This window comes from Gymnogyps californianus, chromosome 8 (assembly GCF_018139145.2).
Source record: "Gymnogyps californianus isolate 813 chromosome 8, ASM1813914v2, whole genome shotgun sequence".
NCBI lineage: Eukaryota > Metazoa > Chordata > Aves > Accipitriformes > Cathartidae > Gymnogyps > Gymnogyps californianus.
Window position 1 is genome coordinate 26,705,817 of NC_059478.1, and position 70,729 is coordinate 26,776,545.

The 70,729-nt window shown below is 44.3% G+C and overlaps 2 protein-coding genes across 3 annotated transcripts; one reads left to right on the plus strand and one right to left on the minus strand.

Moving 5' to 3' along the window:
* Nucleotides 1–2,730: 2,730 nt before the first annotated feature.
* On the minus strand, nt 2,731–23,311 carry STIL (STIL centriolar assembly protein). Its single transcript, XM_050900714.1, has 16 exons — nt 23,218–23,311; nt 21,985–22,092; nt 20,193–20,308; nt 19,894–20,081; nt 18,672–18,919; nt 17,797–17,880; nt 17,586–17,672; nt 15,893–16,040; nt 14,590–14,699; nt 13,640–13,754; nt 11,761–12,819; nt 10,236–10,401; nt 9,235–9,460; nt 7,094–7,286; nt 6,223–6,476; nt 2,731–4,345 (listed from the first exon to the last, which is right to left on the minus strand). The coding sequence occupies exons 1-16, from the start codon at nt 23,247–23,249 to the stop codon at nt 3,517–3,519; spliced, it is 3,963 nt and encodes a 1,320-aa protein (XP_050756671.1). The 5' UTR covers nt 23,250–23,311; the 3' UTR covers nt 2,731–3,516.
* A 995-nt stretch (nt 23,312–24,306) lies between these two features.
* Nucleotides 24,307–38,991, plus strand: CMPK1 (cytidine/uridine monophosphate kinase 1). 2 transcript variants are annotated; one of them, XM_050901333.1, is made up of 6 exons: nt 24,309–24,548; nt 33,156–33,302; nt 34,188–34,340; nt 35,877–35,953; nt 36,034–36,130; nt 36,615–38,991. In XM_050901333.1, the coding sequence occupies exons 1-6, from the start codon at nt 24,474–24,476 to the stop codon at nt 36,654–36,656; spliced, it is 591 nt and encodes a 196-aa protein (XP_050757290.1). In that variant the 5' UTR covers nt 24,309–24,473; the 3' UTR covers nt 36,657–38,991. The 2 variants fall into 2 exon arrangements, with proteins under 2 accessions (XP_050757291.1, XP_050757290.1); XM_050901334.1 differs by lacking the exon at nt 33,156–33,302 and having other exon boundaries at nt 24,307–24,548.
* Nucleotides 38,992–70,729: the final 31,738 nt, after the last annotated feature.

Genomic DNA, 70,729 nt, shown 5'->3' on the forward strand with positions numbered 1-70,729 from the left:
TGGAGGGTCCTGGGTCCGTTCCTCCGGACATCCACAGGTAAAGCGGTCCTGAAGAAAGCGGCGGGAAGCGGTTTTCGATAGCTCGGGGGATCGGCCGGCCCGGGAAGCCGAAAATCAACGAAATCTCTACCGGAGCGGGGCGGAGAGGAGGGGACCGGGGCTGAGCACCTCCCGGGACGCCCCCCGGTCCCTGCTGCGGGGCTGGGACGAGGCTGCGCCCCCCGCCCCGGCCGTGCGCGGAGCCCGGGGCGAAGGGGAGAAGCCGCAGCCCCATCCGCCGCCGGGGCGATGAGGACCGGCCGCACCTGCCGTGCGGGCCGTGTGGCGGTGGGCGGCGGGGCTGGGGGTGCGGGGGTGGCTATTGTCTCCCCACCACCTGCACGCCCTCCCGCAGGGGGAAATGCCGGAGCTGTTATTCTTCCTTTCACTCCTTCCCCTCAACCTCCCGCTCTGGACGCGGCCGTGGGAGAGGTTTCCACAAACCCTCCCCGCTCCCCCCCCCTCCCCATCCCCGGGCGCGGCTGGGGTCGGGTCCCGGCAGGCAGGAGCCCTCACGATGCCGGCAGCGTGCGTGGGGCGGCGGGGCAGGGACGGTCACGACGCGGTGGAGAGAGCCCGTCGTGCCTCCCGCCAGGAAACACGACCATTTTCAAGCCGGCTCCTCTAACCAACAGGAAGCGTTAAAGATAGAACAGCCGGGGCTGGGCGGGGGAGATTAGGAAGCCGAGCATCTTCTGTGCACCGAGAGCCGCTGCGGGGCCATTCCCACCCGCGCCTGCCGCCAGTGGAGTGGGAGCCGTGGCCGTGGTCAACCTACCCCCACCCGCACGGCTGCCCCTCGCTGGGCAACCCCACCCCGAGCCTAAGGGGGAACCCTGGTGTGGCAGGTAACGGGCACCTTGCCCCGCCACTGCCTTGCCACGGGTGGGCTTCCCGGTCACACCGAGGAAGCCAGGGCTCGCCGCCTCTCCACGTTTTCACAAGGCAAAGAGGTAGGAAGCCCTGAGGTAGAGGTAGGGAGCATCAAAATTAGACAGAATAAAGAGGTCAGTGATGCTCCAAGCAGGCCCAAGGCCTTTTGAGCAAGTGCTATAAATATCTTCCTTTCATTATGATAAAAGATAGCTAGAAACAACAGAAGCAAAAAAAAAAAAAAAGAAGAAAAAATAACAACAAAGCTTTAAACCGTGCTGCCCCTCCACACGTGTCATCGCCTGAACAGGCGACAGAGCCAGCGCTTGAGTTTGGTCCCCATTGCTCAGAGTTAACAAAGCCAGACCTGGCTTTCCATGTGTTTTTGACTCCAAGCTGCAGTAGAAGCTTCAGGAAAAAAATCCAGGCATCTTGAAATTACTCAGCACTACACCATGAAAGGAAAACGCCACTTCAGGGAAGGGTGTTTTTTTGTTGTTTTGGTCAAGTAAATTAGTGTTTCACTCGCTCAGAGGTTGCTGTCCAGGATTATATGATTTGTGTAACTTAATATAACACCACACCCTTGTCCTGAGCTGTGTGCAAGTAGTTTGGCTTTTGTTTTCAAATTGTTTCTAGCCCTCCAGCATTTGAAGAAAGTCTTTAAAATATTAACTAATACAACTGTCATCTTCCTGTGTTTCCAGACATTTTACAATAGGAAACAAAGAACAAAACCCTACAACAATAGCTCAGAGGTATGAATTGCCTCATTCATCTCACTGGAATGTTCAAAAACATTAACTGTTTTTTGACTGATTCAGCAGAAAACGTGCTGCCAGATAATAAGCTTGTGCCTGATCCAGGGGAGATTCAGGGACTGAGAAAGGTTTTATTTTTCAGCACACCAAAGCAGCACCTTTCCTGAAAGGAAGCAAATATTCTTGTTGATGGAAGAGGCTGCGTGAGGGGAGAAATTCTGACACGGCTTGAAGGGAGCCGCTACCTTCCTCTCTCTGTACTGGCTTTGAAATAGCAAATGGCTTATCTCACCCCCAATTCGTAATCCACAAAGGCCCACAAGGGGGGTAGATGCTGGAAAAGACACTCCTGTCATCGTAATGAATTAATTAGCAATTAGTTCATGGTATGTTTGAGTGGGCACTAACAGTGCAGTCCTTCGGATTTGAACGGGAAAGGCCCAGGACTTCGATGTGGGGTGTTTTAATCTCTAGTTTAACACTCTTGGAGCAGGAAAGGCAAGGTCAGCACCACAGGCTGAACTTCTGTTGAGACAATGCCATCATTAAAACAAAGTTTGTTCAAACTCCCATTAAAGCATGTTGATGCGCTACGGCCAGAGAGAAAACAGATGGCTTGACCGTCATTCCGCACCGTCCTCCCATCAGGAATGGTGGGAATGGGAATGAATTGCCGCTTCCAGCGCCGGTGTCTCATTTCCAAGACCAAGAGGTCAGGACAGAGGCGCGTTACACCACAGCCACGCTCCCCCGGCCGTGTGTCCTCAGCCGTACTCGCCACAGGCGGGCAGGGCTATCACAGCCAGCTCCGGGCACCTGGGGTTTCCAGCACCAGGGGGTTACTACGTAACTGACAACACAGAGTAACCACAAAAACACCTACTACACCTAAATTATCATCACAGGGCTATGGAAAAGGGCTGTTTCATTAATAGACTGTAGCACTTGATGACAGAGTATGTGTATGTTAATACAGAACAAAGTAAATCTATTATTTTTGCTTACCTCACCACCCAGTATTGGAATTCTTGAAGAGTTCAGTAGCACGTGACATCCTCGCACTTCCAGTTAGCCATTCTAAACAATAACTGGGAAGTGGCACATGTCTTAAATAAAGGCTACATCAGACAACTGAAGTTTTTTTTTTTTTTAATGGAACCTTTGACCTTTATGAGCAATACGTACTTCTTAAATAAATAGAAAACATTCATTCAGGGAAAAAAAAAAGTCACAAGAGTTTTAAAAGTGCCAGTTTTTCCAATTTCCTTCCAGGATTTCATGATACAGAGAATTACATGTGCCATTTGGGCTGAATTCAAAATAATTTTATGCAAAGTAAAGCCACGGTTATACTTCCCTTCCCACCAGCCACAACCCCCCCACAGTAATGCAACCATTTCAGCAAATTTCTAGAAATTAGTGCTTTAGCTCCGTTACCCCTGCTCTGCCACACACAGTATCGATGGCTCACAGTTGGCACAAACACGTAAAAAAGTCAGTGTTTTAAAAAAAGTCAACAGAAGAACATTTAAATAAGCATCGTTGTTAAAAGTATATTAAGAGTACATCCTGGACTCAAGTTGATTCACCTTTTAGATACTTTAAAATCACACCTAACTGTAAACAAAAGTGCACACATACTTCAGTGCTAATCAGCATTGACTCAACCAGGCATTTAGAGGTGGCTGTCCCCGACCTGGGCTGAAAACTCAGTTCTGCAAGTTTTACATAGCTACGACAGTGACCTCTTCAAAGATAGCTTAATCCTTGGTTTCCTGTAGACTTTTACAGAGAGGTCCCTCTCAGATTTAAAACAGTGGTTGCCAGCCATCTCGGGGGATGTTCAGAACAACTTTGGCAACTGCCTGAGTTGTTTCACATCAAGAATGGTGCCAACAGAATTCATGCTGTTCGACTGGTTTAATGTTTCAAGGGCTGGAGTATGCAGATTTCCAGGGAAGACCTGAATATCTCCTTCGTCTTTCCTGCCAGGTTGTTCAGTGAATTCAACCCTCCCAGGTAACAATTTGGGTTTTGATTTTAAATCCTTTAAAATCTGAACTGAGTTTTCATCTGTTTGATCTGTTCTGGGAGGAAAAATTTCATTTGTAATATTTCTTAACACAGGGCTGTTTAATTCTGGTGGAGAAGCATTAGTAGTCAACTCTCTGCTGTGACTTTTTAGATGAATGGGGAGTCTTCCATCAATTCTTTTGGATAATTCAGTCCAGTGGTTGAAGCCATCCAACACAGGGGTACAGTTTTTGTCCAGCATGCTTTTGGTTTTGACAGTGCCAGAATTGCCGTCTTGAACCTGCAGCTCCTCTTCGTCTTCACTACCGTCATTGCCTTGTATCAGCCCATATCGCTTCATGTACTTCTTGGTTGCAAAAGACATATTGTTTGGTGAAATTAAGCTAAGACCCACCATGCTCTTGTCCATATTTGTATGCAAGATGTCTTGGAAAGAGAAATCTGCAGGAGGATTTTGGCCTGAGTGACTGAGAGAAAGTCGAGATAACTGATTTTCACTGAGATACTTGAGTGCTATAGCATTTGCTTCCATGCTCAGATCAACAACATTAGGAGTTAAGCCACACATGCTGACATTGGCAAATGACATATAATTTAGTCCAGGAACCACTGCTTCAGGATTTATGCACGCTAAGATGCTGAAATAAAGCATCAAAAAGTTAGTTTAGCATTACAGGAAAAGTATGCATTTCACAGTATAATCTGATAATTTCATTTTGCTCGCTGTACTGATTTCTCCTTCCTTCTGAACGCCACAGCTCAATCAGGCTGTTCAGTGCCAAGATCATATGTTCTGCACACACTAAAAAGCAGCTCTCCAGCTACTCACACCAAGAGTATCCAAACACTGTGTTAAAGAATTGATAGTATTCCCTTCCGATTCAGTACTAACCACAACCCTTGTATGAAGAGCCACCCGCCTCTAGCAGGTTTCAGAGCTGGTTTTGTTTTTAAAGCAGGTTTGAACTCTTGGTCTATTCTCACCAGTGAATGTGACATTATATGTCTCTGATCCTAAGACTCGAGATGCTGCCATCCAACCCAAAATTTATATCTAGATAGAAGATACAAGCCCAATGACAGAGACCAAGAACATCTCCTCTTTCCCAATGCATGTCAATTCCAGGATTTTTACACAAACTAGCCTGCAAGGTTCTAGTTTTTGAAGGCATCCTTCAGTAAAGGAAATGCTCATCCGTTCTGTTGCTTGGTACACCAATTTCTTATATACATTAGGTGTTTAGTTTAAAGACTGAAAGGGCAAGCTCTGGTACACTGGTAGTGGTTATAAACCAGTGCATTTAGTACATGCATCATATACTAGTTTATAAATCCAAACTCCTCATGTTGAGAGTTAAGAGTCTTCCTATTTCACTGAGCATACATTCTGAAGTTTGCTTAGGGAGAGTAAACTCCTGGCTCAGATGAACAACCACTAATTATGCTATGGAGTTGCACTGTTGTTTCCTTCTCTACTGAGCTGTAGACCTTTTCTCAGAATTGTTTATCAGTCATGAAAGTGGCAGAAGAAAGAATTCCACCCTGCTCGCCAAGTTTGAAGAAAAAAACCCAAGAATTCCAGTTTTGTCTTATGGGTTCACTTATTAGCATATTATTGACATTAAAAGAACACTGACAGACTCTCCAGCCAGGAAGGTAGCCCACAAATTCCAGAAAAATGCCTGATGAAATTCAAGTGAAAAGGAGAGAAAAGAGCTTAAAAACTGTATGACTGGAAACAGCTTTTGATACACAGCTGAAGAGAAGATTAATTAGGAGATGGTCAGATTTTTTTTGTTTACCTAACAGTTATATACTAGTATCAAGTAGACAATAAGGATGAAAGTGAAGCTGTACCAGGCAGTCAGCCTATGCCTAAGCAGCTACATAAGTAAATTCCTGTGCCTCAAACACCTTCTTCAGAAATTACTTCTGCTCCTTCTTCTGTTTCATCACAGCTGTTTCCCTCCCCAGCCACTGCAGCCTCCCTGTTTCAAGTCAAAGCACTCACAATAACAAGCGATTAGGACAGAACCCGTTTTGATTATATATCAAAGCCATGATAACAATTTCACTTATACTGGTGAAGTGCGAGACAAGGGTTAAGCAGCAGTGACAAAATATATAGCTGCTTAACATTCAGCCTCCCAAGTCCAGTGTTTCTCTGGAACATTTTGACATAGCCCAAAGGATTGAAATTACTCAAGCAGCTTCATTATTATCCTAGGGAATTGTGTGCTACTGCATGCACAATGCTTTAAGAATCACCAGATGCTCTAACAGCTCGAGCTACTTGTGTTATATTTAAATAATCTGAGTTTTGCTAGCAGAGCTCTTAAACCTATCTGAAATACCCATAGCATGAGCCAGTGTTTCATCTTTGCAGGAAATGTGGATCAAGTTGCCAAACAAATCCCCAGTGACAGTGAACACAGTCCCTTCTCTTTGCTCGTTGAGCCAATCTTCATTTTTGGTTGGATCTGCAAATTACTACTCAAAACAACCAGTATTTTACCTGGCATTCTCCACTTTGTGTGTATTTGTCTTCATTTTGCCAGGCGAGTCAATTGTCACTCCAAGACTCTTCAGTTGTTTGAGTGTAGCACTAATCACACTCTCTTTATCCACCACTCCCGTGTCAGTCTCTGAAGCCGTTTCTGTTATATCAGCAATATCCTGACACTTAGGACCATCATCATTAACAAATCCTGATTTTACAGGCAAATGATCTTGCTCTTCTGAGGACTTTAAGAGGTGGTTTACTTGGCCCTATAGAAAAAGGGAGCAGGGGAGAGACCACATGGATAAAAACATCATGACATGCAGGAGTTGTCAAAAACCAAAATCCTGGTTTATTCTTATGCAACTTAAAATACAACTAGATGGGTTAACAGCTTATTCTGACAAAGAAGCCAAATTCTGATTCAGTTCAGATGCAATCACGTAAACTCACAGCAGTGTAGTCAAACACTGGAATATCTTACATTTCAAGCTTTCTGTAAGAGTCTGTTCTGAATTTAAACACACCACATACTGATACTCTTCAAGATTAAAGTATTTGCCCTTTAAGGGGCTTGAAGGTAAAATGCTGTGCTATTTTAACGGGCACTAATTTGGGAAGTTATCAACAGACATTATCTTTGAACTAAAGAATTATTATTTATTAGACAGTACTCCATGTATGCATGGAAGAGTGAAGTACAGAATAACCACTTAAACCTTAAAAAAATGAAGAACCACAAACTTGGAACTTTTCTGTAGAGCATAACATGTGAACTTGAAAACCGCATGCCATTTTCATTCTTGCCAATACCACATCGTAACTTCAGCAGTGTGCTGTTTTGACTGTTGCATTCAGTGCAGAATACTAAATTTACATGAATTACCAGTAAGTCCTGGTAAAGCTTCTGATCCTCTGATGGATGCCGAGGCAGCAACGAGGCGGGTGGCTCTGAGTTTTGCTCACTTGTTACCACCGCGTGGTTGCTGGCTCCCTCTGTTGGTTCTTTCTGTAAAGACACGCTAACACTTTCTTGCAAGGATGAACTGTGTACAAGTGCTTGGGAAACGTTTCCATTTCTGAAAGAGAATACCGAGATAGCTAGATATTTCCTTGAAACAGAAAAAGCACAACATGTATCGCTACTTGTACCTTATCTTTTCATGAACACCAGAAGAGGAGAAAAATCGAGTACTGGAAACAGATCCCAATACTTCTTGGCTTGTCTACTGCTTGAGGCTTTGCTCCTTTCTGCAGTCATTTTCTTTCAGAAGACACTTGAGGACTGAGGAAATACACCTTGCAGTGTGAAACTACAACAGCCTGACTAGTTTTTGAAAAAATGATTTGAAAATGGCAATGGCTTCTCTGGACTAGTCAAAACTCAATGACACTCTGACTCAACCTTAAAGCAGATGAAATTAAAGTTATTAACAACTTGGAGTTTGTCTTATGTTTTCAGCATTTTTATGGACACTTAAAAGCCTTTAGGAGTAAGTATCTTCCATATGTTCTGAAACATGACTTTTTCAAAAAGCCATTTTTACCAAGGTGACTGATAATGAGATTCCTGTGGTAGTTTAAAAACGCTTTAAAAACTTCTCAAAGACACTGTTACACACACACAATGCACACTGAGTATCACAAACTGAGAACAAACACTTAGTTGAAATATTTCTCAATAGCAGATGTGAAAGAGGAACCATAATCTATCCTGAAGTTTCCAGATAAAAAAGGTAAATATTCTATAATGAGTTACAATGTGATGCTCTGCATCCCCTTCAGCTAGCTGGTGTGTGCATCGCATAAACCTTTTGAGACCAGACATATCAATAGTACTATCATCCCGAGGAGATCCTTAAGCAACCCTCCTCCCCCTTCCTGTTCCTCCTCGGGAGACAAGTGTAAGATAAGGGAATTTCAGAACTCAACTGATCAATTGCCTGTGTTGAAAGCGATAAGATTTAAATCACGTGAGGTACTAGATAGTCAATGTAGGTTATCAGTTACACCAGCAATTATTCATCATTCCCAAAACTGTTCCCCTCCTCCTCAAAGAAATCTGGGTGGTGCTCTACATTCTTACTATAAGATACTTACACAGCTATTTTACAGGTTTATGAATCTAAGTTGAAGAGAACCTTAAGATGGCGTGTCTCTAAAATCCAATGTTCAAAAGACTGATTTGAATCAGTAACATTTATGGTAGCAGTATATGTTTGCAGATAATACTTTAATCAAGGACTATGAATATTTAAGTTATAGCTTAATTATCATCATCTTTCCCAATATGATTATTTTAGAAACCTAATTTAACTGGAAGGGTATTCCCCCTCCTTCAGCTTTTTATACTTAGAGAATATTAGATCATTAGAAGTGCTAAATTGTTGAGCTATTCCCTGTGTAAAAATAACATCCATATAGATAATTAAAAATATTTTTTTAAAAATCGCTTCCCAAATCAGTCTGAGATTAGTCATTGCACTATAAAGACTCTGAGCTTAAAAATAATCAAATTAACAGCAGTGAAGTTGGTACCTGCATTCACTACACACAAAGTAATTAGGTGTAAAATGTAGAGAAATTCGGGGAACAGTCATATAATCATAAACCCCTCGTCCTGAGCCCCTCAGAACTGAAAGGGTTCTGAATGCTGACAGGGAAAAGCCAGTGCAGGAAAACAACTGACTACAGCAGCATCCCCTTTCCCCCTCAGGATTTAAGGTAAGAAAGGGAATGCTGCCAGCACTGTACATGCTTTTCCAAGTTAAAGGCTTTTGCCATCAGCTGCTGCTGATAGGTAGGCTAGCTAAACGTGCATGACTGATAAATGCAGACTCTAAAGGCAACTGTGTTTTGGTGAGCTGTACAATTCAAAGCATAATTAAAAAACAAAGAAGGGAAAGAACACAACAATTGAAGTCAGGTGACTGTTTATAATTCCTGCAAAAAATAATTATGGAAGTAGTAACTTATGAAAGGCAGTTCAGCTTATTATGTGAACACAAGATATTTCTGGTTACTTACTGGAGAGTGTTCTGATTAGTTCCTTCCTCCACAAGATGAATACTGTCTACAAAGCTGGGCATGTCAACCACCTTTAAGGAAGAAGCAATACTTGTATTACTTGCATCTTGCTCAGCATTAATCGAAATGCTTATGTCTTCCTTAGAAATCTCTTCATCCTCTTTTTTTCCTTGTGGTATGGAGTCATCTTGTTTTTCTGAGGCTGTATTCCAAAATAAGCTAGCACCTAGAAGAGAATTAGAGATTTACCTGTTTAAGGGAAGTCATTACTATCTTCTGAGACCCTTTGGCTTTGTAAAGCCAGGGGAATCATCTCCTCACATTCAGGTTTTTTTCACCATTTTAAAAGTGATTTAGGGTTTAGAACAGCTAAGAGTTGCCGAAACATCATTCAAGTCCTCGTTTCTTCCAAAGCATACTTGATGAAAATAAATGGTTGTATTAAAGCATTTTAATGCATTGACCTTGAGCCAGTTTGAAAATTTCCTCCAGACTAACCACAATATTTCCATGGATTTAACAGGAACCAATACATTAATATGTAACTTTACAGACACAGCTGCCTGACTTGCTAAAATTAAAGTGAATACAGTCTTCTCTCGATGCATGTAAATGCATGATTTACAAAACCATCAATAATATATTTAATAGAACACCAGATGGGATAGAAGCTATTACTTTTCAAAACAGTGTATTAATTAAAAAAAAATCGTGGATTTTTTCTTTCAATAAGGCACAATTTAAAATAGAAGATCTTGCTAAAGCTATCTGAAAAGAAAATTCTTCCAGTGATAGCAATCACTGCCATTGCAGCCCAAAGACAAAAGTAGCTCCAGCCTAAACTTGCAAATAACACCTAGAGAACTTAGCTAGCTTTTGTATCTAGGTGCATGTTTGTGTATGTTCAGCATTTCTGCAAAACATTCCCTCCATGCCCAAACAAATCACAGAAACATCCAGAAAAAGCAATGCCAGCCTATTTTTAAAGAATAAAGCGTTACCTGTGCTCACAGCAATGCTCACACTTTTCCTCATGTGCGAACCTGGTGAGGACTGTGTTTCCATAGAAACAAGGTCCCCTTGCTTCTCAGGCTGCAGAGCATGGCTAGCTGCAGCTGGTTCAGAGGAACAAGCCTGACGAGCCTGTGCTTCCAATAAGCGTTGGATCTGTAACAGTTATCAGAAAGTTATAATTTGTACAATAAATAAAGTATAATAGGCAAAAGTGAATTACTAAATTAGGCTCCTCCAAGATCTGGATTCAAATCCAGGCTGCGTTGCCACAGAAGTCTGATAACCTTCCAGTTCTCAGCAGTGCATGCAGCATAAATCAAAACATCAATTTTGATGTTGGCAAAGCTAGCAAAGAAGTTTTAAGCACACTGGCAGAACTACACCAAGACAACTTGAGTAAAGCCTATTTGCACTACACTTGTTGGAAGTATTCTCTGTCCCTTTCATTCATATACAAAGCCTATTATCGACTTACCAGCCAAGCATTTATATGCCAGCTGTCCCTACACCACGTTAAACCAACTTTGTATTAATTACAAAACTAAGCACTTAAATGATAAAATTAAGGTTGCCCAGGCAATCTTCACTCTAGTATTTGCATCCACCCTGTTCACTGATTAGTTCACAGCTTCATGGAGAAATATTATAACAGTGAAGGCTGCATTTACGCAGTAAGGAGAGGTTTCCCTCTCTCATGTACAAACCACGCTTTGAGAGCTTGATTTTACAGACAGGAACTGTATCTAAAGCATATTTCAGTTGTAATTTTCTAGTTTAAGTGGGAAAAATATATGTTGTGAGCAACTTTCCTATTTCTGTCATTTATCAGCAGCAGCAAAATTTAAACTCTGGCTCTCCAGCCCCAAATCATACCCTGCAAAATACAGGGCCAGCAGTGTAACTCAAGAGGGCGATATTCTGAAAAATACTTAAGCTGGTATCAAAACAGAACTTAGCGAGACCACCAAAGCCCAGTTTTCCAGCACAGCAACAAACACCTGATGAATCCTGCCAGTCTGCTGCAAACAGACAACTGAAGTTTTCAAAGCAACAGCCTCAACAGCTCAGGAAGCTGCAGGCTTGAAGGTGGGCAAAGCAACACATGAGAACATTCTGCGTTTCACCCGTATGCTTACAGTAATTCCAAAGTCTAGAGCCTATGCAGTAAATTTTTTTTACACAGACAAGCATATATAAAGGAAAGCATTTATACAGAAGCCATTTTGGTTTGCATTATAAAACAGTCTGCTAAAAGGGAAACCTTCATGTTATGGAAATACAATCACAATAAATGCAAAATTTAATTAGGCAAGAGTCAAATAGTTTTCATTTAAGGGACATCAATTAGCAGAGCTAATCAGGACCCCCCTGCATCCCCAGACTGCAGCTGGTATGACAGGCTCTCTTGTTCCAACAAGGATAGACAACAGTTAATTTAATTCCTTTGGCAGGTGAACTATCAAAGCATAATCACTATAGAGGGCAGAGGAGAAAGCTGCCATTTCCACAAACCTGAGCTTGAAGTAATTTGAGTTGTCTATCTTGTTCTGTAAGAACGCGGTATGCATCTGGAGATAATCCCATCATTCCATTATCTGATCCTGCTTTAGAAGCAAGCATGTGCAGGCACGGTGAGTGGGCTGCACAAAACTGCGGACTAGAGGGGCTTGCACTTGAAGGCAGTCTCATTCCAGGCGATAAGCTATTGTCTAGAGAACAGTTCCCCATTTTCCCATGATATCCCATGCTTATAGGGCTGCTTGTGGTATATCCTGGATTACAGCAAATATTTGGGCAAATGATATTTTGATGGAGCACTGTACATGGATTCTGTTGAGCCATCTCTGATTGGATTTCCGCTCCATGTTTGGGGCTCATTTTACCAATTCCTTGCCATGAGTTTATTGAATTATATTGGACAGAAGCAGGAAACTGACAGTTGCATGCACTGGCTGGACAGCAAGGTGGCACTTGAACTGGCACCTGCAGTTCTGGTAGTCTTCTGCAGCTCTGTGGTGAAAAAGCAGAGTTGTAGAGGACTGGCTGCGGAACAGCAGGAGGCTGCTTGGAACTGGATATTGATGTTCTTCTAACTGGAGGCTCTCCCTGCTGTGCGACTCCATCGGGATTCAATACAAGTCTTTCTGATGGCTTTCTGGGGTGATGCACAGATGTATCCGGGGAAGGCCCACTACAAGGGGTTGAAGGAGAAGAAGATCCGGAACTTCTTCTTGATTGAAGGCAAGCTTTCTTACAGTGCAACTGTAGCTGTAGTAGAGCTTGCTTTCCTCTGGAAGGCCTTGAAGTTGGAATTTTCTGGTTTAAATGGTTTGGTAGTTGCCTCAAAGAGGGATCTCCCATATTAGCAGAAAAGTTTTGCTTGTCTTCAGAGTGCTGGGTGGGGTAATATGAAGATCCCAAGCACCATTTCTTCTTAATAGGCTGATGTAGTGCTGACGGTAGACTTTTAGCATTTGAAGTCCCCATAGGCTTAGACGATTGTCCCGATTCTATGAAACTCCCATCCAAAACTAGCGACAGTTCAGGAACTGAAGGAAAGATCCTGGTAACCTGATGGGACAATTACACAAGCAAGTTTCAGATAACTTTAAAATATTGTCTTTCAGCTCTTCACAAGCAGAATTTCATCAAAGAAAATGTTTTCATTTAAAATCAATATATGACCATTACCAGCTCCAAACAAACTACACATTGAATACTTTTCTAAAGATTGGAGAATCCAGATACAGAAAAAGCAGCAAGATCTCTAGGATCATTCTTAGAAGACAAAATTGCTTTCATACGGCATAATAACCATGTCTACCAAATGAATGCTCCATGTAATCCTGGAGCGCATTTCAGAGTATGAATCTTTCCCCTTCAAGAAGTGGACTACATTTTCCCTCTTACTATTCTTAGTCCCAGCGATAGGTGCAACAGAACATATTTTATAATTCATAACTGTCACATCCTTCTAGACCTACACTGTATGAGGGCTGCTATTTCATTATATTTGTATACGCTTCTGTAAAAGAGGACAGACCAGCAGATCTTTATTTCATTTACCCAGAAATACACAAGAAAGTTTGCTGCCTCTATCTTTGCCTCATACACCACAGCTCTTCCATTTAACGGTAGCAAGATTCCCTAAGTAGAACGTATTATCTCTGTTCCCAAGTCCTAGCATATACAGGAATTGAAGCGTCTATAATCCTGGAAAAAAGGCAGGTTAACTAGAGCAGGAGTTGGGACTCTTGGTTCATTTCCTCAGTTCTGTTCCCCTGCTAGCACTTTGAGACAGAAGCTTTATACTCTCCAGTCCCCTTACAATGAGTTTTGCTGCTCTAAGTGTCACATTTGAGATGCCTGGAACAATTATTTACTTTGTTACCTGTTGACTCACTGGGTGAGGACTTGGAATTGGTCTGGGGGATAAATCCTCATCTTCTACACCAGAGTCGTGATCGCTTGCTGACAACTTGCTGGGTGAACAGCCTTGGGGAGGACTAAAACCAACATAAACAAACTAAAAATGTTTGCTTGTCAGATCTGGCAGCAGTAACATGAATCTTCACGTTTTTCACTGTGCTATCTACAGTGCAATATCAGCATCATTTTTTCAAGAAGCAGTTGCTATACATCTCCTCCCTGGTTACCTATGGAGTTCACACAGCAAACAGTTCTAAGATCAAACAGTGAAAATAGAAATGCTGCTTTTGGGCCAACAAGATACTAACCCTCCCTCCCCATACCCTCAGACATACACACCTTTTAAGTGACATTCTAACAGCAAAGCACCGATTTATATTAGAAAGATAGGGAGTGCTACAGTAAGGATTGTAACATTGTTTAAAGGAAAGTAAAGGCCATCTTATAGTCATAGACAAAAATTTGATGGGTAAGTCAGGTTCTTAAAAATCTCTAAGTTTCAACCTATCCAGGTCTCTCAGCTCTGAAGTGTCAGAAGGAAAAAGGAATTTTTACCAACTTAAGTAGATTTCAATTAGAGATTTGCTTCAAAAGACAGATCTCACAGAAAGCTTAATACAGTGAACTAAGTTCCATCAGTAAGGAAGCCTTTTTAGAAACATCCACTGTATAAATTACAACCACCAGAATCAAGAGTAGAACTACGAGTAGTTTCTCTTGGAATATGGTCAGCTTGACCATCTTACTTGAAGAATATTAACTCTAGGAATAAACAAAAGCACATACACAGATTTTAATGTGAGAAGATAACTGTATGCACAGCTAAACTGACACCTGGCACAGCAGAGGTCAAAAAAACCTCATCCAATAAATATTTAATTTTTCCATATAAATGACATCTGAAAGACTTACCTTCTGATAGGAAGTTTCTTGCAAACTCTGCTGAAGAACTCAGTTTCTGCATTTTGGTTTTCTGCACTCAACTCAAACTGGATAGAGCTCTTGCCTGAAGGTTCAACATTCTGGAATGAAATGTTCTGTATTTGTGAAACACGAAACTTTCAACTTTTAATCACTGAGGTACTACTCCCAGAGAAATAGTTTTAAGGATGTTTATATCTGATTATTTGCTGCTTGTCCTCTACTTTCAATTCTCAATTCTTTCACCACTACAAGGAGGCAGGCAACTTCCCTTCCTGTTTAACACTGTTCCCCCTGCTACTCTGTAAAGTAGTTGGCCTAATTATAGCCATGAGCAGATGCTTCCTTGCTGTAACTGCTTAGATACTCTTCCACAAGCCTTCACCACTATAGGAAACAGCAACTGTTCCTATACTGTTTCACACACCACAGCTGGGCAAGTCCTGGAGACAACAGAAGTGAGCCTCTGTTAAGAGGCTTGTCATCTTCAGAAAGCTAAGCTGTACCTAGGCTAAAGGTGGAAGGCAGTCCTGAATAGGGAAATTTAATTGGAAAGGGAAAAGAGTAAATAGCGCAGGACACACATTACACTAGCTGCTTCTCTGCCAGAGCATAGGAACATTTATTGAGCAGATTAACAATTCAACTTCAGGTTCTGTACAAGCCTAGGAAAACACGTATGGAACTGATATTTCCTAGAATTTCCTCAAACCTTGTTAGTTATCTCCCAGACATTGTATCATCAAATTCTTTCAGAGTTACTTTGCACAAAGATAAAAATGTTCCTGCTTTGTTACTGTAGCACAGCAAGAGATCTGCAGATTAGTAACCACTGAATTCCCTTTTGCATTCAACTTCAAGCAAAGCACAAGCTTTGCTCTCCAGAAAGCACCGATGTGCATCACCCGTAGCACTTGTTAGATGTGTCCAGCATGCACATAGCATACCTGATTAACAAATGCTATAGGAAATCAGAATCTCTGCTCGTAAAGCCAAAAGGTCACTTGTAAGAAGGAGCACTAACCAAGTCCAACACAGCACAGTACATTTTAAAAGACAGATTCTTAATACTATTAGAAAAGTGAGCAGTTGCTGACTTTGGAGGTCATCTCTCAATTTGAGAGATAAACTGAGTTTACAATAATCACTGTAAAAAGGTAGCTTTATAGAGCTACACCATTTTCAAACACTGCAGTTCCATTTGGGTCACATTATAGTAACCCCTCCTTTAAGTACGTACACTAAAAGTCAAATTTTAAAGTACCACAATGCAGTAGGAAACCAAGCCACTTACTTTGAAGAGGTGTACTGTTTCATTGCAAGTTAAGATCTGAAACCCTAGTTCAGTCTGTCCACTGCATGGAACGCACTCATAAAACTCTGGTTCCTTGTGTGTCAATGAATAAAGCACAATAAGAAAACTCCCAGATTCCGAAAAAACCCTAAAATAGAAAAAACCCACATCTTAAAAAACCCTTAAGAAACAGGAAGAAGGCCCTTAGTTTCTCAATATACTGAGCAAACTATCACACAGTTCAGCAAACTGGTGAATTGCTGCATTTTGAGTGGTACTGAGCTATAGATAGAGCAGATGGACTTATGACTGATGCCACATGGAAGAATCAAAGCAAAGTAGAGAAACGGGAATAATTCTAGTCTGGTAGACTAGAAAGTCTACTTTCTAGTTCAAACCTTTAGGATCACTTAGTACTTTAAATGAATTCCTGGAAGACTTCAGTCATAGCATAGAAGAAAACATCTGTAAAAATGATATTGTGATTTATTTTTTTTTAATTCAATTGAAGATGTATTATAAAGACACTTAGTGTTTCAGTTATCCGTAAACATTCCAAAAACGCTCATTAGCAAACAGATTTTTTTTTTGAAGAAAAATTCAAACCTCAAAACTGTTGAAGTTTTTTTTCAATGCTTGTTTGTGGGGGTTTTTTTGTTTGTTTTTTCTTTAAATAACATATGTGATACAGAAAGCAGTAGGAACAAGAAGCTTGAAAAACACATTCACACACAACTTTAAAATTATACTTACAACTTAAGAGTTAAAAATGTATGATGCACAGATTAAGCGGTTAGTCTGCAGAGGTTAATTCTGTTTGCATGGTTCATCAAATCTGCCTAATTCACTTCCAAGATGGAATCAGTGAAAGTTAATGAGAGCCAAGCATCTAACTTGCCTACTAATAATCTAATTGGGCTCTTATCTGTATTTGGGCATATTTAAATTGTTAAGGGAAAAAAGTCTATTCTGTAATTACAGACACATCTGTTCACCAAATGTGGTTTTATTTCATAATTTGAAAGCAAGTGTGGTCGAGCAGAAGAAATTCTTATGCATACAGCATATTTTAAAGTTTCATTTACCTGAAGACCAGTTTTAAACTATAAACACCTGAACTCCCTCCCAGCTTCCATATAAATAGAACTTGGCAAATATTACAAGTGAAAAGATGTAGAGAATGAGGAATGATTATCTACTAACGCCACAATGGAAAAAAAAAATCAGAATGCAAAAACTATAAAACCAGAGTATTTAGCAGGAAGTCATAAAAAGACAGTATTAGCTGCAAATCAATATGCTTCAATATGTTGGTCAGATACAACCAGGAAGAAAGCTTATGTCAAAGAAAACACCCATAAGAAAAGTTCAAAACCAAAACCCCACCACTGTTTAAACTACTGTTTCCTGCTTGCTGCTTATTTAAACTAAAATGCAGTGACCTTAATGATATTGTTTACCCTCTTCTGTCTTTGAGATATCAGCCCAGCTTTCTAACACTTCAGTCATAAAAAATTTGTGAGGCAGAAGTCAAAACCAGAAAGAACAATTAAAACAGACAGCCTTAGCCCCTATATAAGTCACAGAATTCCCTCAAATATCTTTGAACAGAGCCCATGTTGCCATGCATTTCTGTGGAATACATTTTTAGGCAGCCAATAGCTTCTATGTTTTATAGATAAAAGTGACTTGCCTTTCTTGAATTGAAGAACTGAATAAATATCGCAAGCAACAAGCCCAGACTTGAGGACTACAGATATGAGTAACTCCACTCAGCCAACTAGAAGTAAGAAGAAATATCCAATTAGAGACAGTTCCGTTACTAAGTTTCCACTATGTAATCCCTCAAATACATCTCAAATCAATATGTGTATTAATCTGTTCAAAGAAAAACAAACACTTACACTCCAACTAATGGCAGAGCATAAGCCTTGGGATCAGACTCAAGCAGCAAAAGCAATTTTCTTGTCTGGTCCATAGTAAGGTAGCTGAAAGAAAGCAGAAGTTGGGTTTTTGTAGTATTTTGGAAAGCAGTCTTTCAGAAAAGATCCTGAAGAGACAAATACAAGTTTAGAAAATACTGTAAGGGAGGGGGGGAAAAAAAACAAATCAAAACCATTCTTCCTCCACACTTACAGCAACTCCTCAGCTTTTCATCAATTCCCTGTGTATCAAAGAATTATCAAGGACAAAATTTGCTTAGTATTATGGTATTCACAACGAATCCAGAAGTGCAAGTCATGTTAAAATTGACGAGTGACTTTCAGAGGCATTCACAAGGTCTCTCTCCAAATAAAATGACATTCAGTTGCTTCAAATTATTTCCCTGATCTATCCTTAGTTCACTCTACTAAATTAGTTATCAGTCAGAATGACAATTCCCCAATACCATCTTATAAGCATGATTAACAGAAAAAGCTTTGTTTCACATTCATCTGATTTTCATTCTAGGGCAAGCACTGATACTGTTTAAAAAGCTGTATGCTGTTTATATTTATTATGTTACTAGAGGTGTGTCCTCCTGCCCCAGTAGGAAGATCCTTCTACTGAAGTCAAAAGTAAGAAGAACTCCTACTGAACCAGTTAAGATTTTTGCCCCACCCCATTTCCTGTTTATAACGTTTAAAATTTTTCCAATTCCAAGAAGTTATGTTATTTTTATGCCAGTTATTTTACTAAAAAGCAAAGCACTGCTTGAGATCTTGCCTATCTACTTGCTTTAGGAAATGCAACAAACTGCCAGGCAACTTTGATAGCTTTAGCATCACCCTTTACTCACCCACATTTATAAGTTCCTTGGACTTGTGCAATATTCATAGGACTGTTCAAATTTCTTGCTAGAGCTGTGGGAATAATTGGGACAGACTTCATGGGGGTGTATTCCAAGATATTTGCTGCAGTAATAGAAGCCCAGTGAAAATTAAAATGTAGATTATCCAGATTTTCTGTGAAAACAATGTGAGCTCTAACAGTGAGCAGTTTAGAAAGATCCAGTGATTCTTTACTGCACAGACTGTGCTGCAGACCCTAGAAGTAGGGAAAAGAGAAAAAAGTTAAATACACTGAATTGTCTTCATATGACTACCACGATTCAAGTTCTATTACACTAGGAACTCAAATCATTCATCGTAGCTACTATTGCAGTAGGCACTGTATAAAAGGCCATTAACCCAGGTCTCCAAAGCTCATGACTATACTGAATAATGTAAAATACACTTGAAATTAAGCTATGCACATCTTAGCATTGTTTTATGACATATTAAAAAACCTGGGGTTACTTAAATTGTATAAAAATTAATAAAATAACAGGCAACTAGAAGGCTTAAGGTGATCTGTCAAACTTTTCTTACTTGCATTCAAGAAATTTGTATTTTAACATCTGGACATATCGTCATGAGAAAGTTTAGATGTGAAGTAAGCATTATTTGTATTATAAAATACACACAACAACAACTACAGGCAAATGTTTACAGGAATGGAAGGTGGGTTTACTGGATTATATGTCTACAGCAGAGCACAGAAGCGACAGGCACACATTTCAGCTCTAACTACTAACCTACATAGACTTTACATGCTGTCTTGCAAGTCACTTGCCTAGGAATACTTTATCAACAATTGCACAAATACGGCAACTCATTCATGATAGATTTGAAAGAAAAAGCTGTCTTTTCTTGTTTAAGTAAGTTTGCTGCAACCACTGTTGTCTTGCTGGTTTTGGTGGTCAGACCAGATGAAAAACTTTGGTCAGACAGCAAGATTTTAATCCAAGATTAAAGACTCTGTGATCCTTAAACATCTGTGAAGACTAACTGAAGTTTCTGATACACTTTTCAATGACACTCAAGCAGCTCATTTCACATAACCAACTAAATAGTCTTGCTTCAGCCATAACTTTGCTGTGTTTGAAATTGATGGCAGTTGGAAATCAAGCCCTGTGCATAGTCCAGTCTCCTGCCTAGAAGACAGTTTAAGAGACCCAAAAGTTGCCAAGAGCTGCCTACCTTGAAAGCCAAGCTGATATCTTCAGCGCTGTGCACTATAACATTATCTGAAGAAGGTCCCCAGGCATTAACTGTACACGGAATCAAGAAGTCTCCAGGAAGAGACGCAGTTGGAGTTTTGCCCAATCCACCAGCAACTTCTCGACCAGGATCAAAGCGGTCTATTGTTAGCATTATGCCTTCCCCATCTTTAAAATAAATAAATAAAGTTAGAGTCCAAGAGCAACAACTCAGGCTCCCTGATAACAGCTTACTCAACCAACCAATATTGTCTGTCTACCTGATGTTTAAAAAGTTACCTTCATCTACTGCAAGAGTCCCAAGCAAAAAACAGGAAAACAATTTCTTTTCATTCTGCTTAGCATGGCGATAGGCAAGTCGCAACGTTTTCTCCATCATAGATAACTTTGGGTTTCTAATAAGAGACAATAAGCAAGTTTAAGACCCAAATTACTTTTAATGCTTTTTTAAAAAGTATTTATTATATTGCAATAGCTTCCACATTTTTTTTGTCCTTTAAAAAGAAAAGATACAGAAACAGCCCAAAGCCCTAAACAACAAAAAGATAAGAATTAACAACATTGTACAAAATCTCAATGGAATTTTAGCTCCTGTTCTGTGCATCACCACAACTATTAATATTCAAGAAAGTCATATTTTAGCTGGGGTAGCTCCACAGAATGCTCTGTACGATCATCTCAACAAGAATATTTTGGCTTGACTAGCTCAGCAAACCAACATCAGAGGGGAAACAATTTTTCCTATGGAGAATAAGTAACAAGGAGAGAGAAGTGCTTTTTTCTATGGAGAATAAGTAACAAGGAGAGGGAAAAGCTTTTTCATCTGAAGGGCAACATTGTCACAAGAACTAGAGATGAACACAAGTTAATTATTTTAACAGAAGGTGGAAAAAGTCAGAAACACTAAAACCAAAACACAGAACCTCTGAAAAGTCTCTTAAGTTTAAAGAGTAGAACAGGCCAAAAAGCTTAACTAATTTTGATGTGGTGTTCTCTCATTTTAGCAGAATATTTAGTGTGGATGCTTAAAGCAGCAGCAGACTGGGCTCAATGACACAAGAAGGCAAGTATGGAGAAAAATTAGGTAATTATAAAATCACTAATTAGTAAAAAAAAAAAGTAGTAAGTTTGGAATCTAGGGCAGTAAATACATCAACATTATTTTAGCTTGAGACAGCTTATCTGATTTTGATTTGGAAAGAGGTCAAAGTTGAAAGTGAAGCTACTGGTTTATGTGAATACTGTGATGACGGCTCATATCCTACCGGCTCGTGATTAACTAAGTGAAGTGCTTCCATAAAAGTAATTTATTTTAAACTTTGTTAAAACTTAGAGGTTTTAATATTAACTCAAAGAACATTATGTGGCAAGTACAAGTAGAGGCCCCTCTGACCTGTATGTAAGGGCTGTCCACCCTTATATGCACACATATGCATAGACTTGCTCATATACTTGCTCTAATAACTACAGTAAGATTTTTGTAACATCTATATAAAAATTACCCATTTAAGTAATAAGGATAGATTTTTACCCTCCATTTGTTTTACCAGTCGGGTTTGGAATATCCTGCCCTAGAAATTCACAAGTGCTTCAGATTTGCCTCTAGACTCATTCTAAACAAAAACCATCAGAACTTTTCGCATTTTAATCCAGATTCCCGAAGCAAGCAAAATGCTTAGTTTTAAGTTTTACTTGAAGCACGCTATCTGTATCCAGTTTGTCAAAAATATTTTTTTCTCTGTAGATATTTAGAGACAAGGAAAAACATGTTAAAGAAAACTACAAATATGCAGTTACTTTTACGCCTTTCCATATGGGAAGGAAACTGAAAGACATTGTAAGTTACTTTAGACTGAGGCACCTCCAACCCACTGGACTGTGTAACACCACAGAAAGGGAAACTCTCAAATCTTTCCAATGAAAATCCCTATATACTTATAATGAACATACCGATTGTTTCTTTTTCCTTTTGCCTTGTCAAACACTAGACTCAAAAGATAAAATGAGGCTTTGAATCATATAATGCTTAATTTATTTTAACCTTTAGCCACTTAAAAAAGGTTATTCATACCTGTAATAGGTGATATGTGAGCCAATGACATCACCCATAGGAACTGGGTCCCAAAGTGCACACTTTGACAGAGGGAAACTGAAAGGGACCATCCTTTCGGGAACAAATCTGGGAAGATGATCACAGAGATCAGAAAGGAAAATGGATTAAGCTTAGTATTTTCAAACATCATTTATAAGAAGGACCAAAGGAGTAACACTGTAAGAAAAACAACAAATAGGATACATAAGCCGTTGGTACTTTTTTTGTTTCAGGTCCAGGCCAATGAAGCAGAAACTTTGTCCTATGAAGTTGTCAAGGATGTGAACTACAAACTCAACACAAAACTTTCATTTTCCACCTGACAGTTCCTTCATGTAATCTTGGAAGATGTGTAAGCCAAAATACAAGTTTGCAGATAAAGGTCAAGAAAAAGCTGCTCTGGATATATTGTAGGAAAGGAAAAGGTTATCAGTCTTTAGAAACTCCCACGGCACACTGAAAATCTTGATTTGGCAAACTTAACATTAGATCAGCTTCCAAAAGCCCCGTTTTAGTCACTTTTTAAAGTCAGCATTCAATTCACTTAAGCTTTGAAGACTTCTGAAATAAAGCCTTGGCTTAACTCAAATAATATAGTGCAAAATTTGTAATCAGACTTCATAGAGGCCTGAAGAAATTAGTATGTAATCACATAAACTTATTTACACAAGCAGGATTACATTTTTTAAGAGTTGCCTAAACCAAGTATATTAAGTAAAATACAAAACATTTGACGGCCCACATAATTTGGCAAATATCTCAACACTTTTTAACAAATAAACAAGAACTTCCTTTGTAGTTATTTGAAGCGTCAAACTTTGCCAAGGTGCTTTCTTTGCATTTCCTTAAGTCCCCAGGAAAGAACTTTCTCTATTTTTAAGGCGGTCCTCTAAGCAACTCGCCTCTCTCTCATGTTTGCAGCGACAGTTAATTGATTCCCATTAAAAGCCAAATGCCCATCAAAATAAGTCCCAAATTTAGGCTTGTAAAAGGGGAAACTTTTCTAAAGCCCCACTGTTTTCACTAATTTTTGGCAAGCACGGCTGAGAAACACACCCCCATAGCTCTTTATAACCAGAGCCTCACTCGCAGAGCGGCATCGGGCCCCGCGTATGCCCCGACGGGCTGGGGGCGATGCACCACCTTCCCCGCCTCGCGAGGAAGGGTACGGCGGACCCTCTCAGAACCGTTTCCCCGACGCGGAGCGAGTACCTCAGATCCGGGCCGGGCAGAACGGGGTCCATGCAGGGCGGCCGCAGGTCTGCCCCCTTCTCTTCTCCCTGCCGCGGGGCGCCGGCGTGGGGCAGCGCCCAGGCGCGGGGCCTGCCCCCAACAGCCCCTCCCTCAGCCGGGCTCCAGAGGGGGCCCTCCAGCGTCCCCTGAGGGAGAAAGGGAGCGGCCAGTGACACCCGCTCCCCAAGGCCTAACTACCGCCGCGCTCCCTGCGGGGAGGCAGCAGGAACCGCCCGGCCTCCCGCCGCGGCAGGACCCCTCCCGCCCCGCTCCGCTCCGGCGCCTTCCTCAGCCCACGACCGACCCCTCGTTCCCCGCCGCCAACGGCCGCCGGCCAATCAGAAGGCACCACCGGCCGCGCTCCCGCCCCCACTACTTGCTCCGATCCAATCGGCGCGCGGTGGGGAAAACGGCTCGCTCGACCAATCAAAGCGCACCCCGGGGAACCAACCGCCAGCACGCGCAGGGGATTTAAAAACGCCAGCGGTCTCATAAACGGTCCGCGGGAGGGCGGGGAGCGCGCAGGCGCAGTGCGGCGCGGCGGGGTTGCCATGGCAGCGCGGGGCGCCGCCACCATCGCTGGGCCGGGTCGTGGGGGAAAGTACCGTGGCGACTGACGTGGGTTTCAAAATAAACCGACACAACCGTCCCGCCTGCCCGGTGCTGCTGGAGCGCCGCTCCGGCCTTGGCCTTTCCCAGCCGGTGTCCCGGTGCGTGAGCCACCCACAGCGCCCGCGGCTCAGTTAGGGCCTGCACCCGGGCACGCGCTTGTGACAACCGTCGGGGCTCGGTGGCTGGCTGGGGGGCGGCAAGGCCCTCACGGGGCAGCCCCCGCGGCAGCGGTACGGCCCGGCTGCTTCGCCCCGATCCCGGCGGTCACGCGCTGCTCAGGGCGCGCGTTCACCGGAGGGAGGACGGTGCACTGCACGCTGCGCACCGGGCTGGGAGGAGAGCGCATTGCAGGCTGCGCGGCGGGTGGGAGAGCCGCAGCTGCCGGCCCTGCGCGCACGTGCCCGCCCCGCCCCTCCCGGTCGGCGCGCGCCGCCGGGGACCCGGAAGCACTTTCCCTCGACGGGGACAGCTCAGCAGCGGGTGCGCGGCGGCGGCTCTGTCTCAGCCCCATCCGCAGACCTGGCCTCGGTGCCCGCCGCTCCCCGCCCGCTCTACGGCCGCCCCCTGGCCGCCGTCCCCCCGCCGCTGTCCTGCTGCTGCTCCGCCGCCGCCTCCTTCTCTTCATGAAGCCCGTCGTCGTCTTCGTCCTCGGCGGGCCCGGGGCGGGGAAGGGGACGCAGTGCGCTCGCATCGTGGAGGTGAGGGCAGCGGACCCGCCGCCGGCGATGGGGGGGGGGGCACGGGACTACGCGTCCCGGCGTGCCGCGGGGCTCCTGCTGCGGGGGGCTCTGCGGGCGCGGCCGCGGGGCACGCTGGGAGTTGTAGGCCCCGCCGGCGGTGGGGTCTGTGCCTCTTCTTTGGGGTGGTCGCTTGGGGGAGCGTGTCCCCGGCGGCGGGCCCCGCATCTCCCTTGCGGTCTGGGCTTTTGTCTAGCCTCGATCCGCCCCTTGGAGGCAATGAAATAAAAATAACTGACCCACATCTCCCCGTTAGCCGGTGAAGCGGCGGAGGCAGCCCCCACTCCAGCCCCTCCATTCCCCTTCCAGCCCCTGTCAGGCGGCCTAGCCAGGGGCCGGCCTTTTTCCTTCTCCTGCCTTTTCTTCCCTCAGCCCCCCGGGATCCCAATCCACCGGTGGATCTGTCTGCGCCAGCATCCACCCTGGGCAGTGGGACACCTGCTTGCGGTTTGGAGGCTGCCCCAGCGTGGCGTTAACGGCAGTGGTTTGGGCGGGAGCACTGGTTGCCCGCTGTGCCTTGGCAGAGGGGCAGGACCGCGGCCCTCGAGAAGTTTCTGACTGCCTGGGCGCTGGTGCGTTGTCAGGCCGGTCTTGCAGCCCGGCCCGTGTGGGTGGCTCTGTACACGTCTGCGTGGCCACGTAGGTGACTGTGGGGCTGCCACCCACACGCCTCAGGCTGCCGGTTTTGTGGCCTGGGAATGGAGGCAAGGTGGTTTACAGTGTTTGGGAGTACATTGACTTCAAATGTGTGGGATCAAGGTCCATGTCTTCTGAAGCCTGTCCCATAAACGTAAGAGCTGGGACAGTAGACCTTGCAGGATGTTGGCTTTCTGACCCGGTGCCATCTCTGTAAGTTGTCAAAGTAAAATGTTAAAAATTGAGCTAAAATTTTGTTCTGTGACAGAGTATGATAGAGGTCAAAGGATGTCCTGACCCCATAGATGGTTAATCTTGTTCTGTCTTTTCAAAGAGCCTAACACTGACAGTATAGATTGAGAAGACTTTCTGCTATATTTTTCACATTTTCAGTTTTCCAAATACATTTTTACAGCCCTTTGAGATAGAACAGTGGATGCTATGTGGTGTAGTACTGTCCTTTTAAAAACCGAAAAACGCAGGGATAATTGCACTGTATTCAGGTGGATAATTACAGAAGTAGTTAAGGCTGACTGCTTCCAAACATGTGTGTATGCTGGATTTGAAACAGCTTTTTTTTTTTTTTTTTTTTTGTCCCTGAGCAGTTGTATATATTTTCTTATTGAAAGCCATGTAGGATCAAAGTTTATCCATACCCGCACTGAAAGAAATGACTAAGAACTGTAGCAATGCTGCTGTTTCTGAAACTATTGGTGGAAAAAAACCCCGCGACTCCTGGCACAGGCATGTTTTGTGTGTTGTCTGTTGTGGTGATGCCCTGGCAGTGCTGTTACAGTTTATCCACGCTGCTATATCCCGGTTCTCAGTGTTGTATAACTAAGTTATGTGAATTTGGTCCAGACTGAAAAATGCCATTATGACTTTAGTTCTGAAGGATTTTAACCTCAAATTACAGACTCTCATTCAAACCAGCTTATTCATTAAATTAAATTGTGGAATGAAAGGTTCGTAGTGCTCGTAAAGCCTTTTTGGTAAGGTCAAATTCTGCCCCTGGCACATAGCAAACAAATGAGCTTAAACTGTAGGGGAATCTTGTAGGCTGTCATTAATGGCTTTCACCAAACCATTTATGTAGCCTCAGGGCTGAAGTACCTTGTGTGGCCACTGGTCTATGTTTAGAAGTATAAATGCTTTTGGCTTGATAGGCTAATATAATTGGATAAAGACCACTTTATTAGGAGGACTTCAAATAAGTCATTGCTACTCAAATTGTATTTGCAGCTAAAAATGAAAGAAGAAAGTTAACTTTGCTTGTACTGTGTTTATTTTCTTTTCTTAGCCTGGAAAGGAAAGCCCAAATACTAATAAATGTAAATTTGCTTTAATTCTCTTAATCCTGTTCACTGCATGGAAAAAAGTTTATTGAAATCAGTGGGCTGACAGTAGAAGGCACTCAGACCCGCTGACTGCAATGGATGCCTGTCCTGCTCGCTTGGACACCTCTATAGGAGCTGCTGGCTAAAATTTGAGGGATAGAGGGTTTGAGGTAGTTGAAGGGAGAGCTGGACTAATACAAGCCTGCTGGAAAACTTTAGAAAAAGGGGACGTGAACAGGGAAGTGTGGATGAAACGCAGCAGAGGTACTGGAGAGCAGCACCTTTTTTAAGCTTAAAAGCATCCTTGGCCTGGCCCCTGGCAGCCCCCTAGAGAGCCCTGGTGCAGGCAGTTGAATAGCCTGTATGCAGTCAATGCTGCCTTTAGGTTGAAGGTGTATTTTTGTTCGGATTTTAAACCCTGTTGGCAGCTTGCCACAGGGAAAAGGGGCTGTAGCTGAGAATAATAAACCTCATTCATCCTCGTTGTAAATGGACTGAATAATATTAGTTTACATTTGGAATGAATCTGATCCAGTATCTTGCTGTAAATCTGAAGTTTGTGCTGAACAAAAAGTCAGTATGAGCTATAAATATTTCTCGGTTGCTATTCATACTAGAGATTTGGGACAGAGCACATCACATGTGGAAGAAGTCTCACTTTGCTGAGGTGAGATCTTGTATGATTTTAGCATTAAATGATTTTATTAACAAACCAAGGGTAGCTGTGCTTTGTGGAGTAAAGGAGGTATTATGTACTACCTGGGAACAATTTCTCAAAGAAGTGTTGTAATTGTTTTGCTGACTATAGTTACATTCCCAGACAAGGGAGATGGCTATCACATGTTGTAGGCGAAATACATATTTGTTAAGTACTAGCCTAAATCGTAACTGCTCAATATGTGTGTGCTGGAATCCCTCATTCTGGAGAAGGCATGTATTCATGCCAAATTTGGACCAAAACAGAGAAACGATTTGAGGGAAGAAGGCACAATACCAAGTGGAAGTGGGTATTGACACAGTGTACAAAAGGGAACAGCAGGTAAGTGATTAGGTTTCCTCATCTTCGCAGATAAGGCTGGATGAGACAGCTGAACGAGGATACAGAGGGCAGCCTCATGTGTATGTTCCAAAAACTCACAGAATTGTCACTGAAATGCAAATGCAGCAGAACTCTGGACCAGTTCCTCCTATTTAGGAAGGGATGAAGCAGAATTCCCTCTTAAGTTCTTATCCTCTCCTTTCCAGCTCTGCAGATTAACTCCTGAAACCTTCCACAGCTCTGTTAGGTGGAGCTTGCCATCATCTGGGACTGTTGCATAGCTGTCGTGTGAGGCAAAATATTTGAGCAGGTAGTTGAATGATGTCATTTGAATGCAAGTTCTTGCAATAACCTTCATGCTTTCCACAGTGTTTGTATCTTCTGTGACTGTGAGATTATTATGTGTGTGTAGGACAAAATGAATGTATTTTATTGCTGACTTCTGAAATTTGCTTATAAAATGGTTATGGTAAAGTCAAGGAAAAAAAATGCATTCTTCAAATCTGCCCAAAATATGCTTTCATGTACTTGAATTTTAAATCCTTACAACCTTTCCCTGAAATGCAAAGTTCTTTGGTTGGTGGGAAGAATAATAACTAAATGATTTGTCTTTATTCCAAGCAAGACTTGAGTTGTATTTTTTTTGTTTGTTTTGGCAAGGTGATTCTGTAGCGGTTTGGGGTATGCAAGACATCCCTCTGTGTACTAAAATATAGTTCACCTCCACCACAGCCCTATCTTACATGTTTGTGGTTAAATCTAAAATTAATTCCACAAGGTGGGATGCTGAGCGTTCTCCTTTTATAAGAGCATAAGTTAATATTAAAACGAAAAAACCTCTTAAGTTGCATGGGGTTATATGATAAGGAGATTTCCTAGGGTGAAGAAAACAATGCAAAGAACTCATTGTATCAGAAACACTCCTCTTAAAGTAACAGTGGATTTAGGTTTTGCTGTTGTGTGTGGTTTTCTGGAAGTCCACTGAGAGACAGCGTTAACTTCCTTGAAATAAAAACATTTTTTAAATTGTTTGCTTTAAAGTCAACTTCTGAAATCTCTTTCAAGAGTGCCAAGTATTAGTATTCTACTTAGCCTTAAGTTCTCATAGTTGTTTTTTGGAATATAAGTTTATATTTCTGAACTTTGGGGCTTTTTTAAAAACATGGTGAGTGATCATTTGAATCTACGCCCTGAAGATTTATCCCTATACACTTCCATTTTGCAGAACACTGGGCATTGAATTTTGGACTTTCCCAGACATACTGGGTGCCTTTTATTGAGTTCAGTGTTCCTGAAGCACTGGGGTGCTCTGTTTGCACACACCCCACCCCACCCCACCCGCCCCTTCCCTGGGGGCACTGTCAGTGGGATCTCCTTTGTGTATTTTGTTTTGTTAATGTGTTTTTTTGTTTGTTTTTCCTCCCCCAGAGGCAAGAACATATTTCAAACTAAGAAAATGTCTTCAATTTTTTAAAATTGGAATAAGCAGACAGAAGGTCTATTATTGCATTATAGTTTATACCCCAAAGTTTTAATTCCATGTGCTAATTGCTAATAGGACAGACAAAAACTTTTTAGGTTTAAAAAAAAAAATACGAAGGCTGCAGGCTTTACACGGTTCTATTTTTGTTTTAACTAGTTCTTCAATGGTGTATGTGGCAAATTTCAGTTGTTTATTAAGGTTGTCCAAGATACGACAGGTCAGAACTAGGGCAATAAAAGTTTGTATTTTATTTGTTTAGATCTTAAGCCCTGTGACTTTCATTTTCAGAGTAACAATGATAAGCCAAGATAGGAGTCAAGGTCAAAGTAGTAATTTGTATTTCTCTTGCTTTTTCTTGGCTTCTGCTCACTTAAGGAAGTCTCAAGCTGTGTGTTTAGTGGAGGGATATGTTGCTGGACCACACAGGGCTGAATCAGAAATAAACCTTGTGCCCCTCGAAAGCTGGCTGTGTAAGGAGTCCCAGCAGCAGCAGCTGCACGCCGCTGATCCTTTCTTACTGCCTCGAGAAGATTGCTAGGGCAGACTCCACCTTATTCAAGGGTGACACAGATATGACTCATGTGTTTTCAGTTGTATTCATCTATTTTTTGTATTTACTGAAAACAAAGCATGTTCTGTCTGTGGAGTGGAAGTTGCAAATCCTGGCTGACAGAAGAAAGCTAGAAATGGCTATAGGACAGGGGAGAGAAGGCCATCCCAGGGAGGCTGCAGTCTCGGGTTGTAATTTGGACATGTGGAGCATACAGCTGGCATGTCCCAGTTTGTCCTGCTGAATGGGGACTGATTTACCAGGCTACTGTGAGACAAACAAGCGAGCAATGTTTTCCTCTGCTCTATACAGTACTGTTAAGTGCTGTTCTGAGTAACACCTCTATGGTGGGATTGATGGAAACTTGAGCTTGCCTTTCCATGTCACTGTGATTATTTTTTTTTTTTTTTGAAAGCAAAGGAGGAAGATGTCTACAGTGGTGCTGGAGACAGCTAATTTTTATCTTTTTCACTCACAGTTAATTTTTCTAAGAGATTTGGATTGTGGTTCTCCAAATATAAAAACAGTTTTAAAAACAATGAGAACTTGTATAATAGCAACTTACTGATTTAATCTTTTTTCTCTTGTAGAACAGCATGCCAGTCTGCTAGCATAGCAGAAAACATTATCTCTGAAATAAGTTTTAGAATAGTTAATTCTATATTTTCTTTTTTCTTCTCTGTAATCTAAAAATCTGTCCAGATTTTAGGTGCTTGGCGTCGAAGAATTTGGAAAATTTTTTTAACCTAGTTTTTATTTCAAGTGTTCCTTTCAGTCTGACATTATGAATCTAGCATATATGCATCCTTCAAGAGCTGGAGAAACTGCTTTTTCATTGTTTGGCAGCCACAGTCCTGCTCCCTTTCTCATTTTGGAGGAGAAGAATTAGGCAGTAGTTGCAACAAGTCACGTTCTGGGGATTGCATCAAGATGTACTTGGCACTGCTGGGAAGTCATGCTGGCACAAGGCAGACCTTGGCAAGACGCGAGAATGTTTTGCCCTGGTTTTTGTGCAGTTACATCACAGTCTCTTTTGCGAGCTCTTGGGGATGTGATGATTTGCTCCAATTCAGGACGCTTGCTGAGGGTTTATCTCGCCTAAGATGAAAGAAAACTTCATGCCCTGTACGCATTGATTAAAACTGGCAAGACTAGCGTGAGCACTGCATCTCTGAGGCCTTCTGTGTATGGAGCAGCAGCCAAGCCTTTCTCCGTGCTTGTTTGCATTGTTTAAACTGACATGTTTTCTTTGGCTCTTGACTCAGTACAGTTAACAAATAGATGTTTTGCCCCTGAAGGAGAGGTTTGTTTTTCTTATTGCCTGGTTAATCCATTCTGAAGGTTACTCTAGAATACAATTTACTATTATCTAAAACAAGTCTATTTATACAACAGCACTTTAAAACACTTCTGTCTTTTACTTTCCTGTTCAGTCATTAAAAACTATTTTAGTTTGCTGTTGCAAAAGACAGAGAATTCAAAAAATTGTCTGACTCGATTTCGTTTTCATGCATGAAAAGGGAAATGCCAAGGAAAATTAAATGGTTTGGTAATCCTCTAAAACCGAAGGGATTATATTTTCCTCCTGTTTTCTCCTTTGTAGAAACTTGATGTTTAAAACAGCATCATTCTTTAACTTTAGCAAGAAGAACTACATGTTAATTTAGGGTTCAGCAGACTAAGGTTTCTTGCTTATAAGGAAAGATTTATTCTGGTTTATGGCTTCTGTAGTTCATAGTTAATATTTAGATTTGCAATTAAATAGGCATATCCAAATGCAACGCACATTAAAGCAGGAGTACAGTGAGCTTATAGAGGATGTCTGTGGAGCTTTTTCTTCACAGTTATTTAGAGCAAAATCTTGCTTCCTTTTTTTTTGCCAGCTGTGTAGAGTTTTGGAGATTTAGGTAATTATATCCCTTCTTAAATTATGACTATGGCAGAACTAACTTTCCACGCTTTTGTGGGTGAAATTGGAAAGCAACTGAAATGTTTTTAAAGTCACTTAGTGAGTTGTATAATATTTCTGTTGTACTTAGTCCAGTAGCCAAGTTTTTAAATCCCAAGTTCACAGCCTTAAAAAGTGTGTAGTCACATTATTATGCTGCTCAGACACCTGTTTTGAAATTTGCTTTGGATGTTGCTGCAGCCAAGCTGATAACCCTGAAGTTTTTTGCTGCTGCTTTTGTTTTGTGTAAAAACTTTAGGATGAGTACGTGTAGGTGTACTCTGTTTTGGATGTATAGCTAGCTTAGGTAATCACCAAGGAGATGTCTTTATTGCCTGTTTTTATGGACTATATTTGGTCAAGGAGCGTAGTACACTTTGTTAGTTTTCTTGTGGTGTTAAATGAGCTGAGAAAATGATTGTTTTGTGCTCTGAAATTTCCTTTATAAGAATGCATTTCTCTTTGGTAAGAGTGTATTTGTACATTTGCACTAGGTGTCTATTTATGATGGTAAATGCCTGAGAAATTCAAGTGTAATAAACACTTTTCACTGATATTTTGCATTAGCAACTTTTTTTTAGATGTAGTTTGAGGTGAAAGAAAAGGGTAATGGTGTTTGCTGTTTTCCTGCATACTGGTATCGAATTGATAGATTTGGACCTGATCTCTCTGCTCTCTTTCTGTTTACTGTACATGGCGTGGCACGGGGTGGCACCGGTGTAGCTGTTTACCTTTGTCTGCCACATCATCGTTACGAGAAGGCACTAGTCTCCCCCAAGGGCTGCCCTCCGAGTTTGTCGTGTTCATCCCAGGGAAGGAGGTGGCGGGGTAGGCGTGCAGGGCTGGGTTTGGAGGAGTGTATGTGTAGGACTGTTTGTGTAGCTGCACTGTTAGATGCAGAGTTATAAGTGATTTGACCAAGGTAGAGGAGGAAGTTGGTGCCAGAACCATGATGGGGATGTAAGGATTTCTGACTCGTGCTGTGCTTGAAACATTCTTCCAGCTCCAAAGGACCTGGAATCACCTCTCATACTTTTCTTTAAGTAGGTAATTAGATAAAATTACAAACCTGTTGCGTAAACATAGCAAGGAAAGGCACTATCTCAACTTTTTCACCTTGTAAATCAAGACTTGACCCAGTAACTGATAACCACTTACAATTTTTAAGTAGTTGAACTGTTAGGATGGGGTATAGCTTGTATCTAATTTGGTGATTGTTAAACATCTCATTGTACAGTGTAACATTTCAGGAAGCACCCTGGGGACTATGAGACAGTCTCGTTTCCAAACATGACAAAATTACCTTTAAAAACAGTGCATGAATGCCTGACCAAAGCCCTGTTGAGCATTTTACCCAAGAATCTCTCTACTGCTGTGCTTTCTGTGCATACAGTGTGCGCTGTATTGTCAGATTACGCACAGAAGATGGAAGAGATCTGTCACTAGCAAGATGTTATTCCCTGTATTTTTCTGTTGTAATGCAAAGATAAATGTGGTTGACACTGTTGACTGATGTTAACTTTGCACGTATACTAATTCAAGGGAGTCTACGCCTGTTTGTTTTGCACGTTTCAGAAATATGGCTACACGCACCTTTCTGCTGGTGACCTCCTTCGAGATGAACGAAAAAGGCCAGGCTCACAGTATGGAGAACTCATTGAGAACTACATTAAGGAGGGGGAAATTGTACCGGTTGAAATAACAATCAGCTTGCTGAAGAGGGTAAGGAAAGGGCTATTTCCTTGCCGGTTCACTCTTGCAGACTAAGCAACAAAGCAGTGGCCGTATTCTGGAAGAATTGCCTTTCCTCTGGTGTCAGTAGTATGAAATGGCAGACACGTAGGTGCACATCACGTACTGGGCTTCTCTTAGCAATTACTCATGTTTCTTTCTGGCTGGTTGAAGGGCAGTAGGTGATGGCCTCTGATACCTGGGGATCTGTGAGAAAGGGGTTATTTTTAATTTTTTTTATCAGTAGCTCTAGGGAAATCAGTGAAACGCTGTATTTCTTATTTCCCTTAACTAGCTTTTGGACCCCTTGGTCAGCTCAGTCATATTTGACTGCAGGGTAGAGGCCTTAAAGGTACTAAGTTTCTGTAAGTTTTATCAAAATAGCCAGGTGAAGGAGAAGAGCACCTGCTAATGTTCCTGTGGAAGGAAAGGCTCCAGCCTTTATCCGTATTAGATGTCCAGGAAAACAACCAGAGTATCTCCTTTAAGACAGAAGAGGCTTCTGTTGCTCATGGCACTAAATTTATCTGGAGTTTTTCCATTAGAATTAACTCTAGATCAGGGATGTTTTGGCATCTTATTGTGTAACAGCACTTTCCAGTATCTTGTAGAAAATCAACTTTAAAGCTGGGATTGTGCGTTATGAGATTTTGAGCTTTATGAAATAGTGAATTCGGTTTGAAAGAAGGCTATTTTGGTGCATCAGTGAATTAATTAGCATGCATTGAATGTGAAACAAAAATACATTTTGTAAATCTGCAATAATCCTAAGATAAATGCTTCTCAACTTACCATGTCAACATTTTGGGGGTAATTTAATAAGTAGATAAATGGTTGTATGTGCAGGAGATCATGAATTGAATTCTCTTTTATCAGGCTATGGATCAAACAATGGCTGCCAATTCCCAGAAGAACAAGTTCTTGATTGATGGATTTCCCAGGAATGAAGATAATCTTCAAGGGTGGAATAAGACTATGGATGGAAAGGCGGATGTTTCTTTTGTTCTCTTTTTTGATTGTGACAATGAGGTAATGAAGCATGTTATTCTGTAACTTCCTTTCTTGCTATATGGTAAGAATCATTCAAGAATAACAATAAAACTCTGTCAGGTAGTGGATGGACTGGTGTAAGAGTAGAAGGAAAACTTGGTCTGTGAGTTTCAAGGATTTTTTGGCAACTTGTTTTTGCAGATGAAACACTGCACGTTTTTGAAATAGCAGGCAGCTAGTTGCACTTGGTGTAATGTGCGAATAAATTATATTGAAGAAGTACTCCAGGCAATTGCATTCTTAAGGAAAATTTATAAAAACTTTAGATACATTATATAAAATTATTTGGTTAATTTTCAGAAAACACGACTCTGTTTACTCTTAGTAACTGTTGTTTATTCCAAAATGAACTTGATAGCAATGTCTGCTTTAATTCTAAAGTGCTGGCAGCAGCAGTCTTTATTTTCATAGTTACGAGCTGTGCTATAGGATAGCCAGTAATCAACATTTTATTCAGCGAGTCATTAGATTACAAGGGCATTTTGACAGTGATACATTGTATTCATTTAACAAGTGCCGTGATATGCTGTCTTTTTAATATGTCAGTGCCCTTGAGGCATAAAAACTGATAGGAGAATCCCAGCACCTTAAGCTGACTTTCTTCCTTTTACCCTTTCCCCAATTTCCTGAGAAATTTTGTTACTTTTTTTTTTTACTTAATTGCAATTATTTTTTAATCTCAAAAAATAAGTGAGGGGTTATTTTTTTCTATTTAAAAACTTAAATAAGATTAAATGGATTTTTTTACTTGGTGGGGTGTTAATTTTGGAGTTCTAATTTTTTTACTAGATCTAAAAATAGACCACAATGCCTACATGATCTTCTGGATTTTTTTTTTTTACAATGGGTGTACTTTGTAGGAAAAAATAATTTTTAACCATTGTCCTCTTGCATGAGTAGGATAAATGTATTCATGAAGTGTACATGTGTCAGCGTTGCTTACTTAACTTTATGTTTCAAAACTTAGTTCACTGGGCAGCTTCTAACTATGGTTAGTTCTTCAGTTTTTACTTAGATTTTGATTTTTAAGTCTTTGTTATAGCAATGTCAAGTAAGAACATTTTAACTTACAATAACTTAGTATGTAGCCTTACAAAATTCTTGGGAGAACATACAGTGACTTTCTTTCAGTGCAGGCATATATTAGTAGTCTAATTTGACATGCTGCTTTTCAAAAAGTGTGAACACATCCTTGAAAATCAGGTAATTTTCTTCTTTAAATGTCTCAAGCTGGAGACCCAGTCGAACCACAGAGCTTGATGTTGCTTTTACTTCCACTGACTGCAACCCCGTTTTAAGAGCTCCCATTTTAATAAACAGATGAAGTGTAAAGCTATCATACTTTTTCTCTGGAAGGATCTAACTTTCCATGTGAATTCTGGTTACATCCACCAGATCTGGACAGTATGTTGTGCGTCAGGCCTATTTAGATTTTCAGGATTTTTGTTTTGTTCCTGCTTTCAAGATAGCACCTTGCGTTCTTGGTTGTGATCATCCTTTTGATGTTTTTTGTAGATATGTATTGGCCGCTGTCTTGAAAGAGGCAAGAGCAGTGGTAGGAGTGATGATAATCGGGAGAGTCTGGAAAAGAGGTACTATCTTCAAAACTTTTCAGTTCCCTTCTGTTTGTATTTTACTGTGTAATGCTTTTTTCCCCTGTGCTTTCTCCTAGAATTCATACGTATCTGCAGTCTACTAAGCCTATAATAGATTTGTATGAGAGAATGGGAAAAGTCAGAAAAGTGGATGCCTCTAAATCTGTTGATGAAGTAAGTATATAAGCCAGAAAACCATGGGGATGACAGTGGCAGGGTACATATTTTTGGCATTCTTCTGAGATGTGTGTATGTGTGGTTAGTGTGCTAATTAAGCACTGATGTGTGTTACTGAGGGAGGCTGTGGAACTCTCACTTTGACTCTTGAAGAACTGATTAAGGTGTGAATAACTTTAAGAAATCAATTAGTTCTGCTTAAACATGAGATGGACTAAACACATTTTCAGTGTTTCTGTGTTTAACAGTGTCTTGTCTTTTTCACTTTCATGAGCTTTTGTTTTTTTGAAGTAGTATTGCTCTTCAGTCTCAGTTTCCCAGAATTGATGCCAATTTCACTGTTAAAGAATTACTGTGAATGTTCTAAGAAAAACCCATATATATTTTTAAAATACTGTCAATTATTGCGTGTGCTGGCTTAACTTGAAGTAACTGTTTGACTAACACTTCATAAAATTAATATTCTTCTCTCTCTTTTTAGGTTTTTGAAAAAGTTGTACAAATTTTTGACAAAGAAGGCTAATTCCCAGCTTGAAAGTTCATTTAAACTTGTGCTTGAATCTTGCTTGAATAGCTGCTACTGCAGTCCACTCTTTGTAATTGTTTTAAAAGATTTTTTTTGATTGTTTTTCACATATCTAATGATGATTGGAAAAGCAGTTAATTACAAATGGATCTGTTTTTTAAATAGGAAATCATTTCTTGTGGCTATAGTATACAAATTTCAGGGTTCTCCATTAGTACAAGTTCAGTTACATGGCAAAACCACAGTTAAAACATCTCTTTGAAGAGACTATTTATTCTGTCACAGTTCTGTGCCTATCATGGGCAGCCCTTCTTATTCCTTATTGCCATACACCTTTTTTTTTTTTTTGTTAAGTATCAACTAAACAGCAGCATTAAGTAATGAGGGACCCATGTGCCCTTGTTTGTTTTTCGGATGCTTGGACCAAATTTAGCAGATATTTTTTCAGAGTATAATTTTGTCACGAAGTTCCCTGTTATCGCCAAACCTGAATTCTGTACGTCAAGCTACAGTTAGTATGAGAAGCTGTTTTAGCAGTTCTCACAAAACTATTTAATATGCTGTTCAGCAATAGACATACAAAGTACTTTATGGAAAGTGGTGCTTTCTTACGACTCTGGATGTAAACTGTCTTGTAAGTTCTTGAGTACCTGGATGACATGGCCCTGGGCTTTACCTTGTCTTCATTTGCAAAAGGTTAAGAATATAATTTCAAAGTCAAGTCAGTATTTCCATACTCATTTATTTTAAATGATAGTTATATTCTTAATTACAACATGGTCTTCACAAGATGGCAAAACTCTTAAATAGTGTACAATAAGCAAAATCTTCTACCAGTTCTGTCTTTTGTAACAAGTGGAAGGGATTTTCTGTATTATTATTATTGAAATACTGTGTTACTGAATGCTTTAAGGTTTGTTACCTGGGGAAATATTTTTATGGTTAAACTAGTGAATTTGTTTCCCTAAAATAGTATAATTTTAATAGCTGTTTGTTTGAAAAGATTGTAAATTATTGCACTTTTGTTATGATGTGGTCAGCTGAGGGGAAGATACCTGCAGAAAAAAGTACCATTCCCTTAAACAAATTGGGTCCTGCTTCATCACGTTCTCTTGAATTAGCCAAGTACAGTCAGCAGCAATAGTTGGGATAAGTAGATAACTAGTTGAAGCAAACTGTTTTAAATGTTTGCACAGATGTGGTGTAATTCTGCCTTTTGTTTAAAGTAACCTTTTCTCTCCCCTATATAGTATGCATAGGTCTGTGGGGGCCCAACCATGCATTCCTTGCATGCCCTAAGCTTTCACTGAAGAAGGCTCCGGAAGGCTTGAAGATGAATGTTTTAACGAATTTTAGTGATAGAGTGGTTCTTCCTACATTAACTGACACTGTAATTGGTTTGTGATATGCTAATAGATGTTGCAAATCACAGGGAATTGCAATTTGGAAATCTTGGGGTTCAGCTTTTCTTTCTTGATGACTTTCTCTATTTAAGAAAAGCTTTAAATTAAGCCTAGCTTCTAATTAGAATCAGACGTGTTGGTCCTCATCCTGCAATCTGATCTGTGCAGGCAGATTTCTGTTTGCATGGATTCTCATCTCGCTGGGATTCTTGAGGCTGCTGGACTGGGGAAGAGATGAGTACAGAAACAAAGGGTAAACTACAGTATCTTTTCCAGTATGGTAGGTCTTCAAACAATGGACTGAGCACAAATAGCTGTTTACTACTGCAGAATATATGGACCATGACTACTTTTGTGAGTGTGGGAGGCTAATGCTTTCACTTCATGAATTTCCCCTTAAAAAAAAAAAAAAATCATGGAATTTAATTCTTATTGTATAAGTATACTGACATAGGATAGGATCCAGCGAAACTGCATGTTTTGATATGAAGGTTAGAATCAGGGTTTTTCCAAAAAGACTTTGAACAGGATTCTTTAATCTAATTAGAGAGATTTAATTATCTTTTGTTTCTAAGTTACTGGTTTTTACAAGTTCTGTTCAGAATAGAGTATCTGTTTTCTCTCATCATATACTTTTCTGTGTATTTAAGTGCTGAAACAAAAAAACCCCTTTGGAGCAAGTTTTTAGAAAAAACCCAATGCTTTGGCAATATTGAATTTGGAGTGGATTGTAATGTGTCTGTGCAAAGACTAGATTTTTTGTCATTTTATTTATTGAAGATGCCATTAAATGTGTTACCAATTCTTTCAAGTTGGACTTATGATTGAAATAAAGATTAAAGGCAATATGCCAATGTGTTGTGTCCATTTAGCAGCAAAACTGTACAAAGAATTTGAGGAGATCCAATAAATTTTGTTCTGTGACTTAGTATGAGTGCTTGGCTTACAGTTACCTGTCACAAGGGGTATTTTTCATATATATCTATCTATATAAAGTGTGTTTTTATTAGTGTTAGATACCTGTGTGTATGCGGCCACGCGAGCTATGTGTATAAACGTTCAGTTTTCACCATCAAAACTGAAGTCCTGAAGACACTGTTAGGCACAGCATAAGATCAGGCAAATGCCTGTGGAATTGGTACCTTTTCTTGATTATATAGGTTTATCAGACTATTCATGTAGTTGTGCAGTGATAATTCATTTGGTACGTCTGTGAAAGAAAGGGGACTTGAAGTGGACTAGGAAACACAAACCTATTATGCAGCTGCTGTTGGAGACGCTTTTTGTCTTGATTTCTGGTGCTTCCTTCCTCAATCATCGGCTGATTGCCTGAATGCCATTCTGGTGCTTTGCAGCACATGCCTACATGCTGTACTCGAGACTGTGTTCTTAAAGGAGATTGGCACAGCACAGTATTCTTTATAAAAGAAACTGAGAGGTTGCCAGGCTTATTTCAAAATACGTCTTCACATTTTGCATAAAGGTTTGTCACAAAATGGGTTGTTTATTCATGTGTAGGTTTCCAGTAAACAACATGTTGAACTTAATCTGGAAAGATTTTCAGAGCTGGCCTGAAAAGGGTGGGAAGAGCAGGGCATTTTCCAGCAGTGGTAGGTATCTTTCTGCTGATAAAACTACATAGACCAAACTGGTTTGCTGAAACCTTACCATGAGGTTGTAGCGTTCTCCTTGGGGACTGACTGAGAGGGGCAAGGCTCTCGTAGCTTGCCCCAAAGCAAGCTTCCCGCTCCCACAAGTGGGAGACTTGAACAGAAAATCCCTGCCCAAAAGGTGCCAGTTTGATGGAGTGGGGGCAGGCGGAGAAGACCATAAGCATGCAGTCAAGGATTGCCTCAGTGTAAGATATTCCCCACTAGCAACGTTTGTCCTTAATAGGAAGAGACGGTTCATAAGGGAGTTCCAAGGTCTTGTGCAAAATGCTCTGTCTTACAACGGTGGGGACATTTGTGTGCCGCTGCCCGGGCTGAACTGGGGAGAAGGGGAGAGTTAAATGGAAAAAAACCTCAGTTCAGACTGGAGCTGCCAACTGTTGTTACCGGTTGGCAGTTTCTAGCTGCCAGCATTTAGGAGAGTTGCAGCTTAGGGGATTACTTTTCTGCTTAGTTTCAAGTTCAATATCAGTTTGGTCCCTGTTGTGATACAGATGTCTCTGAAAGCTATGATCTGCGACTACTCAGCTGGCCGCCTGCTTTGGGGGCCAGCGCTTGGCACGATCGGGTTATTTCTTCGAGACACAGTGCAGCAGGACTTGGAGACTGGGCACCTGGGGCTGTGCACTTGCCACAGTCCAAAGATTCCGGGGTTAACAGCTAATAGTGAAACCAGCAAGACGATGCAAAGAGGATTCAGCTAATCAGGTAACAAAGGAGACAGTAACAAAAATATTAAGACTTCTGGTTTCATATAGCAGCAGTTCTCACACTCTTTTGATCTGCAGACCTTTATAAATCTTCCAGTGGAGACAGCGGGGCGTAGATGAATTTAATCTTGCAGCTCTCTGCTATTTTTCATAGATTGCTTAGTTTAAGATGGTGGTTTTCAGCCTGTGGTCTGTAGAGTATTTCTGTTGGTAACAATAGGCGTCTTTACTGAGTCTTCTAATCTGCTCAGCTGATGCGTTCTCTATCCTCTTTGCTTTCTGCCTTTTAATGTCTTTTCCTTACCTTTCTGAATTGCAGATGCTCTTTGGGATGGGGAAGGAGGTGGTCCTACAAATCTCTATGTGCCTTGCAAAAGAAACAAAATCTTTTAAATACCTTCAGCTGGAGCAATCAGAACCTGTTTCTGCCAACGAGCTTGGTACATAATCTGTTACAAGACTGACGTAAAGCACATTCTGCCTTTTTTTTTTCCCCAACTACAGAAAATCTCAGTGTAGTACTTCTGCTCTTTTCTCCTATATGAGTGAGATCAGATGTGTCTGTCTTGCTTCAGCACAGTGCTTAGCAGCAGTTGCATGAAAAAACCTCCTCAATCACTAGATGTTAAACTAGCAATGACCTGTTATGCTTCAATGGAAGCAAGTGAGATGATTGAGGAGGGGGGAAAGACACTTAAAGAAGCTCAGTCAATTCTGCTTCACTAGTCAGACTTCAGCTTTAGGTATGTATCTGTTCTGCACAGCAGTGATGGTTGTATTTAGTCTAGCTATTTCATTATTATGCTGTATAGAAATTCACGCAAAAGCACTCCCTGCCTAGAAGTTGCCCGTCTCCCCTCATCGACTCTGCCACCTAGAATTCCAGGGGTTGTGGAGACAGGAATTTGTCTGTAGAAGCTAAACTGGGCAGGATGAAGACAAATTGAGCTGTGCTTGTGAAGAAAGAGATGCACAGCTTATTTCACTGTGGGCAGCAATGCCAGGCTATTTTGTCATCCCGGTTTATAACTGCATTCAGACAGCAAAGCAGAAATTTTCTCTTCCCCCTCAAATGTTTGGCAGAAAGCTTGCTTTTGTCTAAAATGCTTCTTAAGCACTGTGTGAACCATTCAGTCCTAAACCAAATACCAGTTTGAGTTGTGCTTTTTTCTTTCTAATTTACAAATAGGAGGGTTTGGTTTAGTTTCTTGTAATAGCTGCTGCAGCGAGACAACTCTTGGAAAATACAAGGCGCCATCCCAAAAGATATTATCTGCTTTATTCTGGAGGGCTTTTTAGCACAATGCAGTTTCTTCGTGGTAAGAAATGGCAAAGATTGCTGTGCGACTACCAAAGTGTAACGATATGTGGATGGTAGGTGGAAATGGTATCATCTTGTACAACTTTTGTGCTCAGCATGCACTTTGTGTTAGTGCCATGAGATGTGAAAAGAGATTTTAGGATAAATTCTCAATTGGATCAAGCCTTAGGAGTGAAGCTTAATCTATCGTAGAGGTCTTCAGGGACTATCAGGATCTATCAAGGTATTTGGAGGATGTATTATGTGGTGGTCCTCTTTCCTGACTGAGCACAGAGCTATCTCTCTAGGTTGCTGTTCGGGGTGTTCCTACTGTTACCTTCTTAAACTAGAACCAGCTGAAGTCCCCAACTGTGGTCACCAAGTATCCTGAGGTCCATGTTATGTTCTAACCCAAATACCTCTGTCCTTGCCTGAATACCTCCTCTGGTTTCAGTTGGATATGATGGAAATCATCAGTGCCTGTATTTCAGGGGGAGGACTGGCACAGTCCAAAGTTAAGCTGCTGCCCCACCTCATACTCCGCACACACAAACTTCTGTGAGAGGGAGATGCTGTCTGGGAGCTGTAGTGGCTTCCTTACTTCCATTTTCCTTTCCAGGCCATGCATCCTGGATGGACAAGATTTCCCAAGGTATAGTAATATCTCCCTGCCCCAAGAGGGGAGATGGTAGCCGGACCATGGGAGAAGCCCTTGGGCATAGAAGACAACAATGGCATGAAACATCCTGGATGCATTTTTGAAATGAAAGTATAATCAGCAGCCACATTTTTGCTGGGTAATCAAAATGTCCGTGGAAAATAGAAACAGGGATAATTTTACCATGTTCTTTCTAATTTAAAATTTTCTACGGAAAGAAAGCGCATTTGACCGCTTCCTTGCGACAGAGAGCTCAGGATTTTAAGTGCCGTTCCTGAAACAAGCATTGCATTTGGCTTACCATGTGTGACTTCTTGTGAAGCTTCCCTGGGCTCTTGGATGCTGTTCTTGCCAGCGAGAGCAGATTGCTTCCAGCCATAAACATCCCACAAAATTATGTATGTTCTTTAAGAAAAGTACCAAGATTTTCTGCTAATTGCAAAAATACATAATGGATGCCTTCAGCATCTGTTATGTATTCTCTAACCAGCTTTCATCCAAAAGTAACCTTTAAACAAACATTAAGATTGGGTAGTGTAACTGTTCCAATGTGTCACACACATCTACACCCTCCAGTTTAATTATGTTTGAAACGCATGCTTATAGTTGACTTCTAGTGAGAGGGAGAAGTTGTTTACATCTCTAGCTCGGAGATGTTCACAACCTGGAGAAGACGATGCTCAGTGCCAGAGCTGAAAGCATGTCTCAGGCGTTTAGCTGTGCTCTTTTTGGAAGCCAAAGCCCAGCAGAGAGAGGATTTTGCTCACACGACAATTGCTTCAATCTACCACAGGGAGGGGTGCAAGGCTCGCAGAGAGGAGGATGCAGCTTGAAAGTGTCATTCATAGGCTGTACAGTATTTCCTATATATTGAAAGACCTGTTTTTTTTAATAAAAAAACTGTGGTTTTTTAGTGGTGTAACTTTAAAAAAAAAACCCATAAAGAAACAGATATTTTTGGATGGATTTTTTGTTGCGGTCAGATCTGCTATATTGGTAACTTGGCAACAGTGAACATCGTGCTTTTTTGTCAGTTTATTTAATCACATCTAATAAGAACAACTAGATGAGGCCAACTTAATTATTGTGGTGGTTCTGTGCCACTACGTTCGTGATAGGTTTGTCATTCCCATCCTGAATGAACTAGGCAACTGTGTGAGATTGGCTTGGGTGAGAGCTTTCCGTTAGTGAGGGAGTCGCATACCTGGTACCACAGCAGAGCAGTATTCCTGGTGTCTCTCCATCCCGGAGTGCCTCAGAAATGAGATCTGTCCTGGGCTGGCAGAGGGAGCACTAAAAGTGAAGCTGCTGGGAGAAGCTGAGTGGTAAGCACCCGATTCCCTTTCACGGGGGAATTTTAGAGGGAAACGACAATAGCTACACTGTCAAAAACCTAAATTGTTTTGTCTGTTGATTGATGTTTTTTGGTAAAATCTTCTAGTTGCCTAGTTGCATACTATTATTCCTTCCAAAGGACTCTGATGGAAAAGCATGGACTAGTTTACTCCTTCAGCCACGGCTGTGCAGGTACTACCTGGGCATCCTTCAGCAATAACAGCCCCATGCTTCCCAAAAGGACGTCAGGGTAGGGGAATGGGAGCAGGCAGGATGGGGTTGGCATCTTGGCTGGTGGAGGGCAGAGAAAAGGAGTCTGAAGATGCCGGCAGGGCTACATTGACAAAGCCGTGTGCTGGGGCATGGCCAGTAATTCTGAGTGTGGAGCACGAGCAGGACCGGTACTGGCAGCAGTCCCCTACATAGGCTCAGCATCTCCTACTATTCCAGTGACATCTGGGTCTTGTGTCACTTCACAGGCAGACAACAGAGCAGCACTGTTGGGGACCGAGCATTAATGACTTTGCAGACCCTTTGCAGTAGATCTCTTATTCCTCTATGCTTAGGTGCGTTCCCATTTTCTAAGCAACCTGTATTACAGATGGGGAGATTAATGCACAAAGGGACTCTGCAACTCAGCAGAAGCACAGCCCAAATGAGTGGCAAAAGGAGAAATAGCCTTTGCTTGCAAAGAGCAGCTGCTCACGTTTGACCAAACTAGCTCCTAACTCAGTGCAGTTAACAGGACAAGGTCCCTTAGGAAGGACAGGCTTACTGTGGAGAATTCACTGCATCAGTTCAATGAGTCGAGAGTCATTTACCCCCAAAGTTATTCCAGGTGTTTAGGTCAGGATGTTAAATAAGTTCTGCTGTTTGTCCAAAGTATTGGGAAGAGGTATTTTTTTCAGGGAAATTCATCAGTGCAATTTTTTAGGGCACCTGCTCATGCTGGTAGAGAAGTGCCTCAAGAACAAGTTAACATAGTTGTGGGTAGAGTCTGAGAATCAACTTGGGAGTCCAGTCCTCCTTGAAGGATGTGACATCTCTCAGCAGTCGCGTCCAGCTTGCTAATATCCATCTCCATTGCAGAATAAAAGACTAGATAATTATGCTTCAGATAACATGTGTTTTTAAAAGTTAAGAACATCAGTTAATTAAAATAAGGCACAAGTGACCTTAATAATAACAAAAAGTGATATCCTTCATTTTGAAAATTAGTGAAAAAATGACTCATCCGTTAACTGACACTGTGATAGGGATTACTTTGGAGAAGGGAGATTTTGACTCCCTTTGGGAGAGCAGGTGGGTTTCTGCTGTCTGAGTAGGCACAGGGTCACCACAGCAGCTAACGACAGTAGACAGGAGGCATATGAAGAGCCTTAATTATCTTGGTTGTTATTCTTCCATCATGAGCAATTCATTAACTCCTGCCTTATCTACCCTGCTGTCCCCTCTCTGAACTGCACAGTCCCATAAAAATATGAGCTCTGGGGGAAAAGGATAAAAGTGGGGAGACGAGAGCCCCCACAAACAGCCAAGGAGATGCTGAAGGGTGCAGAAATGGGTAAGGGCTTTGGCAAATACCCACATGTGACAGTCCTTGGTGCAAATGCAGAGTAACCCTGATGTGCTACTAATTGGTCTAATTGGTTCCAGCAGGGAACTGAGCCCAGACGGGTGAGGATAGGCAGTTGCTAACTGGGATCCTGCTGGTCCCCAGAATCAGTGCAGAATTGCTGACTGGAGCCCAGGACCTCATGCCCAGGGAAGGAAGCACTGGTCCTGCAGTCCCTGCTTTGGGATCCAGGGAAGGAGCAGAGGTGAGAGCTCTGGGTTTAGTTATTACTGTATTGGTTTGCTCAGGGGTAAAGTTGCCGGCTCCTTTGGACTGAGAGGGGCTGGGCTGGGCTGGGCTGTGTGAGGGGAAGGTGCTGGGGGTGGGTTTTTTGAGCAGTGCCAAGGACATATGGCTGAATAGCTTCCTTGTATTTCATCGCGTGTTGCTGGAGGCAGAGCAGGGACCTGAGCAAAAAACCTTGGGAACCCTTGGGCAGAGGTCTCCATTGGGCAGAGGTCTTTCTTGTGCTGCTAGTCCCTTTCCCCACCAGTAAATACTCCAAAACTCCCAAGTTACTGAGGAGTTTGATGTTGCTCAAGGGGACTTTGGTGCCCCAAAGCCTGCGTGACTGGAAAGCCTGCCAGGCACTCAGAGAGCGTGAAATTCAGTTAGAAATCATCTGAAGCTTGTATTTTTTTTCTTTGCTTTCTGATTTCCCTTTTTTTGGTTTGTTTGTTTCTGTCCAATAACCACAAGGAGCAGGAAAGTTGGTTTTTCTTTTTAAAGCAGACTCAGATTTCTGTATCATCTCTTGGAGCTTTATTTAAAGGGAAAAAAAAAATCCTACCCAACTCCCTTTAACTCTAGTATTGCAAGCCTTAAGGAAGCATTGCTAGCCCCGCTCACTGTGTAGTACCTGGGAAAACGTCCTATGCTGTCTCTGTACTGCAGAGTTTAAACTTAAACTGAGAAAATGAGCAAAGGATGAGAGGTGAAAGAGAAATGCCAAAGATTAAATAAGTTGCCAGACACCTGCAGCAAGTCAGTGAACCTCACTGGCTGGAGGAGCTGCCCTGGTGTATCAGACTGGTGGCAAGCTCTGCCTACCAGGGCTCAGCCCTGCCTGCAGGTCAGCATGTGCGATACTGAGGAGTTGGGTTACTTGGTCTTTTTTTGGCTCAGTTTTAAGTCAGAGGAAGCTCTAAGTAATGGGCAAGTGAGCTGCATGAGTAAACCCCAACCCCTCTTCTGCAGGCGATGGAGGTGAGACAGAAAGACTGTGACCCCATATAGTCCCCTGCCCATAGCAGCACCAGCCCTGCTCTCTGTCTCATGTGCAGGTGATGCCATTATGGCTTTTCTGCCTTAAAAAGGTGTTTTTAACACCTGAGAGGTGTGACAGAAATAAAAACTGTTTGCCACAGTGCTGAGCTGCTGCTGTGGACCTGCTGGCTCCCTGCCCTGCTGCTGCTGTGCCCACCTGTGGGGACAGACCCTCTCTTCCTCAGCAAACTCGCAATCCCAGGCTTGATCCTTTGTGCTTTTAAGGCTGTGATGGCGTGAGCAGAGGAAATGGGCTGTTTGTGTGCTTAAAATTAGGTGTCCACCAAAACGTGCTTGTGACTGGTGCGTATGTGGAGGTGGATGTGGAAAGGAGGTGTTGGGCTGCTGCTGGCAGCCACGGGCAGAGAGGCTGCATCAGCCTGACCCCCCTGTAGGACACGTACATGGGGAGGACAGGACACCAGTGGTGTGGCAGTACTGGGCTGTGTGTTGTAGGTGTGAGAGCCTGTCTGGGGGATGGGTTCATCAGGTGGGCGTCCATGGGGATGTGGGACCCCTGGCTGGGCTCTGCACCCCATCCCTGTACATACAGACACTGGCGGTCCCCAAAACCCGCTTCTTTAGGGGTGACACTACCAGCATCCCATGAGGTCCCTGGGGGTGAAGCCACCACCAGCAGTGTGAAAAAGCCTTTCTGAAGGCAAATAAAGCCCCAAGCTGTCCTACTATTTTAAAGAAGCTGCCTCCCATGTGTGACCTTGGGGTGCGTGTTGATGGGTACCTGCCGCAAGGGTTTAGTCTGAATCCAAATCCTCTCTTCCTCTGCTTTTCTCTCCTGAAATGGGAGCTGTCATCGTGCTGTTCAATCTTTTAAGTCAGCCTGAATGCTGGTTGTCTCTCTTTGATAAAAAGAAAAAGTCTCTGGGACACTGCATGAGGCCGTTGCTGTGTTTTAAGATGTGCTCTCGCTCGCTCTTTAGTATTTGCCTGATCTCCTCTGCCTTGTGACTCGAGTGAAGGCACATTCCTGATGAAAGGTTTGTTTTAGTGAAAGTGGGGGAGATGGAAGGGTCTGCAGGTCTGTGAACAGACCTGTTGTTGAGGCCACTGTGGTCTCTTAATTAGGGACCTGTTGGTAGAGAGGGGAGGAACGATAGGCACCCAAGATGGCTGCAGGTCCCCCTTGCTCTGCAGGTGAAAGGAGCCCCTGAGGTCGCCCCTCACCTCCTGGGTGAGAGCATGGCTGTGGGCTGGATGAGGATGAGGCAGGCAGAAATCAGGCTCTTGTTGCTCTCTGACAGAAAACACAACTGTGAAACTGCTTGAAATACCCATCATAAGTGACACAAACCCATCAGCAGCTGCCAGGAAGCTGTTGGGGATGGACCAGCAGTGGGATGTTTGCTGTTGAGCCCTGGCTGGAGAGCATCGGGTTGATCTGATGGGGAGACATATATATCAGGTGAGACATAATCCCTCTGCCAGGGATGAAATAAGCTCTCACAGCAGGTATCTTTCCCTGCTGACCTGTGGTCTTTTCCCTTTTTGGCCCCAGACCACAGCCTACTTGACGGGGATGTCTTTAAGCAAGTCAATCAAAGGGCGGTGGAGAAGGGAAGGCAAACAGTGGAAGGGCAAGTTTCAGAGTGACCTGATGCTGGAGCGGGGACATGAATCGCTGGAGCGTGCGTGAAATGAATGGCTCCAGCAATGACATAGTCAGTCTTTCGGTGAACACGAGGAGGGGAAAACTGTCTGGCTCCAGGACAATATCTGGTGACTTGTGTAGAGGAAGAGCCCTGGCACCAACCGATGCGTAAGGCTGATGAGAGGTGATCTGGGCAGGTCATTCAGAAAATCTGGTTTGCTAGCCCGGGGAGGACATAATCGCCTCGGCCTGATGTTATCTGGGAGGCTGTGTGTTGAGGAGGAGGCAGTGAAACAGGCAGGCAAGCAGGAGCTTCTGGCTCAGAGTCAAGCCCTGGGGTCCCAAGGAGGGGTGGTGCCTGGTGGGAGAAGGGAAGTGCTTCGCTGATACTGGAGTGGAATGTGAGGGGTCGGAGGATAGCTGGTGTGAAGCTGAGCGCTGACTTGGCTGAGTCTGGTTTAAGTCGACTCAACTTTATCTATGGCCTCTCTGATGCTGGGTGCCATAGTTTTCAGGCCTGTTTCTAAGCATGTTGTGTTAATGTGGTTGATACTTGAGTCTCCCTCCCCAAGTATGAAATTTCAGCAAAATCTGTAATTTTTAAGAAAAGTTTCAGTTTTTATCCATATGTGCACCTTTGAAACTAGAGATTAACACGGCATGGATCCTGGCTGGGCGAGGGTAAGGGCTCCGGACATCACTGTGCGGTGAGGTGGTCCCAAATCCCACAGGATCCCAAAATGTGCATCTCTGTGGGAGTTGGGCATCCAGCTCCTGATGAGTTGAGCTGAAGTGACTTTCCCAAGGGTTCAGGGGCACGAAAGATAGAGGAGCCCAAATCTCCCAGCCAAAGCATCTTGTCTCCCTCTTTAGTCTACCTTAACAGGCAACAAACTCATGGTACCTGTTAGCGTAAAACCTTGTTCATATTGGTTGGTTTAACACTGAAATTGGTGTATTTCTAGGGTAATCACAAAAATGCATTGATTTATTATTATTTTCAATGACATTCTTATTTTCAGACGGCAATGTCATGAATAGAAGGGACCTGCTGAATAAACAGCCGTTGCTTTTCTTTGTGAAGAGATTATGTTTTGTTGTGCTTGCAGAAATGGCTTCTGCTGCCATGTGTTGCCCTTTAAAAGCAAAAGAATAATAAATAAGCAACAAAAAGTATCTCACTTAATACGGTGCCTATTTGGAAGGAAAAATCAGGTTTGGTATCGTGTGCGTCGTTCAATTTATTTCAAATTAATTTGATCTTTTTTTTTCCCCAGTGCAGCCTGATTAATTCCACATGTTTTCCCCCAAGGTTTGGACAGTAAAACTGCTTGTCTGAGTCATCAACTAGATAAATAATTGGCAACTTCAAGGGCCCATCTCCTAAATCATTCCACAGTTGCTTGTGGCCCTAACAAGAGCTTCGTTGCTTGTGCGTTCGAGTCAGCTGTAAAGCCTAATCTGGGCTTTCACTGGCCCCGGGAGACCAACAAACTGCCGATTACGGAGCCTCACGTCGGCTTGTCTTGGCACATCTGCTGGAAGAACGCAGCGAGCCGCTGGGGAACGTGTGGTTTGGTATTTATAGCTGGGGCGGAGGAGCCTTCCCAAAATGGGCACCCTGGGGTGCACACCTGGCAGCTGTGCCATCCCTCCTGCAAGGAGCTGGCGTGATCCCCAGCGTGGAGGTGGTGGGGCTTGTCCTTCCTGAGCCCGCGGCTCCGGAGGTGCTGACCTGCCACGCAGGGATACCTGGGGATGCCACGCTGGCCTCTGCGATTTAACAGGCTGATCCTGAAACGGGCCATCCCAGTGTCTTTATCTTCTCCAAATGCAAGTATCGGTTCCAGGTCTAGCTGGCCTAAATATAACCCCAAATCCTGGGTCCTGCAGAGTAGCCCACGTGGTGGGAAACGAGAGGCACAGCCACACGGGCTGCATGAATATGGCCCTGTACAGCCCCCTCCTTGCCGGGGTCTAGCCCCGTGTGAGTATTGGGAGATTTAAAATGGACATGTACCTTCTTCTTCACACGTGGTGGTTGTCTGGTTTGTGACAGAGATATGAGTCCCTCTACTTGAATAAGAGAAGTTGGATTTCAGCTTTTCTGTCCCGGTGGATTATTTCTGGCTTGGCTTATTTTTTTAGGGGTGCCACTTGGGTCTTGTGGAAATCGGATCCGAAGTGTAACCCCACCGTGGTTGGAGAAGTCGTACTGCTGTCCTGGGAATGTAAGAGGAGCTGAACTGGATGCCTCCTTGTCTGGATATGGGTTTTTTTTGGGGGGGGTATGATTGCAGTTTAAAATGTAAGAAGGTGCCAAAAGCAGGATGAGAGACAGCTCAGTGGCGATCTCTGAGCTTAAGGAAAAATAGTGTAAATCTGGAACAGACCCATTGTCTTCAGAGCCGACTCCAGGCTTCTCAGCAGGAGAGGCACAGCTTCTGCTGGATTGGAAAAATAAAGCAGCTCAAATGCCTCTTGTGAGAGGTCCTGGCACCTTGGCTTGTATTAGGCGTGCTTGGAGCAAGCCTGGTGCCTTGGGAGGTATGCTGCTGAGCCCCAAGGAGGTCGCTGGGGGTGGTGGGCATGGGGGGAGCAGAGCCCTCCCCGCCTTTGAATGGCGTCAAGGAGTTAAAGGTAGGTGAAGTTGAAGGAGAGTGAATTGATTATGCTTTGCTGGGAAAAAAGGTCACGTTAACACACTGCAATGTGTGACAGTGACACCCATGAATGTTAAATCAGCTCATTGAGTTAAAGCTGAGCAAATCGGTGTGCTTTTGTGTGCGTGTCCCCACCACAATTTGAGCTACCTTGGCTTTTGTGGTGGCGATTTTGGACATGGGCATCTGAAGCCCACTCAAGTCTCTGTTTGACTGGTGTCTGGTTTGGACGCTGGGAGCAGACGCTGCCGACAGCATGGACACCAGCTCGGCTGGGGAGGCGACTGAGATCTTGTGGTGGTGCTAAACAGGAACCATAGGGTAATCCTCCTGTTCAATGCCTGCGTTATCCCAATAAGTACAATGATGAGAAACTCAATGGGCACCTTCCTGCAGGGACTAACCCCTGGTCTGCCTTTGGTCCTCTCCATGTGTCCTCTGCTTTCCCAGGGAGAGAATTATTTGTGCAGCTGAGTGCTTTATTTTGGTAGGCCTTGCTCTCATTTTTCTTAACAAGATTTTGCTGCTCGAGGAATGGTTTCCAAAGAGAGCACACTGTGTGTCCATGTACAGCGTGTACCGTGGGGTGTCAGCATGAGGCTGGGGGGGGAGCTTCACCCCAGTCCTGGGGGTGTCTGGGGGCTCCCCAGGGCTCATCAGCCATTCTGTGCAAGGGGAAAGGAGCTGAGCCAGCCCCTTTGCTGATGGATATTTCCCATGCAAATGGTGAGCTCCCCTGTCCAGCCAACTCAGAGACAGCCACCAGGTCTCATTCTCTTCCCTAACTGTCCTCTTGTACTTAATAGAGGCTTTCTTCTCTCGCCCTGCCCTCTTAATATTTGGATTTGGGTCTAGATCTAGCTTTTGCAGAGAACAGCACTCTCCTCCATGGCTGCTCAGCTCCTTCTCCTCCTCCTCTTCCAGTCCAGGAAGGACTGGGTTGGTTTCTGATCTCTTGTGGGGCTAGAGGGTCCCTCCATGTACAGTGAACATTTGGGGGTGGAGAAGGGTAAAAAGAAGCAGAGGACTGCATTTCAGCAGTCAATGCAACTGGCTGAGTTGAATTACCTGTTAGAGTTTGCCAGTTGTTGGTGTGTTGAGTATTTTGTACCATTTTAAGATTTTAGGAGTCCCAATGTAGATTTTCTATATTTTGTTTGTTGAGATTTATGTGATTTTTTTCTTGTAGAAAGAAAACTCACCCGGCAATTTGCTGCATGCATTTATGCCTTTTTTTAATGTAAAGTGGAAACAAGCATCTGAAATCATTCTCCTCCTTCTGACAGCAACATCTGTAAAACCTTAACTCTGGAAGGAGGCAGGAACCAAGAGATTTATAACCCCCTGCCGAAATATTGGAACAACCTTATTTCCCGGCAATTAGCTTTGCTCAAAACATTTTTGTTTCCTATTAGAAGCAATCTACTAACAGTTACATTGATGTGTTTAATAGTTGTTGGCCATCTCTGAATTCAAGCAGGCAAGGCAGGAGGAGAGGGGAGGAACACGCTTTGTAAACTGTGAGAGCATTTGTGTTGCGTTGTGTGTCGTGTTTGTTGATAGTGGTGAAAACACTCATCATACTATGCTCCAGAACGTGGAATGACATCTTTTGGGAAAGGGAAGAGAACTGGTGTTTGGTGAAAGCTTCTCTACCGCTGCAGTGTATCAGGACTAGCTCCAGTGCCTTTGCTGGAGAGTGGATCTTGATTCAGCTGAAACTAATGAAGAGTGGAGAGGTGAGGAGAGAAGAAGATGGAGTGGCACCTACATGTAAGCTTCTGTAGGAATGAGTAAGGGCTCTGATGGCCAAGTGGTGATGAGTTAGGCTAAGGAGTGGGTGGCTGGGTGGATCATTCCCCTTCTTCAGTGGATGCAGTGATCTCAGGCAGAGCAAGGAGCTGGTGATAGCAGCTCCTGAGACCTCTCTGGGGCAGTCTGGGAGAAAGTGTTTCTCACAGCCCTCAGCAAGAAGTGGATTTTTGGTTAGGTGGCTGGGTTGGGGTTTTTTTGGTTTGGTTTTTTTGTTTGTTGTTTTTTTTTTTAGATGTTGAGAGCGTGATGTAATGGGATGAAACTGAGAATCAAATATTTTAGGCTGAGTTGCGAAGTGAGGAAAGCCTAATGTCTGAACGCTTTGATAGCCTGGGCTGGAAGTGGCAGCAAATGTTGTGACAGTATTGTTTTGTAGGAGCAGAAGAAAGAAATGCCTATTTTCTCCTTGGCTTTGAGATTAGGAAGATAAATGTTGTATCTAGATAAGGTCCTGAGTGGACATGAAAAAGATTAATGGTTTAATTGCTGAAAAAACACAGTTCTAGGGATGTTGAAACAAAATTGAACTTGAAATATTGGGGATGTTTAAGGACGGTGTCTTGTTGCTTTGTTTTGAAGTTATTAATGTGCCTTGAAAATTGAAAGAACAAAAAACAATGATTTTGCATATTTTTAACTGGCTGTGGGATGTCCCTGTGATGGACAGCATGGAGGAGAATCTTTCTGGGGAAATGCCGTAGCCCTGCAAGTGACGGATGCCAAACCCTTGGGTTTTGTTGTCTGTCTGCTTTTTGGAGGTTTCTTCCACCATGAGATATAATTTTGGAAGTTTGCTCCAGGATGGGCAGCAGATGGTGTCAACTCAATTTCATTTAAGTCATAGATGATTCATTCACTTTGGCTGAAAACAAGGTTTTCCTGGCCCGCCTGCTTTTCCAGCTATGCCACAGTTCCCCATCCCCTATGCTGTGCAGTTGTAACTGTTTTATAAGGCTGAGCAGTTAGCTGGATAACCAAATGGTCCGGGCTGAAAACTAATCCCTTTCGGAGGTGCAGCAGTGAACTGTAGCATGGAGCTGCAGGCATCAAGGATGGCAATTTCTTAATCCGGTTTTGCCTTGGGAGCCAAGGCTTTACATAGTTATATATGAATATTCTGCCATTCAGATGATCTCTCCCCATAAATCATCCTGGTGGCTAAGATGCTTTCCTCAGTCATGTACGCACTTAAATAGCCGCTTACAAGAAAAACCTAGAGGTGCACTGCAGGTGAAGAGGGTCTTTTGACAACCTTGGAGAGCAAAGATGTGTGTCCCAAAGAGGCAATGGTCACCTGTCCTCTCTACTGCCCTGGGGACACTGGCTGGGTTCTCGGTGGGGTTTGGGGCACCTCTGCTGAATCTGCTTAGTGGGGGGAGCGGAGGCTGATATATCTCTTTGAGGTATCACAGCAAAGTCCACCTGGTCCGTTAGTCTCCATAGATGGCTGGAGCATAACAGCACAAGCTGAGGACTGGGACACTAAGCCTCCACTGGTGTGTGGAGACACCAGGGGCTGAGATGAATGTGCCTCTCCTGCTCCTTGCCATGAGCTCGCCGCAACGCCTGCCGCAGAGGGAGGGTGCTGCTGTCAGTCGTCAGCCTGTCTCACTCCAGGCATTCCTGGCACAAGTCTCTTCAGGTTCGCCTCTTTGTGCACAGTCTGGGAATTCCTCCTCCAAGGAGCTTATTTGTCTTTTCTTTTTCTTTCTGAGGGGCCGGGGCAGCTCCCTGCTCCCCATCCTTCCCTCCTGAAACACAGGCTGAAAAATTCCCCTCCGCTTCAGCTGCAGGCAGGGTCCCTGGCCCATGCCTTGGGCTGCCCTGGACCATCCCTGCCCAGCCAGCCCCCCGCACCAGCAGAAACACCACATCCAAGCATCAGCAGGAGCAACGCTATGGCTGAACACCAAGGGAGAGGAGGAGGAGGAGGAGGAAGGCTGTTTAGGAACAATGTTGGTTCCCCCAAAAAGGGATAGACTGGCCATGGATCAACTTATGCTGCTTTTAGCAGCAGAAAGTGAAGTGCTGAAGCTGGTTAACGTAGGAGCTGGTGGGAGGCAAAAGCCTAAGTGAATTTTATGGTGGAGGCTGGTGCATTTCTGAAAGGGATGAGCTGCCCTAAGAGGCCCTTTAATATATCTCTCCGTGTGGACTTATTTCCACATTATCCACCCCAGCCAGACTACTTCCCCCCTTAAACAGTGTTGTGGTTAGAGAAGCGCCATGGAGGCCTTTTCCCTGAGGACCATGTCTGTATGTTCCCTTTCATCGCTCAGACTGTGAATGTTGTCCCTGTGATGTGCTGCTGGTATCACAAGGGCGGTGGGAGGACCAAGCTAAGGTTGGACTGGACTCTGGTGGGTTGTTTGGTTTGGTCCTTTTTCCCAGAGCATCATCTGGTCACAAGTGATGTGTAGCTGGGAGAAAGGATACAGAGAGGCAAACTGGTCCCTGCGCTTAAATAGCTGGTGGGATTTGGGGAAGACACGTTCATTTCACATGTGGCACCAAGGATTCATCCCATGCGAAGCGGTTTTGCTCACAGCTGGCCTGGGACAGCTTCCACATGTTGCCTTTGGGATGGAGGGTGCCCTGCCTCACTCCCCATCCCCTGGACAAAGAGGCTTTTCAGCAGTGGATTATTCTGGTGGAGATATCCTAATTCAAGTGTGTATTTTAACTGAAGGGTGTTGCTCTGTGCTTTTGGGGGTTCTTTTGTGCCAGAAACTGTCATACAAAGTGTGGGAACATCCCTTTTCTCTTTTCTAGAAGGGTAGGTTTCTTTTCACCTCCCAGCTGCAGGCAGGCTCAGCACACAGATTTATTCGGGGCCAGGGATGTGTGCGTGCACATGTTTTTTGGTTTTTGGGGTTTTTTTGTTTGTTTTTTTTTAAAAGAACAATGTTGTGGCAGCCGACAGCTAATCCTAAATTTGGGATACCTGACATTGTAATGAGAAAACAAACCTTCCTGCACTTAAAATGAGTGACAGGCCAGGTTTGGCCCCAGCAACCTTCAGAACTGGTTTGACCTTGCAACCAGACCTCCTGGGCTGACTGACAGCTTTTTACAGCCGCATTAGAGCTGAGCTGACCTTGTTTATCTGGGGATTCACCTGGGAGACAGCAGACATGTCCAGGGATATTAAGTCTCAAGCTGAAAATGTTTGCTCAGGTATTAGGGGGAGAGTTAATTTAGACTGAATACCTCCTATGTGGCACCAGCCACTGCTCCGAGGGACAATGCACCCCTCGGCCGATGACAGTTGTTTTAGACTTTCTTTAGAAATTGGAGTCTCCTTCAAGTGGAGCCATGCAGAGTCCTTCAACTCGCTCTGAATTTCCTTTCACATTTAATATTTTTGGGGCTTTGGTAAAAAAGAGCCCAGGTGAAGGTGCAGGTTAGCCTCCCTGCAGGGGGGTCTTGCTGCTGGCACCAGAAGTGTGTTGGACTGGGTGGATTCACTTTTAATTTATAAAATGTGACACACGTGAGCTGACATCTGTTCCAAGTAGTGGTGTGGCTGGTATCCCCTTTCCCTGATAACCATCAAGCCCTTCCTTCCCATGCAGAAGGACATGCTTGCCCTGCCACAGCGACTCAGGAGAGGGCTGGGGACCAGCAGTTCTTCCCCTTCTATTGTGTGGACCCAGAACGAGAGGACCGAGCCCTGGAGCTGCCCTCCTCCCACACCCCAAGGAAGGGCAAATAGAGGCACCCAGCAGCTGGTGCTTACCCTGGCTGCCCCTATCTACACAGCCCGGAGCATCCAAGGGATGCTGCCTGAAGCCTGATTGCCTCTGATGTCACCCAGGGAACTAAGTCATCTCAGCAGAGTAATTTCATCTGCTGCGCTGGTGGTTGCAACCTCTGATTTACACCAGTATGCACATGCTCTGAGCAGGTGGTACAGCCCTCCTGCAGCATCTCTGGGCTCTGGGGGAGACAATTCTGGATGCAGAGAGACCTTGGGGTTTTATTTTTTTTAATTCTTTCTCTGGGCTTGCAGATAACTAACAGCCCTCAATGTGTGTATGACCACATGGGTGGTCCTGGCTGCATCCCACCCCGGGGGAGGACCAGGTATTGCTGTTCCCTGGGGCCAGGCAGGCACCTTCGCTGCTGGTCTTCCCCAGGTTTTCCTCAGCTGCTTTTTGTGTTGAATCACTACCAATCCCTCCCTTTTCAGATTCCTCTGAAAAGCTGCTTTTCCTCCACTGGGACCATAATCGCTTTTCAGGAGTAGAAGGTTTCACATGCTGGGATCCCACATGTGGGTGTCTGGTCTCTGTTGAATGGGGCTGGGCTCATGGGAGAGAGGCAGGGGGTGGCTTGGGGGAAATCTGGAGCTGATTCTTGGTGACAACACAGATGTCCATGGTGTGACATCCCTCACAGATGGAAGCCCTTCCCTGGTGTTGAAAGAAAGATTTTATTTAGTTAATTCCTTCCCATTTTCCCTGCTGGTATTCCCTGGTATCACCCCCTTCATCTCCTTCTCTGCTCAGGTTTCACCGCTGCCCTCCCTCTCCCCTCATGCATGCCTGTTTAGAAACGTTGGGGTAATTGTTCGCTCTCTGTATTGCTCGCTTTCACCTTGGCACTGGATTTTTGGGCCCCAGCCAAGGTAAAAAGTTAAAATGCCTGACTGGTGTGGGAGAGACAACCTTAGGATCCTCGCAGAAGCAGGAGAAGCTGAAATCTCCAGGGAGGGAAGCCTGAAAGTAGCTTTCTCTGCAGTTTGTGGAGGCATGGCAAGGGATGCTTTTCTTTGACTGCCTCATACTTTCACAGAAATTTTGAGACCAGATGGGATAATTTGAAATTCCTCATTATAGACTTGACTTCATTCAAATATCACACGTGCTTAAAGATGAAGTTAGCTCCTGCTCTGCAAAGGGCAGAGCACTAGCACCACTAGCAGCCAGCCACCGAGCGTCCTGCCTGGGGTGCAGCACAAGAGCTGTGTCCCTTTCCCCTGCATCGCTTCTGTCTAGCTCAGGGTCTTGGGTCCCCAAGGAGCCTCCCCTGGGATACCTGAAGACCCTCTCCTGAGGTGCCCAATGCCCCCATGGTCACAGACACTGTGCAGATGGAGGAGGGAGAAAGGCACAGATGAAAAGCTCCCAGGGAGGAGGAGGTCATGGTACATCCCACAACTGGAGAAACAGCAAGAGGCCCGTTGGGTTATGCAAGTGCCCCAAATCCTGAATATTTGTTTCTTTTCCTGACCCACCCTGCTTTGCCTTCCTCTGTGTTGAGATTTGGCAGGTCTTTAAAGGCATTAAGTTCCCAAGGGCAGGAAAAGCCCTTCGTACCGACCTGGGGAGGATGCCCATGCTAACTCATGTTCCTACACCTCCCTCCTGGGAGCTGGTGGGAAACATAAGCTGAAATTACCCTCTGGATGTGTGAATCCTCAGCACAGCGTGGGCACCGCTGTCTGTCCCTCCTGAGCTGGTCCCTCAGTAATGAGCCCAGCAAAGAGGGGAAGCATTGAAGCAGTTTGGCCTGGAGGGCTGGAAATGCGGCTGCTGGAGCACGAAGCCTCCCTGTGCTGGGGGAGGCTGGGATCCTGCTGCTGAGCTATTTATTTAAGAAAAAAAATATTATCATTTCAGGCGTTGGCAGCGTGGGGTGTATCAGCCATTGTATCAAAGATGTGGTTTTAATGCACTTTCCTCTGCTTAAATGCTATTTGCCTTCTCCTTCAGGCAATTGAATTTAAGAAAACTCTGGTTGCCCAGGTTTTGTTGAACAAATTGGCCCCTCCGCACACAATTCCCAGGAGGAGCCAGCTCTGCAGAAACTCTGGGAGCTGTCACTTCAGTGCATGGCTGGGATGGGCTGAACGGATTACCCAGCTCTGCATCGTCTGCTCTTTTATCTGTCTCAAAGCAATGGGAAGCCAGGAATAACCCCCCGGGGTTCCTCTGAGCCTGGCGGTTTCTGGAGCCCAGGGTCAGATGACTGTTATTGTAGCTAAAGGTGTTTAACCCCAATTGATTTTGACAAGCCGTATTAGCAGATCCCCCAATTACTTATCGGGGTTTGAGAGGAACGTTGTCAATTTAAGGCTGGATGCTCTAACCTGAGCGCTGCTGACAGGACGCAACAGGTAGCAAAGCCGCTTCTGTAGGAGTCGATGGAAAAAATCCCCATCGATCTTCAGGGCCAAATTCTGACCCTTCCCCAGGGCCCAGCAGCTCTCGAGGGTGTCAGAGTCAGCCCCGGAGAGCAGCAGGCTGGAAGGAGATGTATGAAGCCTCCTACCCTGCAAAGTACCGAGCATCCTTGGAGCAGCCCTGGGTTGGGCTTAAAGCCCAGGTGACTTGTTTGCAGGGCAGCTGCCTGCATCCTGACGCTGGGGAACAGTGCAGGAGTCATGGGACCTTGTGCAAAGCATGGGAAAGTCCCTGGAAAACTGTCCAGAACAGGCTGAGGGTTGTTCCTGCTCCCCTCCAAAACTGATCTGTCCCCTAGCTGGGTCCCAGCTGGTGGAGAAGGGAGCCAAGGGTGTCTGGTACCAGTGGCTGCTGGTGGTGGCTGCAGGAGAGAAGGGAGATTGCTCTGCATCTTTGCATGCTCAAAACCAATGTTTATTCCATGGGGTTGAATTCAGAGCCCCAAAGCCCTGCAGGCTGGAGCTGCTGCTGGGCAGGCAGAGAAACTGCATGGAGACTTGTGTCCGCAAGAAATATCGAGCGATGAGCTCTCTGAGGCTCGTATCCCAAAGATGGTTGAGATCATTTGGACATGAATGGGAGTTATGTGCCTAAGTAATCTTAGAAGATCTGGGCTTAACAGCATTGCTGAATTTTTAAATTTTCTTTATAATGCAGCAACTGGGAAATAAAAGCATCATCTAAGGAAGGAAAACACTGCATTAGTCTAATATTTTAATGAAGTGCTGTGCTGTATTGCTGTGCGGGTTGAGATGTAGGTGTTTGTAGGTGGCAGGCAGCAGCCTGCTTGTCACCCATCCTGGGGTAGGGAAATGTGGCTGTTACACGTGTAAATACAGTTTAGCCTGAAAATTGCTTTCGGGCAGCAAAACAAACAGCCTCTTGGAAGCCCTGCAAGTTTCACACTTGCTTTTGCGTCTTGGTTGCTTAGGGAGAGGAGTCACCCGCTTGGGGAAAACAAACAGCCAGCATCGCCTGCTTGGCTGGGGGCTCACGCGGGTTTTACTCGAGCCTAGCGAGCGACTGAGGCTGCGCCGAGTCCTCCGGGAGGTTTTGTAACAAACACCTTGTAAAATGCAAATATTTGAATAGCGACGTTCGCAAGTAATGTGCCAGGCCAAGGAACAACTGCTCATGTTTTTTGCTGGTTGTTTGAAACCTGAGGATGAACTTAAGGACTTTCCAGAGACAAAAGCATTGAATACACTGTTTATAACTAATACGCTCATCCCTCAGTTAGTGGACAGGTTTATGAGCCATTTATTTAAAAGAGAAGAGATCCTACTTAATCAGTAGTCTATTTATTGTTTCTTAATCATTTGACAGAAATTCATAACCATGTCTTGTTTTCTATTATGGGCACAATTGCATTAAGTGTGCTCGTTCCCCGTGTACTATCTCTGAAATTAATTTTCACTTTGAAAACTGCTTGTATTCTTCCAAAGAAAGGATCATATTTAAATGGAAAAATATTTCTTTCAGATGACTGTTTTCAAAAGAACCAGTTCCTTGCCCTGTTTTGGGTTATTAAAGAGTTTTTTGGTTTATTGTAGGTGTTTTTAGCTCAGCCTCCGGAAAGCTGGGCAACGAAGGAGGCTGCTGCAGGTGTTGGAAAGCGCTTGGGGATGACTTTGATGATCGATGTCCTGTGTAACCTTGGTCAAGTCACTGAACACTTAAAGGTAAGGAGGCCCTTTACGCTGATTTTTGGGGGTTTATTGGTTATCTGACAACATGTCTCTGGTCTCTCTGCCTGTCTGTGGAGTGTGAATCAAGGCTGAAGGAGCTGTGTTGCTCCCAGCTGCACCAGCCTGCTCTGTGCTCTGGTGGGCTCCAAGCCTGACCGAAGGGACTGGATGGTTTCATCTCTATACTGGAGCTCACTGACCTCCAGCACAGGAGATCTCATGCCCCGACCTGCTCGGCTCACGTTGTGCTTTTCACCTGGACATCCCAAACCACCGAGGTGCTTGCATCCCTCTACGGGTGCAGAAGTCACTCCTCCTCCTCCTGGCACTTGGCTGACCTCAGGACTCTTGATTTACAGCCTTGCAAGTGCGAGGAGAATGGGGCTTTGCCTACGCCCGCTGCCAAGCAGGCAACAGAGAGCCGAGGCAGTGGCGCGGCTGGGGAGACATTTATGGGGTGCTCAGTAATATCCCATCATCTTCTCGGGGGCTCAGCGCCAGCTTGAATCAGGCCATTAAAGTGACCTGCAAAGCTTTGTTTTAAGTGTTATCTCTTCTCTCACCAAGTGCAACATTCAGGGGAATGCTGATATCGATGAGAAAACTCCTGGCGATGGCTGGGGCAAAAACAAATTACTTTCCCACTAGGGAAAGGTCATCTGTGAAATTTCACGAACAGTCTCCCCATTCGCTAAACACCCCCTTCCTCTGGCTTTTTTTTTTTTTTTTAATTTTATTATTATTATTTTTTTGTGTGTGTAATTGTGTGATAGACCAAGTGCACTCAGAATGCGAGCAGGGTCTGATACAAGGAGGGTGAAATGAGATAATCCATGTTTTCATCATCCATAGGCCTCTCTTTTCACGGGCCGTGGGCCGTACTTTATTAGGCTGAGCAGCTCTGGGCCTGCAAGAAAGAGGAGCCCTTTCTCATCCTGATGAGAATAGTGCAGTGAATGGATTCCAAGTGTTTACTCAGCATTTGTCTCGTGGTTTATCAAAGGAATGAGGAGGAGGTGCCGACAGACCTTTTGTCCCGCTGATGTGTTATGACAATGTTCCATGAATATGCAGAATGGCAGAAGGGATTAGAGCCAGTACAATTCCCCTCTGGCGCTTTTTTCTTTTTTTTTTTTCCTCTCTCTCTCTCTCTCTCTTTTTTTTTTTTTTTTTTTTTTTTTTTGCCTGGGATGTTCAGGGGTTTAAGAGTGACCTGCTCACAGTCAGGGCACTAAACATCAGATTTTCCTGCAGATAGGGGTGTAAAAATCCCACACTTGTCCAAAGCTGTTAGCGTCTGACTTGAAGGTTGGGCTGTCTTAGTCACTAGCTGCTCTTTATGAAATTTCGGCTGGCAGGAACTGCCTGGCTGAAAGCTTTGTGTTTTGGGAGACGTGGAGATATTGGGGCATAATTAAAACTTGAGTCAATCAGTGACACGTGAAGCCCAGGCCAGTGGTGATGTGACCGCTGCTTTCTGGTCTGCTGCTGTTGATGTAGGCTGGTAGTGGTACCTCGCCTTGTTTTTTTCTGTTGCTTCCCAGAGTCCCGGTCCAGGAGTTTGGATGTGATTCAGTAAACGGTGCTGACATCAGGCACGGATGCTCTTCATGCTCCGTGTGCCATTTTGGATGGACAGGTTAATGAGTTAACCCTTGCAACACGCCTCTGAGGCAGGCGATGAACATTATCTCTGTTTTCAATACGGGGAGATGGCAGTAGGATGGTGAGAGCAGGCACATCGCTCCACACCACCAGAGCACCGGGCATAAATTCAACCTTTCCTCTTGTGTTTTTGACCCTTTGTCTCCAAGTAACTCTGCTGAGCAATGGTCAGCAGCTATCAACCCATTATCAAGGCTGGTAATGCGTTTCTTCTATGTAGTTGAGCCAAGATGTCCCACCTGAGAAATTACCCTCTATTGGTTTCCTACATCCAAAGAATCTTTTCTGTCCTGCTCCCCAAGTGGTCTGTGGGGGAGCTCCCCAGATACATAAGGGGAATGATGACTTTGTGTCCTGGTTGGGTCTTACTCTGGGAAGAAGGATGTTGGATGTGCTCAGCACTGGTCTGATTCTGCTCCCGTCCAAGTCAACAGATCAGAGTGCTGCTGAGAGCTGTTAAATCCACCCGAAATCTCCCCCACCCCAACTAGAAAGATGAAACTAGCCTGTTCCACCCCTGCTGCATACAGGTAAACTGTTTGTCTAGGGCCTTTCCAGCATGTCTTGCCTTTCTGTTTGGGATTTTGGTTGCTCTGTGGAGGATCTGGAGGACATTTGGTCTGGGTCAGATGAGAGGTGGGACATAGTCTGCTCTCTTCGGGCTCATGGCAATCACCCTGGCTGTGATGACCACAGCATCTGCTGTGGGGGCATCCAGTGAAGGCAGCCACAAGAGGGGGAAATTGCTGTCAGCTCCTCTTTTGCAGGGACATTTGCGCAGCAATGCTCTGAAGGTGGCCAAGGACACCAGGTTGCACAGGGCTGCTCTGCTCCCGCCCCCATGGCGTACGTGGTATGCAGGGCTGTGGTCTGGATCATGCCTAGAGCATCCCATGGCAGGCTTACCCTGGGGCCACCGTTGCCACTGTTTTTCCCCAGAATGGGTAGGAATGGGGGGGGGGGGGTTCTTCACAAGCACCAGCCTGAACGAGGCCCGTGAGCCCTCTGGGGCATCGGGTCTCTTTGCAGAACGAGGCACTTGCTGAGCGTGGAGTTGTCAAGCTTGTAATTTGTGTGTGTGTAGGGGAAATAGTAAAGAAAGAGGCAGAGCCTCCTTGCAAGTCCTGGCACCGGCTGTGCGGAGGTACCGCCTGCTACTGTGGCATGCTTATTCTGCTTGTTGAAGTCCCTCTCCACCCACCCGGGAACACAAGCAATAATTAGGTTAATGAATTTTGCTACAGTTATCCCAAGCCCAGCTCTTGGCTGGTGGCCCCATGAGAGCAGTTGGCAATGGCTCCTGCTGACAGAGGGCACGTGCTGCGATTTGCTTCCCGGGGAGGTTCTCAGTCGGTCTTGGCTTTGGTGGAGAAGTGACTTCCTATCTCTAGAGGCCAAGGACTGTTGCCCAGCTGGTGCTGACATCCCCTCCATGGGGACTGCTCAGCACTGGGATGTGTTCCTGGCAGCTGATGATGGGGGACCTGAAGCACCTCAGGCTTGGTGCTTAGGCCAGCCAAGTTCTTGAGACTGGCTTAAAAAGAAAAAGAGCACTTTTTCCCCTTCTGCCTGCTTTCACCACCATCAGCAACACTGGATCTTTCTTTGCCCTCTGGGGCTGTGCATGAAGGATCATGGTTTTCACGTTGTCCTTTGCAAGCGGAACTCCTCAGCTGTGGTGTAAGGGGAAAAAAAAAACCAATTAAATGGGAATAAATTCTTCCCACTCTGAGAAACCTGTGGTGAAAACACAAGGGTTGGCAGCCCTGGGAAGGAGGCCAACCTCGGTCCCACATGACACTTACAGCACAGACACCGGACTGTTGAAAAGGCCTTCCATCCTCCTTTGCTCATCTTTTATCCTCTGGGATTTTCTGGACTGCTAGAGGCTGCATCTGGCCCCCTTTTCCTTAGGGGGAGACTAAGCAGTGGAAGAAGCAGCCCATGGCAGCTGCCAGCCTCTGGATTTTGTGGCTCTACAAGGCAAAGCCATTAGGACCTGTTTGCAATCAGCTAATTCTGTGGTGGAAGCTGCTGAACTCTGGTGGGAGCTGGCATGCTGCTGGCTGCTCGCTGGGGCTCCTCTTAACCCCTTCAGCCCTGCGGTTAAGTACACATCTCAAATATCTCTGTGTCGATGTGCTGTTCGTCTGGGACTCGAGACGGTTCTTTTGGCTTCCACTCTGCCTGAACATGTTTGTGCCTCTTAGGACTGCTTTTTGTTGCTGTTGATTTTTTTTTTTTTTTTTTTTTCCTTTAAAAACTTTACGGCAGGATGCAAGTGCCCACTTCTTACTGGTTTGGATGGGAGCTGGGTTCCTAAATTCCTCTCACAAACCTCTCCCAGACTCTTTATGTTGGAAAAATGATGACCAGACCCTGACATTTTTTCTTTTTTGACCCACTACCAGGCTTGCTCCGGGTTTCCTGTGTGTCTCCCTCTGCCTCAGTTTCCCTCCCTGTGTGGTGGGGGACAAGCTGCCCATTTTTGATCTTTTAGGTCTTTGAAGATATGCCGTGCATACTGAGAGAGACACAAGGCAGGAAACTTTGTGCAAAGTTTGTGCACTCCAAGTTTGGTGGAAAGAAAAGGGATAATATTCAATCATCTGAGAATCTTCCAAAGAAGAGTGTGTAGTACAGCACGCTGACCGAAAAGGGAGAAGGGAGCAGTTGATGCTCAGTTTTGTCTCCTGACTTCTGGACCTGCAGAAATCTGTATCAGGCCTGCCCCTGTTACCTCCTGGAGACCTTCAACTGTTGTTTTCTAGTTGATGATTTCATGCCATTTTGAAGAGGTTTTCTTCCCATAGCACTAAGGGTCGCTACCTCCCTCCCAGCCTGGCTCCCATCGCGAAGCTCTGCTGAAGTATTTCATTCAACATTTCTTCTGCAAGAACAGAGCATCCTCTTGGTCATCCCTGGGAGAGAATTCCCTCCCTTCCCCTGGCATCTCAGCATCTCAGGTCTCAGCAGGCCTGTCATGCTTCACGGATGGCCTTCTCACCACGGACCCCTCTCCTCTCAAGTCTGTCAGATAGAGCAGGTGGAGGAAAAGGTGAGACAAATACTGGCTGCAGTGGAAAAAGAAGGATCTTGTGCTCTTTTACCACAGGTTTTTCATTCAGGGAACTCCACCACAGAGTCCATTATTCACCCATTCCTATTCAAAAGCTAAATTATGAAGGTTCAGAGGAAACTTAACCTGTACGGTTAAGCTGTCAGCTCCATCCTGCAGAGTCATGGTAAAAATGTATTTCATGCGAACAAAAACTAAATGCATGCAATACATGCAGTGTAACACAAACAACACGATGCACGTGGGAAAAGCTTCCAGAGATGCTAATTAGATGCATCTGCAAAGTCGTCATGAGTAAGATTCTTGGTTCCATCAGAGAATATTTGGACTGTGGTCCTGATTATACCGCTGGCTTGCTGCTTTACTCCAGGTGAGTCAGTCCTTTATGCTCTACTTGCTATCCCCATTTAGAAAAGGGCAAAATAATTTCTGACCTTTCCTTGAGGACATATGGTAGTGGATGTTTTTGAAGAAGGGTGTTTGAGGCTGACGTCATGTGGCCTCTGATCCGTGCTCATGGGCCCTCCTTGAGGCTGAGACGTAGTGCAGGCTGAGCTCTCTGCCGTGCTCAGCTGGTGAGGGAGATCAAGGTCCTATTTTGCACCTATCCCGTTGAGTAACCAGGATCAAAGTCAGGTTTCAAGTTCAAATCCATCTCCCTCATTGTTTATACTCAAGGTGTCACTACCAGATGGAGTTGGCCTTATTGCCGACCTTCTAGATGAACACTGAGACCTCTTCAGCCTGCTATGTTATCAAAAGCTGCAGTTCCTCTCAAGAATCATAGTGACCTTTCTGGTCCAGGCTACAATGTGGCTTCGAGCTGGCAACATGAACAAGAGAAGAGGCAGGACCAGGAGTAGGGGTGCTTTGGACCTCTCTCAAGTCCATCCCTGTGTGGGCCAGCGGGATTTCCTGCCACAAGATGGGCAAATCCGTGACCTGTGTCATAGCGCCTGGGGTGAGGACTGTGAGCAGGGAAAGTGAGTTGCAGGACAGCCCTGGGAGCTGCAGGCACAAAGACAAAAAGCCAACAGAAAAGAGGTGTGAGAGAGGCTTGGAGCCCCAGCAGAGAGGCTGGAGTCCCCATAGCTCACACTGTTTGGAGGGACTGGGGAGGTATGAATGCTGCTTTTGGGGGAGCCAGCCTCCCTAGGTCATAGAGCTGGCCTAAATACACTGTTGACTGCCATCAGCTCTTTCTCATCCAAACAGAAGCAATTCACCAAAGCCCACATCTTGACTAGCCAGGATGCAGCTGGGGTACCACTGCAGAAACAGAAGTGGTGTGGTCCTCCAGAACAGCTACTCCAGAGCAAGCAGTGATGGATGAACCACAAACGCTCTCCCCAGGCACTTGGCTCTGACAGAAACTGCCCAGGACCTGGATGCTGGTGCCAGCTGCCTGCCTGCCTCAAACACTGCTGTGATATGGAGATTCCCATCTCAGCTGGAGGACCCTGGTGTCCACAGCACTTCAGAAGTGGCAGATGGAAATGTATTAACTGGATCTCTGTGGACCCTCAAAATAAAGAAATGTCTGGGTTGATTCTCCCAGCCTCAAGTAGCACCAGCCAGGGGTGGTTTTGGCTAGGAGGAATGTGAGACAAACACTGTGATTCATACTTGTCCAGTCTGATGTGAGTCTGAATCATGTCTCACCTTCTCATGAGGAAATGATGTGATGAACACTGGCCTGTCATGGCTGGAGACCCTTTTACAGCACCACATGCACTTTGAAGTCATTGCATGAAATTTTAATTATTGGTCATTTTAGTAAAATTTTAGTTATTGGCCATCATAGTGGTCTCAAAGGCAGATGAGGTCTTCATAACCTTAGGCAAGTTGTCTCCCCTCCAGACAGCCAGCTTCCCCACCAACACAGACATGCGGCGAGATGCCCCCATTTGGGGCAGAAGGGCTGGGCAGTGGCCAGGCCACCCCCTCTATGCCTGGGGAACATGAAGGTAGCTGTCTTGCTCCTGGACTTGCCTCTTCTCTTGCCAGGCTTTAGGACACCCAGCAGAGGTGTTGTGCTTGGCTGCCAGCTCCTGGCTCCCCATTGGCGTTGTGGGCCTTGGAGACCCCTCTCTGGGCTAGTAAGTGAGCATGTGGGCTGGGTGGGAGGATCTCTGCTCTTCTTCTCCCCAGATCACCATCTCGTGGCTTCACCTCTGCACCCTGGCTGGGATACTCTCCCTGCTGCATCCCCACCATCTCAGGAGACCCTATGTCCTACCCAGCCTCCATCCACGTGGTCCCACCAGCTCATGGAGTGCCCTGTACCTCCTGCTGAGGTTCGTGCTCTGCCTGCACTACCAGGAGGGGATTGCCAGAGGTGCCTGGCTAGGCTGGGGGGATTTAAGAGCCTTTGTTTCCAAAGCATTTTAAGCGGTGAGAAAAAAACAACCTGCCAGCCCGGCTGCAGGCAGATTGGGCTGAAGGTACAAGGCAGAGGGGAATTTTCCATGACAGAGGTGTGCTCCTGGCCTAAGGGGAGGGAAAAGGCTATTATGGTTGGAGTGAATGAAATCGCTGCTGGCAGGAGCGTTAAACAGAAGAAAAAGAGAGCAGGTAGTGAGCTAGAAAGGTGGGATTTTAACCGTCTGCCTGGGCAACTAATTGGTCTGGTAGTTGCAAGAAAGGAGCAAATGGACAAGGAAAAGGGAAAATTTTGCAGTGAAGGCCTTGCCTGGAAACCCTGGTGTGCAGTGTCTGGGGCACTTGGGCATCAGTTCCTTGATTTCATTGAAAAACGCAAGCCTCAGCAGGTTTGGGGGGCTAGCTGGAGCTGTGGTGTAGACGGGGTGTGTGCAGTAGAAATGCCTTGTGCGTGGCAGCTAGCAAGAAATGGGGCAGAGGCAGGGCTTCCAAGCGTGGGGAGGGCTCGGGCTAACGTGTGGGGTCACAGAGAGGAAAACAGTGTGGGAGTGCATGAAACACTCCTGCTGCAGTGGCCGCGTCCAGGCTAAGTTTTCCTGCCTGTTTCTGTCCCGTTCTTGTGATCCTCAGATGGATTTGCGGAGGCTTTTGGCAGGCCCCATGGGCCAGGTTCTCCCATGGAGCTGGCTGCCTATTTATATTGTGAAAGCATCAAAATTTCTGGGGAGGGGCCACGAACAAGCCTCGTAGAATGACCCTGCAGGGCACTGAGCTTTACCACCTACCTCACATCCTCTGAACAAAACCTGGGAAACGTGGTCAGTGTGCACCAGCGTTTTGTTGGGAAGGGACAATTTTTTAACGAGAATTGGTAGTAGCTGGCAAGCAGGAGACCAAAGTTTCTTGTGAAGATCTACTCTTGCAGGGGTTGTCCTCAGTAATTTTGTGTTACGGTTTCTTCCGCTGCCTCTGGGTGCTGCACAGCCTGAATCCTTCCAGGATAGAAGGATGGTCAGAGGACAGTCAAGGCTGTTAGAGAACAATCAAGACTGTGCTCTGCTCAGAGCAGCTTGTTGGTAGGGAAGGTTCACCAAGAAGGGTTTTTTTGGACCTCTGCTGTGGTTGTATTACAATGATTGTAACAGCCCCTTTGGGTTTCTGGAGTATTTAATATTGCTTTATAAAAACAAATATTTAAATGTTCCTTACATGCATGACCCATGCTTTGCTCTTCTCAGTGTGTTGAAGCCACCAGGCAGGACAGCTGAGCCACCAGGGAGAGGGACCAGCTCAGCCTGGCCCTTGTGCTTGGCCTTTTCTTAGGCTTGGGTTTTGGCCATGAAGTATGGACCTGGGGCAGGAATTTTGGGGTTTTTTTGTTCCGGGAGAAGGGAAAGTTAAATATTTATTCGCCTCAAATACTGAGGTTTGTCTTGAACAAAAAAAGCACCAAAGTTTATAGAAGTCAATTCTCCAAAACTCCAAACCACATTTTGCCCCTAAATTATGGTTTTCAATAGCTCAAGTCCCTTAGAATCTTTTTTGTTTTCTTTCAAGTTTAAACAAATAGATACTTCTGTTAAGAATATTATTTTTGGTAAACAGACAACAGAAAAGAAAGTTTGGGGTTTTTTTCTCCCATCCCCTTTATTTCCATAGGAATAAAAGAAAACTTCACAATTTTTATATCAAAATGGATTTGGGGGAGAAAATCTTGACTGGTTATAGTGAAAAAACAAAAACTTCCCTACAAAGGTGAAGAATAGTTTGCAAGTTTCTTTCTTTAGCAATTTTTCCCTGATGTTTCCCCAGTTTGGTAAATGCTTTACCTACACTTTTTGCAAAGAAATGATTTTTCCTGGACCTTGCTGCATGATTACCTACAAACACATTAGTGACTCAGAGTTAGTTCTCAGGAAGAATTTATTTGCTTTCGTTATCCGCTTCCTGCATCTTGAAGAAATGGAATAGCTCAGGAAGGGTGCTTAATTGTGGCTCCTTTGACCCCAGGCTGTCATTGCCCGGTGTCCTGGGCTGGTTTTTGCATGGCTGCTGGTCCTGTAGCCGAGCAGCGTGGTGCCCTGACTCCTGCACATGTGCTAGTTGTGGTTACAAGCCACAAGGTCGACCCGCCGGGTCTCCTGTTTTGCTCTCGTTACTGTTCCCCTTCCCACATTCCTCCTCTGAGAAGTGGCATCCCATGAGGGAAATGTCCCAGGAGGAAAGGATTTCCCCCCACCCCCCCAGCTGTAGTCACCTCATCCTAATGTACGGAGCTCTTACGTGAGCGACGCGATTCACCTTCTGGCGGAGAAGCCTTCCCATCACACAGAGTAGCTGTGGTGGAAGGGTCTCTTAAGCTTCTTCTGAGGGTCTCTGTCTGGGAGTTTGGAGCATGGATGGAGTCAGACAGGGATGTGTTAAGGACGGGAATGGGCCCAACTGCTGTTATTTCAAGGCAGCGGTACTCATGCAGCTTTCAGGCAAGGAAGTCCCCGAATGTTTCATTGTTAGTAAGTGATGAGGTATTTCAGGGCCATGCTAAGAGCACCATCAGCAGGTCATGTATCATTGAAGCATCCCCCAGAGGCCACTGCTGCCTCTGAGGCTGGAGGATGCTTTGGACTGCTCACTGCGGCAGTCCTTGGGAGAGGAACCAGAGAGGTCCTTGCTCCCAGGGCTCCCGCCCCCTCTTCTTCCTTGCACATCCCAGGGGTGGCTGAGATACAGATGACTCTGCTTCATGACTAAGGGGAGGGCTCTGCAAACAGGGATGCTCCAAATGCAACTCTGCCCAGTGAAGATATCTAGGCTACTGTTTCCCTCAAGATAGGGCAAAAACACTGGTCTCTCAGCATGGCCCCATTAAGGAATATGAACATCCCGCCTGGTTACCCCCATACTGCATATGGCTTAGCAGAAGATTGCTTTGTTTTGGGGCAAGCAAATGCATGTTTTTCTAACCCACACGGTTGCAAAGAGCAGCTTGGAAATGTGGCCTCGGTACCACTGATGCAATACCTG

Bases quoted from the DNA above. Each gene is read 5' to 3' on its own strand.
- STIL (XM_050900714.1), bottom strand. From the start codon at position 23,249: ATGGACCCCGTTCTGCCCGGCCCGGATCTGAG. The intron at 20,309-21,984 runs GTATGAATAACC...GTCTCTTATTAG, and splicing joins TCACATATCACCTATTACAG to AAACCCAAAGTTATCTATGA. The intron at 16,041-17,585 runs GCAAGTCACTTT...TTTCTATTTTAG, and splicing joins AGTTCTTCAATTCAAGAAAG to GGTTTTTTCGGAATCTGGGA.
- CMPK1 (XM_050901333.1), top strand. From the start codon at position 24,474: ATGAAGCCCGTCGTCGTCTTCGTCCTCGGCGGGCCCGGGGCGGGGAAG. The intron at 24,549-33,155 runs GTGAGGGCAGCG...TGCACGTTTCAG, and splicing joins AGTGCGCTCGCATCGTGGAG to AAATATGGCTACACGCACCT. The intron at 35,954-36,033 runs GTACTATCTTCA...GCTTTCTCCTAG, and splicing joins CGGGAGAGTCTGGAAAAGAG to AATTCATACGTATCTGCAGT.